This window comes from Gekko japonicus, unplaced genomic scaffold, assembly GCF_001447785.1.
Source record: "Gekko japonicus isolate JY-2015 unplaced genomic scaffold, Gekko_japonicus_V1.1 scaffold2439, whole genome shotgun sequence".
NCBI classification, from domain to species: domain Eukaryota; kingdom Metazoa; phylum Chordata; class Lepidosauria; order Squamata; family Gekkonidae; genus Gekko; species Gekko japonicus.
In genome coordinates, this window is record NW_015162552.1 from 135,001 (window position 1) to 207,089 (window position 72,089).

Sequence of the window (72,089 nt, forward strand, 5' to 3'; positions counted from 1 at the left end):
ACAGTCGCTGTGAAAAAGGAGGAAGTTAAAAAACGGCTGTTGTGCATTGAATATTAACTGAAGTTTGCTTTCAACGGCACTAAAACCAGTGCTAAAACATTTTCATCTGTATTAATGAGATCCTGAGCCTAGTTATGCATCCTAGACAACTACAAGTGGAGACCCGCAAAAAAACTTGTGGCATCAGCTATCTCATTTAGTCCCAATACATAACAGTTTGCTTCCCCCCCCTCTTTCTGCCATGCGAGTCTCTCTCTTTCTCCTATTCCTTCCCTTAATTTATGTCTCATTCTTACTTATGTATTTTTCTCTCTGTCTTCTCTCTCCATCACTCCTACAGTTTTCTCTTTCTCCCTCCACCACCCCTATAAATCCCCCCCACTACCCTCTTTTTCTGGCTGCACTAAAGGAAGCTGCGGTCAGACAGCTGCACTGAGGAAAGTCACATGCATGCCTGCGATACTCGCGGCACAAGTCCCTCCCCCCCACTTTCTCATGAACCTGTGCCCAGCATGACTCCAAGGCCCACATCTCCACTGGTGGTGGACTCCCAGACTGCCTGCGGGTGGCGGCATGCCCAGAGCAGCTCCCAAATTGCATCAGTGGTGGTGGCATGCCCAGAGTGGCTGCTGCCAGGCCCAGCATACATCCTGTGCTTTCACACCACCAGTGCTGGGCTCCCGGACTGCTGTGCCACCAGTGCCAGGCCCAGTGTGGCTCCCGAGTTGCCAGTGTGGCTCCCAAGTGTGCAGAAAAATTTCTTCAGCCTTCATGTGGCCCCAATCTGTGGATTTAGACATCCTCAGCTCACAGCCACAAGTGGCTAATAGTATATAGATTCTTGCTAGCAACTATACTGTGTACCAGCACCCCTGAACTGGGTACAGAACCAAGCCCCCCCTCATTGACTAGCCAGATTAATGTCCGTGTTTTCCTTGTTGCCCAAACATTTGCTAAGAACTAATGAAGCTGGGGGGAAAATGACCTTGCTCTTTACTGAACTAAAAAAGGAATTATCCACAAAATGTCAGATGGCATCATGAACTAATCAGGCAATATATTAACCCACACAAAAAAAGATCAGCTACAGATATTTTGAGAGATTTTGAGAAAAGTTCATGGATTATAAATATCTGGGAGCCAGATTTGAAAGAACAAAACGGTCTCAAGGGAAGTCAATGTTGCACAGTCCATTTTATTACTTTTGAATCATGTTAGGTTTTTATTCCTCCCTCTCCCCCCCTTACTTTATTAAAGTGAACTTAGTGCTGGGAGAGCAGGTTTTTAATGGACTCAGAACAAGCTAAGCAGCACCTGGTTCCATCCGAGTTCACAAAACCCAGCCTCTGGAGCTTTGGATTCTAGAGGACAGCTCAAGTTCATACTGAGAAAACACAAACACAAACTGCTGCACAAATGCAATAGTCCTGTACAAACAAAAACTCTAGACTCCTGCTTGCCACTATTTCTCTCATTCACAGGAACGTGTAGGTTTGGCATTTGCTTCTCCCCCCCACTACTATTTCCCCAGAATTAGCTCTTATTTTATACTATGAGACTCTACAAAACCAGCCAACAAACCTACCACAAACCTGAAGTTTCTAATATTTCATTAGGGCATTCCACCTAATTCAGCTAAGAATTTGTAACTGGTTAAGCATCTCCTGTAGGCCAAGTGATGCCCACTAGTAGCAAGGCTAAAGGCATACATAGTAATAGCAGTAAGAGGGTAAAAAGCAGCAATGACCAAAGCATCCCTGAAACACCATCACCACTCACAATGTTGTTTCTGACAATACCCATCCATTTAAGGTACCAGGCAGCAATGGTTGAACACTGTAACAAGACTGCATCTATGGCCCTTCCACAACCAAAACACAAATGTTCTCCCCCAAAGAACTCTCGTGACCTCTTCCAGTAAAGTGACTTCTACTGAGAAGGGCAGCAATCCACTTTCCTCCTCTCCATTTCTGCATCATTGTTCACAAAGAGCCTTGCAATATATCTCAGTATTAAAAGGGCCCTGTGCAGAGATGCAGCGTAGAGGAAAAGCATAGGCATAATACTCAAGAGTACTCAGGTATGATCACTGGTATGGAGTTATTTTGTTATTAATCTTCTCCCTCCCCCACTTGACATAACAATGCTGGGTACACCATACAATGTAGAACCATCAGGGGAATCAGGAAATCAGCAAACCCTTCACATATGCTAGTGTTTCAGTGGCAAGGCTGTGAGCAAGGCACAGAATCTTAGCCTGCACGCAGTGTGGCACTTTAGAAACCATCGCCTCTAACATTGTGTTCCCTTCAGCTGAGATTAGTTACAAATGGGAAACAGGAGCCGTATTTTAACTAACAGACACACAGATAAAATAGTTACAGCTATAATTGAACTGCATTATTTGTTTATTTTTAACTAGTAATAAGGTCCGTTGTGGAAATAAATACAACGAGCTCTAGAAAGAGACTCTGGGAGAGTGCCCTGGGCTTGGGCACTCAGTGTCAATTTGCTGTGGTGACCTCAGCACGGTATAAGGACACAGAGTACACCATTTTCTCCAGGGGAACTGATCTCTGCGATCTGGAGAGTAATTGTAATTCTGAGTGATCTCCAGCCCTCCCCATGAGATTGGCAACAATGGTTCCAAAAGAGGAAATGGCTGGTTTGGAGGGTACAGTCTATGGCATTGTACCTGTCAGAGGTCCCACCCCTCCTCAAACCTCACCCTCTCCAGGCTCCACCAATCAAATCTCCAGGAATTTCCCAACCTGGAGTTGGGAACCCTATCTCCTCCCTAGCCAACCATAAACCTACCTTTATTTGCCCCTCTGACTTCAGCTTTCCATCTCCCCCCCCACAGCCTCTACCCTGCTCTGAAACCCTGACTGCTACATCACACAGGCTGACATAGGGCGGGCCATCTCAGCAGGGTATAATGACACAGAGTCCACCATTTTCTCCAGGGGAACTATCTCTGCATCTGGAGAGCAGTTGTAATTCTGAGTGATTGCCAACCCTCACCTGGAGATTGGCAACAATGGTTCCCCAGGAGGAGCAGTACAGTCTTTCTCTGCAATGGGGACCAAAGCAGCTTGCATCATTCTCCTCTCCCCCTTTTGAATTGCACAACAACCTTGTGAGGTAGGTTAGGCTGAAAGTCTTTGACTGGTCCAAAATCACCCACTCAGCAAGAACCTGGGTCTAGCAGAGCATGCTCTGAAGTGCTGACTGCTACGCCTAGGGTGGCCAACCTCCAGGTGAAGTCTGAAGATTGCCAGGTATCACAACTGAACTCCAGACAACAGATCTCTCCCCCCCCCCAGAGAAAATAACTGCCTTGGAGGATGGCCTCTATGGCATTCTGTTCAGCAGAGGCCTCTCCCCTCCCACAACCTCGCTTCCATAGACTCTACCATAAAATCTCCAGGAATATCCCTACCTGGAGCTGGTCAGGACTGGTCCCAATGAGTTTTCGCCCAAAGGCCCAAATAGGTATGGAAGGGGCCTTTTACTGACAGAACCAAGCTTGGTTGCCTAGCAGCAGGCACTGAGGGGAAAGTAGGATTGCCACCTCTCAGTAGGGAAATACCTGGAGATTTGGGGGGCGGATCCTGTGGAGGGCAGCATGGGGTGGCGGCGGAAGGACTCAGCAGGGTATAATGCCATAGAGTCTACCCTTCAAGGCAGCTATTTTCTCTAGGGGAACTGATCTATGTCATCTGGTATCACCTGGTATCACAACTGAACTCCAGAAAACAGATCTCTTCCCCCCCACCCCGGAGAAAATAACTGCTTTCGAGGCTGGCCTCTATGGCATTCTATTCAGCTGAGGCCTCTCCCCTCCCCAAACTCTGGCTTCCTTGACATTTCCCCCCCCACCATTCCGGAAAGTGTTGCCTCAGCAAACCTGGCTTAGAGGCTGAAGACGGTGGGTGTTGTCCCCTGAGGGAATCAATCGTCATCTGGCGAGAAGAGCAAAGACAGTACCTGTGTTCACCGGAGTGAAACAACCATCTTCGGAGGAAAGTTTTGGCAGGCACCACTTCTGTGGGCGGGACTCAGGCAATGCAGCCAGTGGATAGGGACAACTTCTGAGTGACACATCATGGAGCCAACTGATTTAGGAGTGTGTGGAATGTTCAGAAAGGGCAGGACTCAGGCAACGCAGCCAGTGGATAGGGACAGCTTTTGAGTGACACATCATGGAGCCAACTGATGTAGGAGCGTGTTCAGAAAGTGCCACCCCACTACTCAATTATATACAAGGAGAGATTATTTACATTATTTATTGTCCACTTTTTTTTTTACTGAGACTCACATTAGCAGTACAGTGACTTCTGATAGCATCAAGGAGGAATAGATTAACATTTTTTCCCCTGCAGGCCCACCATACCTAAGAAAGCTCCACAACAGAGAGCAACAACAGGCAAGACTTTCCTCTGTAAACTCTATTCCAGGTACTGTTGCACCTACAATGTTATGGTATCAAGCACTCTGGAAAGACACTGCAACAAACAGAGACAGCACTACAGAAGAACTGGCTTCCTCAAATCACTGCTAGGGATGGACACAAATCAGCTCATAAACTAAAGTTCATGACAAATTTTGGCCAATTCATGATATGTGAACTGAAGTTCGAGGAAGGTCAACTAGCATGAACTTTCCAGTGGTTTGTGAATGGATACCTTTTCAGACAGTCCACTCAATCAAAATGTTTACGAAACTTCAAAGCAACAGGAGAGAGATTGTAGAAGAGTGGGCAGCGGGTTGAGGTTCCTTGTGCATTTGGTGTGTGTAGCTTACACTTTTGAACCTGTGTCTGACATTTCCCCTAAAAGCACTTTTCTGGGGCATCTTCTTTGAGGGGCCATAACTCAGACCAGGGGTCATTTCGTAGAAAAAGAGCTAGGGGAACTCATTAGCATAACTCATTAGCATATGCCACACACCCTGACATCACCGGAAGTGTGTCATAAGGCCACACACCCCGCCCCCAACGGTCCCGGCTGCCGCCGCTGCCGGCCTTGCAGCTCCACTGCCGAGCCCCATGAGGGGCCCGGCGGTGGACCTGCAAGGCCGGCGGGAGTGCAAGGAAGCCCCGCGAAGGCCCTCCCTGGCCCCAGGCAGGCAGGGGTGGGGAGAGGCAGGGAGGAAGCAACTTACCCTCCCTCTTCTCCTGCCTCCTCCTGGCTGAATGAGGGCCGGAAGCAGGGCGGCCAGAAGCAGGGGCGGGGCTTCATCATGTGCCCCGCCCCCCGTACCTCACCCGGGGGAACTGCGATCCCCCCCGAAATGACCTCAGACTCTATATATCCATTTCTCACCAACCTTGGAGGGCAGCTGGAGATCCCCTGTGAGTTTGGTGCCTCTAGCACACCAGGGGGCATTCTGCCGCATCATGAATCTCATGAACTGAACCTGTTCATTTGGCATCTAAAAGTTTGTGACAGATCGTGGCTCACAAACCAGGCATGCCACAACCTGAACGACATTTTCCTAGTTCATGACTATCTCTAGTCACTGCTGCTATATCCCAGTGGTTCCCAATATTTTTGGAATGGTAACCTAAAAGTCCAAATTTACTGCTGACCCGTCCTGGGCTAGCTCAAGGCTTTTTTGCACCCTATGTAAACTATGACTTTGGCACCCATCTAGTTCAACATTCCATTTTCTACAGTGGCTAACTAGATGTTTTTGAGAAACCAACAAACATCACACAAAAGGCACAGCTGCCCCCGCTATGAACCCCAAGCAAGTGGCATTCTGACATACATAGCTTTTGATATAGAGATTGCATTCCAGTCTTTCGCCACCCATTCCTCCTCCTTTCCTCTGTCCAATCTCCCCTAAGATTCTCACTCATTCTAGAGACCGTCAGGACACATTTTACTTGATCATGTATATACCATGAAGAGAAAATAGAAGATACTGTTTCCAAGGTCCGATCTTGGTTTGCAAGATACAAGACAGAGCAGAGAGAGCCAGTTTGGTGTGGTGGTTAAGTGCACGGACTCACATCTGGGAGAACCGGGTTTCCACTCCTCCACTTGCACCTGCTGGATGACCTTGGGCAAGCCATAGTTCTGATAAGAGCTGTCCTTGAAAAAGAGCAGTTTCTGTCAGAGCTCTCTCAGCCCCACCTACCTCACAGGGTGTCTGTTGTGGGGAGGGGAAGGGAAAGGAGTTTGTCAGCTGCTCTGAAACACCTTCGGGTAGTGAAGGGCGGGGTATAAATCCAATCTCTTCTTCTTCAATGGAAAGGGCAGCAGTAGCCATTAGGAAGGACTGGCCTGCAATCAACTTGCAAAGTGCAACTCACTTTTGGTTCCCAATCCACAGGTTGGGAAACACTGCTGAATACTTTATAGTTTGCATAGTACTGGACAAGGAAAACTTCCTTATCCTTGTACATTGCCAGTAGCTACCCATGGGGATACAAGATTCATGGTGGTGAAAATATATAATGGGTGCCAGCTACAACCGAGAATTCCTATGACTTGATGTTCCTCAGAGGTTAAAGAGAGAGTATTTGAGAAATGGTGTGACCATTTTACTAATCTTTAAAGGCCTCCTGCTATCTGTGTTTGGAAACTGTTTAGGCAGATTCTGGAGTTATTAGGAGAAAATGTATCAATTTATTTATTTATTTATTTATAGTTGTACCCCACTCTCCGCACCTCGGCAGGCTCAGGGCGGCTTACACAATAAAACATAATAACATTCAGTATCATATAACTTCTAAATCAATTCATTAAAACCAAATTATATGGGACCTGGGAGGGCCAGTCGGTTCTGTGACCCTGACCGAAGTGCTCTCCGGGGTATATATGGGGAAAGGCGGTCCCTCGGGTATGTCGGACCCTGGCCATAAAGGGCTTTAAAGGTAAGAACCAGCACCTTGAAGCGAATCCAGTATGCTATTGGCAGCCAGTGCAATGCCTTCAGGGCAGGCTGGATGTGTCATGCCCACCGTGCCGCCCGACCCAGTGGACTCTGATCCCAGGGACTCTGCACCTTCCACATCCAAGGAAGAGCTCCCTGCACCCCTGGACGTAAATTTTACAGAGGATGAACGCCGACTGTCAGAAGGGTTCACACCTGGAGCCGCTCCTGCAGAGCCGAGTGCAAGCTCCACACCCCGATTCCCCTCCACCTGTAGCCCGTTTAAAAGTCCAAAGGAGACAGGATTTGACAACCTGACGCAGGGAAGCACGCATGCATGGGAGGCATCCTCTGAGTCCAGAGTATTAACTGGAGCCAGGACTCTGTAATCAGCTGGCAATTAGGAACACAGGGAACGGGCTTTTAAGGAAGCCCTCTTCACTACCTACCTCATGCTGGCAACTGATCACGATTGAATCGCTGCACCTCAGACCTTGCATCTTGTTTCCTGACTTTCTGCTTGACTCCCTCGGCTTTTTGACTCCGGACTGCGTGACATCGTTCTTCTGGCTCCCTGACCTTGGAATGTGTAACCTGACTCTGAACAACGGCTTTCGGCTTTACAACTCGGACTGCCAATCTCCGGTAAACTTTAGACTATGCTAGTGACCTGATATTTTGGATTATGCTTTTGTTTCTCTGCCTATCTGGTGCTCTGACCTCAGCCTGTGTTTTTGGATACTCTGTGCCTTGCCTAACCCGCCCCGCCAAGGCAATCGTGACAGGATATGCTCCCTCATGGGGAGACCCATTAACAGCCTGGCTGCAGCATTTTGCACTAGCTGCAACTTCCAGATTTGCGACAAGGACAGCCCAATGTAGAGAGCGTTACAGTAGTCTAATCTCAAGGTGACCATCTCATGGATCACTGTTGCTAAGCCGTTGCATTCAAGGAAGGGAACCAACTACTTAATCTGCCGAAGATGGTAAAAGTCCAACTTGGCAGTGGCTGCTACTTGGGCCTCCATTGTTAAGGAGACATCCAGGAGCACTCTCAAGCTCCTAACCTCCAGCGCTGGCACCAATGGCACCCCATCGAAGGTCAGGAGTGGGATCCCTACCCCTGGGCTGCCCCCGACTCAAGCACAGGACCTCCATCTTTGTCAGATTCAGTTTCAGGCGGCTCAGTCTAAGCCAACCAACCATGGCTTGTAACGCCTGGTCCAGGTCTTCCGGTCTAGAGCCAGACTGACCGTCCAACATCAGATAGAGCTGGGTGTCATCTTCATACTAGAGACATCCCAGCCCATAGCTCCGGGCAATGTGGGCAAGGGGACGCGTGTAGATGTTGAATAACATCGGGGATAGCACCGCCCCTTGGGGCACTCCCCACTCTAGTGGGTGCGTCTGGGACAGCTGTTCCCTTAACGCCACCCTTTGTCCCCGAACTTGGAGAAAGGAGACAAGTCATTGCAAGGCAAGCCCCTGAATGTCAGTGAGGCAGTGGGTCAGTATCTGATGGTCGACCGTGTTGAATGCTGCCAACAGGTCTAACAACAACAGCACTGCCACACTGCCTTGATCCAGATGCCTCCAGAGATCATCTGTGAGGGCAACCAGTGCTGTCTCTGTTCCATGTCCCAGACGAAAGTCGAACTGGAAGGGGTCTAAAATGGAAGCATCATCTAAAACGCTCTGGAGCTGAATTGCCACGACCCTCTCTATTATTTTGCCCAGATAGGGCAAATTGGAAACTGGTCAATAGTTGGCCAACTCAGCTGGGTCCAGAGATGGCTTCTTCAGGAGAGGACACACCACCGCTTCTTTGAGCGCCCCAGGAAACAGTCCCTTTGCGAGGGACTTGTTAACAATTTCCCTTAGGGTGCCACACAGCCCATCGCAGCCAGCTTTAACTAACCACAACGGGCATGGATCAAGGCAGCATGTGGTAGGGCGTACAGCTAGAAGCAATTTATCAACTTCCTCAAGGCTGAGCGGACTGAAATGATCCATAACCTGACTTAAAGGCATGGAGTATAAAGAGTTGAAATGAAACACTCTCTCTCCTTTCTCTTTTTTTGGTTCATGTGTCCTGGCTCTTATCCCCAGGGGTCATTTGGGGGGGGACGCGAGGGGACGCCATCCCCCTGGGTGAGGTGCGGGAGGGCGGGGCCTGGAGCTCCCTGCTGGTGCCCGCTGGAGGTCGCCGCCGGCTGTGGGGAGGAGACACTTCCGGTGATGTCAGGGGGTGTGGCATATGCTAATGAGTTATGCTAATGAGTCCCCCTAGAACTGCGATCCCCCGCGATCCCCCCCGAAATGACCTCTGCACATGAGTGTATGGCTAACAGTGTCAACAGATGCAGAATTAAGTTAGGTTTACCAACAAAGGCACTTATTCTCATGCTGCCTTCCACCACTCTCCCTTTCTGCACAGTGCATACTTACTGTGTATCACCTGTAAGGGGGACACTACTGCAACTTGCAGAGCAAGGCCATTAAGCAACTGCACAGCTTCTCTGATCTGAAGAGGCAATGAAGAGACACCCTGTCGCTACAGATGCTTGAGTGCTCTCCCATTCTTCTCCTGCAGGACATAGAGGAGGAATGGAAGATGTACAGTTTCGGTTTGAGGTATGATCTCCCTCTCTGGTGATCCTTCACTCTCCTGCTTACCTGACTACAATGCCTTCAACACCCAGATGCTGCAGTGAAGTTAAGATTCTTTATGGGAGCTGACATCTGGAGTCCTGAGGCGGAGTACTGGTAGAGGCTTTTGAGGAGACAACTGTAATTCATCTGTCCTTCCTTTGCTCTCTTTGGCCGCTGAAAGTTCAAGCAGAGTGCTTCCTTTGTTCAGAGGCACCATTACGTAAGACCCAAGATGTGGTGGCATTATAACGTCGTTCTGTCAAGAATGTCTCGATATATGTGAGCTGCTCTCTTGCTGGGGCTGCCAGTGGGTTATGTTTGTGCTTAAAATGGCTATTTTGTTATCCTAACTTTACCTGACAGGGAAGTATTCACCCTAGAGGAGGACAGGATCCCAGCAAAGCTGGTGTTCCCCGGGCTGCACCCTCATTATGCACCCACCTCCCCCTTATGCTGTCACACGGATTTAAAACAGCTATGGTATAACCATGCCTGTAGCCAGAAACTATATGGTGAAGGGCATAAGGCTACACTGTGTACTCCAATATGAAACCATGTGACAACTGCACCCCTCACAACCAATGTTCCCTCTAAGCTGTGGAGTCTTGTGAGCAAAGATTCTACTTTGTGAGCTGCTGGCATTAAAGTTGTGAGCGAATGATTTGGCTACTGCATAAATTAGCTTGCTCTGGAGTCATCCTCCCTGAGCTAAGACAAAAATCTGTGAGCTGGAAGCTAAAATTCTGTGAGCTAGCTCACACTAACTCAGCTTAGAGGGAACACTGCTCACAACCAGGTGTCCTAACAGTACCCCCTCTCTAGAAGACATGATCTGCTACAGCTTAGGTCGAGGCGCTTTCTGTTGCTGCTCCACTGCACCTAACTTTAGAGCCCTTCCGGCAAGGCTGTAAAACACGGCTTATTAAAAAGAAGTTATGAGGCAGTTTGAAGGTATGTACTTTATTTCTATATTCTCTTCTCAAGAGATGTTGCAAGGGAAAGATTTGGGGACAGGCTTCAAAACTGCATTTGTCAAAGTAGAAGGTGGGGAAGACAGCTATTAATTGATAGTTCAGTCAACAAATAAAATAAAATAGTAGACTGAACAGTTACAAACTACATGTAAATAATTTCCCCAGAGTAGGAACTCAGTCCCTAAACTAGGTAGGTAGTTGTATGTAGTTACTATGTAGTTGACTAAGCTAAAGCTTTTGACTGTGTGGATCACAACAAACTATGGCAGGTCCTTAAAGAGATAGGAGTACCAGACCACCTCACATGTCTCTTGAGAAACCTGTATAAGGGCCAAGAAGCGACAGTTAGAACCAGATATGGAACAACTGATTGGTTCAGCATAGGAAAAGGAGTACGACAAGGATGTATATTGTCACCTTGCTTATTTAATATATATGCAGAGTACATCATGCGAAATGCTGGCCTGGATGAATCACAAGCAGGAATTAAGATTGCTGGGGAAAAGATCAACAACCTCAGATATGCAGATGATACCACTCTAATGGCTGAAAGTGAAGAGGACCTAAAGAGCCTCTTGCTCAGAGTAAAAGAGGAGAGCGCAAAAGTGGGCTTGAAGCTCAACATCAAAAAAACTAAGATCATGGCATCCGGCCCCATCACTCCTTGGCAAATAGAAGGGGAAGTCGTGGAAGTAGTGACAGACTTCACGTTCCTGGGATCCCAGATCACCGCAGACTGTGACTGCAGCCATGAAATTAAAAGACGCCTGCTCCTTGGGAGGAAAGCGATGGCGAACCTAAACAGCATGATAAAAAGTAGAGACATCACCCTGCCAACAAAAGTCCGCATGGTCAAAGCAATGGTATTCCCAGTAGTCATGTATGGCTGCGAGAGTTGGACTATAAGGAAGGCCGAGCGCCGAAGAATAGATTCTTTTGAACTATGGTGCTGGAGAAGACTCTTGAGAGTCCCTTGGACTGCAAGAAGAACAAATCAGTCAATCCTCAAAGAAATCAACCCTGACTGTTCCCTGGAAGGCCAGATAATGAAACTGAAGCTCAAATACTTTGGCCACCAAATGAGAAGGGAGCACTCACTGGAGAAGACCCTGATGCTGGGAAAGATTGAAGGTCAAAGAAGACGGGGATGACAAAGGATGAGATGGTTAGACAGTGTCATAGATGCAACGAACATGAAATTGAGCCAACTTCAGAGGACGGAGGAAGACAGGAGGGCCTGGCGGGAGATGATCCATGGGGTCGCGAAGAGTCGGACTTGACTGTGCGACTGAACAACAACAACAACTATGTACTATTCTCAATACCTTATCTTTTGTAGTCTTGGCATTCAGATTAGGAAAGACTCAAATCACAGTTATTTACATCTTCCCAATACCTTATTTTTCTGTAGCAAGATGTGGTAAAGCTGCACAGATATCGTGTCCCATTTGCCTCTGACCCTCTAAAGCAGGGGTGTCGAACTCATTTGTCATGAGGGCCAGATCTGACATAAATGAGACCTTGTTGGGCTGGGCCATGTGTGTCATAAAATGTAATGCCAAGTAGAGGATATATAAACTTTTTAAAGGACACAGACAAACATCTGATGAAATTAAGTCTCCACTACGGTCGCCCTCCAGGCCACCCCAGCAAGCCCTGGTGTACTCCTTGCCCTGGTGGCAAACTATGCCCCAATAGTACTGGGGCCGTCGATATAGGTCAATAGGTTGGTCCTGCTCCATGGATCTCTGTTAAGGTGTATATCTGTAAGCTGCGAACCTACTTTTGATTTATTGACATCCATTACAGAAATCTCATGCTCAGTGTTCTGAATTTAGGACCCAGGAGAAAACATGAGATGGCTGGGCATTCTGAGCTTTTAAGTTGCTTCATGTGCTGGTCGAGAACATGAGAAGGCATCCTGACACAGACTGAGGGCCATGTGTTTGTCTACAAAACTATAGTCTTCCCCAGAGAAATAACTACAACTTCCTATAAAGGAAATGTGTTGGGTGAACTTGGTCTGGACACACACTCTGGCCTAATCCACCTCACTGGCTTGTTGTTATTCCTCCTCTAAAATAGTTCACATTGCTTTCTTACTGAGAAAGACTGAATCATGAGGGCATGAATATAGAGAAAAGGGGGAAGAAACCCAGTTGCGCCCAGGAGAGCCCTGGCACAAAGAGCCCAACAAAACACACACACACTGTAGCAAGGAACACAAAAGCTCATACCTTAGTCTTAAAGGTGCCTGGTATTTCTCCTGTGTGATTGAGACAGCCCAGCAAAGCAAACTTTCTCTTGTTCCCTCCCTCCTTCAGGCAGGAACCTAAGCCAGTGGAAGGAAAGAAAGGCTCCTGCAGCCTGGCCAGGAAGCAAGCTCTGGCTGTTCCCTGCCTCCCCCTGGGAGGAGGAGGGGGAGGAGCCTCAGCCAGTTCTTTACCAAACTCTCTCAATTGCACAGGAGAGGCTTGCCTATCTATCTCTCCTGTGCGATTGAGAGAAACTAGTAAAGCAAGCTGTGACGTGGAAAAGGAAGCATGAAACAGCCAAGGCCCTGTGGGCCTGATTGGGACCCTCCGAGGGCCTGATCTGGGCCACTTGTTTGACACGGGCCACTTGTTTGACCCCCCACCTCTAGAGCTCCTGTTCTTTTATTCTTTCTGAAGCACCTCGGTGAAAAACAAGTTGCACATATCCTCTGCATCTTCATAATAGAAAGAGCTAGAGAATTTCAGAGAGGGAGGCCTTGTCCTAGAGTATTTCTAAGGGGGCATTTCTTCCACATTCCCCCCTGTAGCTGTGGGCCTAGGTATCACAATGTTACTATGTAGTCAAAACTTCACTCTACACTATCACAATTTATAATTATACTGGCATAGGATATTTAGTCGCAATCCCTTCCTCATCCAACCAGCATAACATGTAACACAGGACTGCACCTGTAAATTAATGCAATGAATTTATTCTTTAAGTAAAAGTTACTTAAACATCAACATGACTTTCGTTTTATCCCATTCCACAGTGAAAAGGCTTAAATCACATGGATGGAGCAAATCACCTGGGTCCTTGCTATCCCATTATGTTCTTCTTATCCCAGCCAGTCAGGTGCGAAAGACCCACTTGACTGGTCCTGCACACACAGTGCTGTTCTTTTGAATGCTATTGCACTGGAGACTGAATAAAGCCATCAAAAAGCAGTTCTTGCATCACTGGCTGAAGATGAAGGGGCCATGTGGTATTAAGAAAGTGTAAGATTAATTAAAGGGAGGGAAGGCAGCATGGTACAGCCCCATCTCATTAGATCTTGGAAGCTAAGCAGGGTCGGTACTTGGAAGGCAGACCACCTAGAAGGCTCTGCAGAGGAAGGCCATGGCTAACCATCTCTGCTTCTCATTTGCTTTGAAAGCCCCTTGCTGGGGTTGCCACAAGTCAGCTGCGACTTGACGGCACTTCATACTCACACGAGATTAATTAAAACTTTAAAAACACTAAGCGACAGCCAATGTTCCCTCTAAGCTGTGGAGTCTTGTGAGCAAAAATTCTGCTTTGTGAGCTACTGGAATAAAAGTTGTGAGCAAGCGATTTGGCTACTGCATAAATCAGTTTGCTCTGGAGCCATCCTCCCTGAGCTGAGACAAAAATCTGTGAGCCGGAAGCGAAAAAACTGTGAGCCAACTCACACTAACTCAGCTTAGAGGGAAGACTGGCGACAACTCACAGTTAGTGAAAAGGCCATCTTTTTGAAATATTTTGTATTTCATTTTCTATTAGAGAACAATTTAGCCAATTACACTATCAATTAAAGTCTACAGCACTCTATTTCATGGTATACTTAGGAAAAGAGTATCCGACAAACTATTTTGAATCTCAAAAATACCTTACACCCTGAAGAGAAGGTCATTCAAGTTTGTCCATTTAAGGATAAAATGGAGGAGAGGAGAATGATATAAGCTGCTTTGGCTTGCCACTGAGGAGAAAGATGGGGTATACATTAAATGAACGAACACACAAATAGATAAATATTAATGGCTTGCACCTGGTAGTTGTTTAAGAAAAAGGCTGGTTAATTTTTTACTGCAGGACACATTTCTGTGTTATCCAAATGATACAAAAGTCTGAGTTAATTTACTGAACGTTAAACTTGAAAACATGGATCTTCACGCATGACAAAAATAATGAATTTTTGACCCAGAGAAGCTGCCCCCAAGGTATTTTAGCAAAGTTTTCACTTTCACTGTACTGATGAGATCAGTGAGACCAAACACAGTGCTCATTTAATAATATATAAGGTGTAATGCCATATAAGACTGTCACTGGAAAAGATCTGAATCTAAATATTAAACACAGTTCTCCTCTGCCATCATGCATGCATATTAAAATTGTATTCAGATTCGGCATGCACACTTTAAAAGGACGGTTTCTTTCTCCCCCCCCTCCACGTCTGCAAAGCTGTGGTACAATTTTTGTCAAAGCAGTTCTCCTATTATTCTGTTGGAGTCATTCTCTTCAACACAGTTTTACACTAGAAGATACCACATTTGTTCAAATGGAATGTTTTTATAAGATTATGCAAAACAAACGGTGACAAGGATCACCAACACTGTAGGCAAGCGTAAGAGCATATGCAACAGTAGCAGACAGGATTCAAGGAAATAGCTTGTAAGCTTTTTAAAGGTTTTCCTCCTGTCCAGTGCAGAAATTCAGTTCTCAGGGAGGGGCTGGTTCTGTGATACAGCATCTGCTTGCCATGCAGAAGGTGCCAGGTTCAGTCCCTGGCTTCTCAAATTAAAGACACAAGTTGGATCAGCTGCTAGGCTGGGTGGAAGATGGGGTGGGTGCAGAAGGATCGGCAACTCAGGCTGTTTTCTGCAGCCTTGCCCCCATCTCTTTCGGCCAGCTGGGGCCAAGGCCAGCAGACCGGGGTGGTGGTGGTTGGTTGGTTGGTGGTTTCCAATGTGGTCTGCACTGCATATGGCAAGCAGGTGGGTGTTTGGATCCCTATGACTGTGGACATTCCAGCGCTGAAATGATAAGTATTAGGTTGTGCTTCTTTTCTCATTTGAAGCAAGGGGACTTCCCACTGGTGAACTGCAAGCATTTCACCTGCATTTGGAGCACACCCACCTCCTAGTAAAGAATGTGAGAGCATCCAAACATCACAGAAAAACTGTGAAAATAGGAAGTGCCATTTTACTTTCTGTTTCAGTACTGCTGAGCTTCACAGTTTAGCGGGGGCTTGCTGGTTTGAATGCTCATTTGAAGAACAAACACGAATAATATCATTATATGCTGGTTTGCATTTAAATCACGCCCGTATCCATTGCTATATAAAGGTATAGGAGACTAGGGTTGTTCACAGTCACCACACTTGTTTTAATACGTACAGCTGGAAACTGTACTTTGTAAAATATATTCCTTATGGATAGGCATGGTTGTATAGGACTGAAATTACATGAGTTGCAATGGGATAGCAAATGCTGTTTTATATGCTGAATGTTTTATGCCTTTAAGGAATAAATGCATTCAGAAATAGCAGCAGGGACCTCCTGTCTCTAAAAGCAAGCAAGTAAAGTAGCATTTACTATTCTTAATTAATGGCACCTTGATGGGAAAATTTAAGTTATTTCTAAGAAGGCGATTTAGATGGATATGAAATGGGTAAAGGTCCCTTTCTTTGGCTACAAAAAAATTCACACAGTGATCCAAAGAGTAAATTTGATTCCATGGTTCAGAATGGACTAATTTTGTTTCAGACACAGTCTTAAAATGAGCCATCTTCAAAAGATGACACTACGCTCTCTTTATTATTTTTAAATGATGTATCAAAATGCAGATTAAAGTATCTCAACCACTGCAGAACTTCACTGATGATCACAATCTACAGTATCAGGAGGCAGTAATACATCTTGATCATATCCTCCTATGGATTATTAAGAAAACCTAATGTAGTAGAACACAGCAAAGTAGCTCCTTTATTTTTTAAAAAAGAAATTCTAACATAATCTTCAGCATACACAGCAAGTATGGGGGACTAGAGCTTAGAGAGCTTTCACACTATATGGTGGTACCATTACAAAGCAACAGTAACTGAATTACCTGGACAGTAGGTGGTTTTAGATGGTTTCTGTGGGCCCAATCACAGCCAGCAAGAGTTAAATTGTCCCTTTAGACAACACCTATGTTCAGGGGTCATTTCGTAGAAAAAGAGCTGCAGGAGCTCATTAGCATAACTCATTAGCATAACATATTTGCATATGCCACACACCCCTGACATCACTGGAAGTGTGTCAGCAGGCAACACCCACCGCTCAGGCTCCACTGGACGGTTTTGGATTGCTAGCTATTGGGGGGGGGGAGTGTGCAGATCTGTCCTCGCAGAGGAGGGAGAGCTTGTCCCTGACTAAAACCTGGTCTTAAAGGTGCCACTGGACTGTTTTAGACCGGGGGGGGCCCTCTGCAACTTACCTGGCTGCTTCTTGCTCTGACTGAGGGCTGCTGGGAGCAGGGGGTGGGGCTTGTTGCATGTGCCCGCCCCCTGGGCTCTTTACTGCCGGAGCTCCGCTCCTGTGCACTCCTGCAGGAAATGACCCCCTGCCTATGTTAAAAGATAGGAGAGGGAGTGCAAACTGGACATGGCCAAGACATGGTTTCTACCTCAACTGCAAAGGACTGTTCTTCTGTACTACTGGATAAAAAGGTGGGAAACTTAGCGACAGACATAATATAAAAAGAGGGTTCAGAGCATGCTTTTGAGCCATGTATGAACTGACAGATGGAGCATACTTATAACTAGCTGATGCTCACCAGTTTCCCCCCTCTCTGCTCACTCACTGCTTTCTCTTCTGCTGCCTCCTGCTCCACTTTAGGAAAATTTACAAAATACCCTGCTCCTAGATGCCTGTGCCTGGAAGTTTCCTATCTCAATTTCTTAGCTACAAGGCATTTTGATAACTTTCCACAGCTGGTGTAGGATACAGCAGGAGGGAGAAAGTGGACGGAAAGGGGAAAGATTATCCACTTAGTTGTAAGTATTGTAAGCAGTAAATATTCGAATATACCTTTCTATTAGCAGAGGCTTTATACACTGTAATGACTCGAGTAAACTAAGGGATCTGGAGCAGAACAGATCAATATATAAATGAGAGTACTGAGATGGAGCACTCATATATAGATATTGCAAAGTCAAAATGGTGGATGCCATCAAGGTGGAGTCTGCAGAAAGTTATTACTGGGCCAAGTCAATTATTTTTCACAATGACATTTTTTTAAAAGCATGTTATTTCCCCAGATTTTCAGAGGAGAGCTTTATTTTTATTTATTTAATTTATTTATTGGGATTTTTACCCAGCCCTCCCCGCGAAATGGGCTCTGGGAAGCTTACAAGGGGCAAAGTCCATATAAAACAAGATAAAAGCAATAAAAATATGAATAACAATCACAAACGATGATACTCAATTGAAAGCAGGATGGTCCCCGAATATATGCAATGATGGTGAACAGACAGTTCTCTGGGGATGATGTTGTCCTATAGCTGATCCCAAGCAAGTAAGTCTGGTGATATCAGTCGCGCAAAATTGTGGCAGATCTTCCCAGGCCATCCTTAACCCCGATGTTGTCCACATCATTGGTGGTGGTGGTAGTGGTGGCCCCTATGTAAAAGCCTGGTGGAAGAGCTCCGTCTTGCAAGCCCTGCGGAATTGCATAAGGTCCTGCAGGGCCCTGAAGTCCTCCGGGAGCTTTTTCCACCAGGTAGGAGCTGCCACCGAAAAGGACCTGGCCCTAGTTGTGGCGAGCCTTGCCTCCCAGGGGCCTGGAACCACCAGGCAATGTTGTGCCCCGGACTAAAGTGCTCTTCGGGGTATATGTGGGGAAAAACAGATTGGGTATGCTATTGGCCAATTCTAAGTTTTGGTACACTGGCAAACTAAGCTAAACACAGGGAAGTTTTAGAATAATTTAGAATAATGATGTGTGGCACATTCTAAACCCCAATACCAGAATGACAAATACAGCTGTGGCAAAAAGTCTGATGTCAACTTTGAACACTGTCTTCAGCTGAGTCAACCTTTTGGAGGAAGAGGAGGAGGAGGAGATTGGATTTATATCCCACCCTTCACTTGGAGTCTCAAACTCCTTTCCCTTCCCCTCCCCACAATAGATACCCTGTGAGGTAGATGAGGCTAAGAGAGCTCTTTCCAGAACTGCTCTTTCAAGAAGAAGGAGGAGGAGGAGGAGGAGGAGGAGATTGGATTTATACCCCGCCCTTCACTTGGAGTCTCAGAGCGGCTTACAAACTCCTTCCCCTTCCCCTCCACGCAACAGACACCCTGTGAGGTGGGTGGGGCTGAGAGAGGTCACATCAGCAAGTGCAAGTGGAGGAGTGGGGAATCAAACCCGGTTCTCCCAGATTAGAGTCCACACACTTAACCACTACACCAAACTGGCTCTTGGTTTATCGCTGTCTACTCTGACTGGCACTGGCTCTCCAAGGTCTCTGGACACAAGCCTTTCATATTGCCTTGTAACTGGGGGTGCTGGGGAATTGAACTTGGGACTGTGTGCATGCAAAGCTGAAGCTCTACCGCTGAGCCATCGCCTCTCCCCTTATACAGAAGAGATCAAGGTTATTAAAAGTAAACAAAAATGTAAATCACATTGAGGAAATGGAACATTCTTCCAAGTAAATGTGCTTATCACTGAGGTGCTATCCTCAAATATGTCATGGAATGTAAAGTTTCACGAAGATGATGCACTAAAAATGGATGTCACAAACTGTAACTCAGAGCACACTAATATGACATGAAAGCTGCCAGTATGCCATAAGCCATTCTAATTAAAAAATTAAATCTCCTGAGAGTCCAAATTATCCTGCCTTGCACAAAGGAGGCTGCCTGATGCATCTCTGCATAGCTTACTATTCTGGCCTTCCTTTTTTTATTTATTGAAATATTCATCCCCCTCACACACAGGGGGCTGAAGAAGGCTTACATTAATTCTGTAAAAAGCAGAATACAACATGGTAAAATATAATAAAGCACTATAAATCACTGTAACATATATTCTCATAATAAAAACTGCCAACTAATCAACAATTAAGAGCCATCTTGTAAAAAACCACCTTACGTGCCTTTCTTAGGGCAGAAAGGTACATATGACCTATAGGGACACAGTATTGGGGCCATTGTAGTCAATGTCCATGACGGTGCTGCAGCTGTTTAGTGAACTGTAGCTAGGGTGGGGCAGATAATTCTTCCACATTTCTGTACTGCTCTTGACTGGATCATTTGACCACTTTTGTTGTCAAGATAGGGGCTGCGGTGGCTCAGTGATTAAGATGCTGAACTGCCGACCGGAAGGTCGGTAGTTCAGCGGTTCAAGACCCGAGTGCTGCATGACCGAGTAAGCTCCCGTCTCTGGCCCCAGGTCCTGCCAACCTAGCAGTTCAAAAGCAAGAAATTACAAGTAGATAAATAGGTACCGCTTTGGTGCGAAGGTAACAGTGTCCCGTGCGCCTTGGCGTCTAGTCATGCTGGCCACATGATCACGGAAATGTCTTCAGAGAGCACTGGCTCTTGGGCTTGGAAACGGAGATGAGAACCGCAACCCTAGAGTCGGATTCGACTGGCTTTTGAGCAAGGGAAACCTTTACCTTTACCTATTGTCAAGATGCAGAACTGGGCACCTTCAAAAGATACACACAGTTAACTTGTGCAGAGAAATGGAAGCTGGATGACTGCGTGTATTTGGTCCTCATGCTTGCATACTCCAAAATTAAACTCTTTTGGATGTAAGAATGAGAAGTCCCTTCATAAAAATTCAGGATAAATGTGTGCCTCAAAAGATTAGGAACCAGTTTGTTAAAGTGCAAAGGGGGTTCCAAATAAAAGCCCAACTGTCCTAATAAAGGACAGCCGATGTAGGTGATGTCACCTGTCTCGCAAAAACATACCAGTTTAATAAAAAAAAACCAAGAAAGCTACTTTCATTTTTTTTACCTTTACTGTTAATGAAAAGATTGCCTAAATTTCAATTTGCCTGTGCAAAATGTCAGAAGACATACTACTTTCTGATACCGGAAAGGCAAATATTAGCAACCCAAAAGACAGCTTCCTCACTTTTAAATGATGGAAAGTCAATTTGCATCATAATTACAACCAAGACTGGATAGTGTTACGTTTAGTTAAAGCAGTAAACTACTATAATAAAAATGCACCTGGGGAATATTTAGAGAAAGCACTAATGATTTCTTCCCTAGTGGTTAATAAATTCACTTCCAGATCAATTTGTTCATGATAGAAACTTGAGAACATAAACAGTTACACAAGCACATTAGAGTGTGTCTTTTTCAGTATAAATGATTTATTACAATGATTAGCAGCACATAAACAATTTAAAATACAACTCTAATTAGTTTTTTTGGGAAGAAAAGGAGGGGGGGAGCCCTTCCTAACTCTCTCTTCACATTATGTTTTACTTTTCTAAGTGTGTACTTTTTAATTAAATCCAAATGTCACAATAAATTTAAAGTGTTTTATTACCACTCTGGCTAACTAAGCCATTCATGCAAACACCCATTATATTAAACCAGATGTAGAACCAAAAGTGGTTGAGGAGGGGAGGGGAAGGGTGGGAAAAGAGGCACTCATTTCTGTATTTGACAAGAGACTTTGCAAAAGGTTTGCATACCACACGATTTCTGGCAAACATTTTCAATTTTGCCAGGGGAAAGCTGGCCAGCTAATTGATGTTTAATAACATTTCCACGTTTGAAAGCATTAAAGTGTCCCTCCTTGGGCTGGAATTGCAGAGGATAGAGAAGAACCTAAAAGAATGACATGAGTCTCGGGACTGGGACTTTTCTCTTAAGCGTTTAAGAACTTTAATAATAAAAGGATAGTTTATCGTCTGCATTAAACTTTATATTCTGGATGAATGCACTGAAGTGGGATGTTATGAACAAGCACCTGAATGAGAAACTTGCACATCGCGAATGCACTGAAGCTTTCCTAGCAGGATGTTATGGACAAGCACCTGAATGAGAAACTTGCACATCTTCCTATCACCCTTTCAGGGCAAAATCTGAACAGCTATCCTTATCATAAGAACATAAGAGACGCCAATGTTGGATCAGGCCAAAGGCCCATCCAGTCCAACACTCTGTATCCCACAGTGGCCAGAAATACCAGTGCCATCAGGAGGTCCACCAGTGGGGCCAGGACATTAGAAGCCCTCCCACTGTTGACCCCCCCCCCAAGCACCAAGAAGACAGAGCATCCCTTGCCCCAGAGCCCCTAGCTATACCTTGTGGCTAATAGCCACTGATGGACCTCTGCTCCATATGCTTATCTAATTCCCTTTTGAAGCCGTCCATGCTTGTAGCACCCACCACTTCCTGTGGCAGTGAATTCCATGTGTTAATCACTCTTTGGGTGAAGAAGTACTTCCTTTTATCCGTTCTAACCCGACCGCTCAGCAATTTCATGGAGTGCCCACGGGTTCTTGTATTGTGAGAAAGGGAGAAAAGTACCTCTTTCTTTACCTGCTCTTTCCCATGCATAATCTTATAAACCTCAATCATGTCTCCCCTCAGTCGTCGTTTCTCCAAGCTAAAGAGCCCTAAGCGCTTTAACCTTTCCTCATAGGGAAAGTGTTCCAACCCTTTTATCATTCGAGTTGCCCTTTTCTGCACTTTCCCCAAAGCTATAATATCCTTTTTAAGGTGTGGTGACCAGAACTGCACACAGTATTCCAAATGAGGTCGCAGCATTGATTTATATAGGGGCATTATGATATTGGATGATCTGTTTTCAATACCCTTCCTAAAAATCCCCAGCATAGCATTGGCCTTCTTTATTGCAGTCACACACTGTCTCGACATTTTCAGTGAGTTATCTACTACAACTCCAAGATCTCTCTCTTGATCAGTCTCTGCCAGTTCAGACCCCATCAATGTGTATTTATAGTTAGGATTTTTGGCTCCAATGTGCATCACCTTGCACTTGGCCACACTGAACCCCATTTGCCATGTTGACGCCCACTCGCCCATCCTTGACAGATCCCTTTGGAGTGCCTCACAATCCTCACTGGTTTTCACCACCCTGAACAACTTCGTATCATCCGCAAATTTAGCCACTTCACTGCTTACTTCCATCATTTCCCAGTGGAGACAGGCATGAGTGACACTTGTAGGGGGAAATGAGAATTTGTTTCCTCCAGATTTTACACTCAAAGGATAATGTGGTAATGATAATGATAGAGGAGAACATAGTCATGGCCTGATGCAGACATAGCACAAACAGTAAGCTGAACAAATACACTTCCCTCTCAGGTTCCAACTCTGGTTAAAAGTTAAGTGTGGGAGAAAACTACAACAAATGTAATGCCATACCCAGTTAATGATGACAGGGGAGAAAAGGTGGGAATTAACGTGGTAGAGAGGAGGAGGGCATGGGAAGGAATGTGAGACCATGGCTGTTAACCCATAATAAAAGGCCTGCAATGTTATGTTATAGCTTCATCAGGCCAAGTGATTCAAAGATCCTTTATTGACACTTGTTTCAATACCTAAAAGCTACCCAGATTTAATGTTGAAAGAGCAATGCACGTTTAGCAACATTACAGGAATCAGACATAAAGCAGCACTCGTAACTTCCTGTGTCTTCCATAATATCCTTCACAATCCTCCGCTACTCAATTTTCCTTCCTATTTCCTAATTTCTTGATGCTTCCATTCTCAGCCCTTACAACTGAAAGTCTGATATGATGTGGAATGACCCTCATTACCCTTTTTAACCCGTTTTGAAGCCGTTTTTGATCCATCGTGGAGTAAACCAGTATAGGGCTGCCATTTCACACATGGCTTTCCCCTTCTGGTAAAGAGCTGGATCTGAAGTGGTTTGCCATTTCAGACTGCACCACTTTTTCCCGCTTCCCCCTCCCCTGCTGTTTATCGCCCATGTGGGCGATCTCCGGCTTTTTTTTAAACATTCGCTTTATAGTGCTATAGCGCTGTGGTGCTATAACACAACACTCCAGGCATTCCAATGGGGTTGATATAATGCTGTTTCGCTATAGCGCTATAAAGCGAACGTTAAAAAAAAGCCGGAGATCACCTGCGCGGGCGAAAAACAGCGGGAAAAACCGCACCGGAACTGGGAGAGGAAACTAAAGACTACTTGGAAGCGGTTGACAGGTAAAACGCTTCAGCCCCGGTTCCTAAACGGGACAGAAGCTTTTGTGTGTGAAATTACAAATATATTCCGGTAGGGAACCGGTTCTAAAACGGTTCTGTCTGAAATGACAGACCAGAAACTGTTTGGGAACCATTCCTCTTCCGGATTATATCGTCTGTCTGAAATTCCTTAGAGTCAGCCCACAGTGGCTGATTGGAATATTACCAAGTCTGGCTTTGACTGAGTGAGTCACCCTCGTACAAAGTGTTCTTTCACTTTAATGAGCAACACCTTACCATATTTTAATTCCTGTTTCACCTGATTGGGTAAAATTGGGTGGAAAGCTAGAGCACACTGTACTCAAAAGATCTAGAATCCAGATTGATTTGTTTCATGACTATGGGGAATTTCAGACAGGCGATATCTCCCGGTAGGGAACCGGTTCTCAAACGGGTTCTGGTCTGTCAATTCAGACAGAACCCGTTTGAGAATCGGTTCCCTACCGGAATGTAACTGCCATTTCATACACAAAAGCTTCTGTCCCGTTTAGGAACCGTTTTACCTGTCAATCGAACTTAAAAAAAATCCATTACCCGCGCGGGAAGAAAACGGCGGGAAAACAAAGCGGTGCAAGTCTGAAATGCCAAATCGCTTCTGATCCGGCTCATTTCCGGTAGGGGCAAGCCATGTGTGAAATGGCAGCCCTGTACCGGTTCACTTCAAAACAGAAGATTACCGGCTTGAAACCAGGTGAAACTGGGTAATGTGAAATTCCCCAATATTACCACAGCAGAGCTGCTTCTCTCTGCTTGGCAGTTGGCTGCAGTGTATAGATACTGAATGGTTAATGAGGGCTTGTTGGGGATTATGGAGAAACACGCAGCAAAGATCTCTGGGATGTTTTCTCTAAACTTCATCCCAGTTTGTGAAGAAAATGCACAGAGGTGGACTCCTGCTTGCGACATGTATGAACAGTTCAAAAATAAAGCATGTTGTGCCCAGAGAATTTTCCATTGCTGCCGCAATCATTCACAACCTTAACTTACACCTGAGGTTCCCCTAGAGCGCCTATGATTTGAAGTCTTTCTCTAAACTTCATCCCAGCTTGTGAAGCAAATGCACAGAGGTGGACTCCTGTTTGCGACATGTATGAACAGTACAAAAATAAAGCATGTTGTGCCCAGAGAATTTTCCATTGCTGCTGCAATCATTCACAGCCTTAACTTACACCTGAGGTTCCCCTAGAGCGCCTATGATTTGAAGTATATGGATATAAATTTACCACAGCTTTTCAATAACAAACAGAAGGGCTGAACCCCTGTGTCCTCTAGAATCACCTCTCAGTTTAACGCTTCTGAAGATATGTGCTCCTATTCATGTGTCTCAGTCACAGTTTCCCCAAATAAGCCCTTGCATTTGATATATAGTCCAGGAACATATGAACCCATCAAGCACCACATTCTAAAACAGGGATCCCCAAGCTTTTTGAGCCTACAGGCAGGCACCTTTGGAATTCTGACACTGGATGGTGAGCAGTGCTCCCTCTAAGCTGTGGACTCTTATGAGCAAAAATTCTACTTTGTGAGCCACTGGCATTAAAGGTGTGAGCGAATGATTTGGCTACTGCGTAAATTAGTTTGCTCTGGAGCCATCCTTCCTGAGCTGAGACAAAAACGTGTGAGCTGGAGGCTAAAAAACTGAGCTAGCTCACACTAACTCAGCTTAGAGGGAACACTGATGGTGAGTGAAACCACACAATGACTACCACAAATGGCTGCTGCGAGAACTAGAGCCAAACACAAAATCTCAGGGAGTGAAGTCATGCACAACTCGAATAGCGACTCCTCAACATTTCTGACAGAAGCGCCTGTTTAATGGGCATACAGTTCTATAATACTTTCTTGCAGACACACGGCTTGTCTTCCGTCATACAGCGAAGATCCTTGTGCTGGGGTGGCCGCTGCTGCTGAAGCTACTTTTTAAAAATCTGCATGGCCAATCAGATCTCCAGGGGCTAATCAGAAGCCCTGCTACGCAACCACCCCTCCAGCCCTGCCCACTTTCTAAAAACACTTGGCATACACCAGGAAAGGTGTCCATGGGAACCATAATGGGGGACCCCAAATTGAGAGAGAGGGAGAGGGAGTGAGGGAGAGGACCAATTTTAAGTATCCCTCATCTTTGTAAACAGGTAAGTAATCAGAGAAAAAACTGACAAGAATACAGACAAGTGGGAAAATTTGCTTGGCCATTGGTACAAGCAACCGCTGCAAAAGAATCAACTGACAATGCAAACTGCAACGGCAGGTCCTCTTCCTATCTGGCTGGCTGTTAAGACATAAGATTGCTCACACAGGCTAGACAGCGCATCCAGATATCTCTCATGCCCAGTCCTCTCACAGTGGCAATGGCAGGCCTGGGAGAGGTCGCATTTGTGCAAGCGAGAACAGACTGCAGGCAATGAAAGCATTAGCAGCTGCTCCTCTAAATTTTTCCAAATTTTTTTCTAACTAATTTCCTTCCCCCAGGGCAATTTTTCTTTCCCATGTCTTTTCAATTTCCCTTTTCTTAAAGAAAGAAAACTGTATTTTTTTTTAAAAAAAGCATAGGATTAAAAGAAAAGAAAAAGGCCAGCTTCTGAACATACATGTATTGAGAAGAGGTCATTTGCCAAAAATACCACCTGCTAGCATCCATATTGTTTGCTTGAAAAAGCCTATTGAGAACTGTAAAGGACACCACATAAAGGATTTCTAAAACGGATTACTTAACATTGGAGGGAGGCAGAAATGTTCTGTATGCAACCAACTTCTTTCAGACGGAGTTTCTCTTTTCTCTACTCCCTTCCACCCTCCCAAAATCCAACAATTAAAACTTTGTTCCCACTTCAATTTAAAAATGTCTCTATGGACTTTCATACAGCAACTTTGATAAAGCACAGCGGAAAGAATAGCCTACTGTTTTGAACTAGAACGAAAAGATGAACTATTCTTCAGGTTTCCCATTGAAGTTATCACCTACTCCACCTACTGGTCGATAGCTAGGTTGAAATCCTGAGCCGTCTCCCAGTTTCCTGCTTCAGTTAGGACCAGAGTGGATATGTGTTGTGTACTGGGTTCGATGCGTAGTGAAGACAGACGCTGAGTGATCAGCAGCTCATACTTTACTGGCACACAACACAACAACCAACAAGCGGTCGAATGATCAACTATATACAGTCCCCGGGTGCTACCCACAGGTCCCATTGGCGGGTTTGAACTTCCCACGCCACAGTTCCTACTATAGGTGTTGACTAGGAGTGTCCGGATCCTAGTCCCCATTGTTCTTTTGAAGCCAAGCTCTGGTACCGCTGGCACCTAGTGGCGGTCTGCGGACATAACACCATGGTTTTTAAGCATAGAGGTTCTATATTTAAACCCATGACTACCCTCTTAGTACAGGATGAGGGTGGGTAGGGTGCAATGTTCCCTCTAAGCTGTGGAGCCTTGTGAGCAAAAATTCTACTTTGTGGGCCACTGGCATTAAAGTTGTGAGCGAGTGATTTGGCTGCTGCATAAATTAGTTTGCTTGGAGCCATCCTTCCTGAGCTAAGACAAAAATGTGTGAGCCCGAGGCTAAAGAACTGTGAGCTAGCTCACACTAACTCAGCTTAGAGGGAACAGTGGTAGGGTGTGCTATTTTAAATGCAAAAAGGGGTGGAGATAGGGTTGTCAGGATGCAGCCTGGAATTGCCAGGAGCACTGGGTGAGACAGGGACAAGGCATGCAGGCATCATGCTGGCAAGCACCAATTCTGGTGAAAACAGGAAGTGATGTCAAGGCATGGGAGGATTCTGTCTAATTTATGAAAACTCTGATTACACCATAGAATTCTGGCTTTCACTGGAAGTGACAGTCACACTCCAACAAAATGCCAGCACCCCCCCCCCCCCGTTTTCTCCTGCCAGCCCTTCAGGCAATGGTGGACAACGATGGAGATTGCCCAGAGGTTTCCCAGCACAGCAAGAGACCTGGCAACCCTCGGTGAAGAAACAAGAACCTCTCTAGAGTCGCCAACCCAGAATTACAAGTGACCTCCAGGCAACAGAAATCAGTTCCCCTGAAGAAGTTGGAAGTTTTGGAGGGTAGACTCTGGTAGGGGCGTAGCCAGAAAACTTTGGTTGGTGGGGTAGGGGTCAGGGTGCTGTGACAGTGGAGTGGGGAACCTAATTGTTGTTGTTCAGTCACACAGTCGAGTCCGACTCTTCGCGACCCCATGGACCAGGTCACGCCAGGCCCTCCTGTCCTTTGCCGTCCTCTGAAGATGGCTCAATTTCATGTCAGTTGCATCTATGACACTGTCCAACCATCTCATCCTTTGCCGTCTCCGTCTTCTTTGACCTTCAATCTTTCCCAGCATCAGGGTCTTCTCCGTTGAGTGCTCCCTTCTCATTTGGTGGCCAAAGTATTTGAGCTTCAGTTTCATTATCTGGCCTTCCAGGGAACAGTCAGGGTTGATTTCTTTTAGGATTGACTGATTTGATCTTCTTGCAGTCCAAGGGACTCTCAAGAGTCTTCTCCAGCACTATAGTTCAAAAGAATCTATTCTTCGGCGCTCGGCCTTCCTTATAGTCCAACTCTCGCAGCCATACATGACTACAGGGAATACCATTGCTTAGACCATTCAGACTTTTGTTGGCAGGGTGATGTAATATTAAGTATTAATAGCAATTGGCAGGGTGATGTAATATTAAGTAATAATAGTAATCACCCACCACCCTGCCCCAAAAGGGTCCTTTCTCACCTTCCAGGAGGAGAGCTGGCTGGTACCATCTCCACTCTGCAGCAGAGAGTGCATACCAGCCAGTTGTCTACTGGCCATCCAAGCGCCAGGGCAGTGAGTGAGCAGGTGGTCGAGGCAGGCTGTGAACGGATGAGGCAGGCTGTCTCTCTGCAGTACACCTGCAACAGGCCTCTCTCCAGTGCACTCGTGCGCCTCCCTGCTGCCTGGTTCCTTGCCCCTCGAGGGGAGCATGGCCTGATCGTCTCCAGATTCCCTTTTTGAGCCACATGGCCAGGCCATGCAACCCCCACCCCCAGTTTCTCACCTCCTTCCCTCACTCCGATCCAGGCTTCCCACCTCCTTACCGTCTCCATAGCCTCCAGGGCGCTTCCCCCCCCATCACCTCCAGCACGCAAGGGGTTAAGCCCTGCAGACAATACACTACCACCTCCTCCTCCTGCCCGCATGGTGCCACTATGGTTTCTGAGGGCCCCTCCCCCCCCCCCGCCTTCAAGAGGAGCCTTGCAGGGTGCTGCAGAAAGAAGGGAAGGCGGAAAATATCCCTTCCATACGCTCCAGTGGTTGCTCATCTGGGTCCAACAACACAGTGTCTCAGTAGGTATGCAAATCCCATCCTGCAAACCAATAGGATATTTAATTTAGCAAAAACAGTCATGACCAAATTATTTTATGCATTGTAATAAGGTACAAAGGCGATCTTTACCACTTCATGTCAACACCCAGGCAGTTATATGACAAAACAAACCGACAAGGATGAACGGAAACGTCAAGTGTTGTTGCATCCTTTATCTTGGGTGGCAAATACAAAATTTATCCTTTCTGTTATCATTACAGTATGCTAGACCTGTGGATTAGAAACGCCAATATTAACTTCCCTGTAGTTTGTAATAACTTTGTTTGTAATAACTTTGGACCAGCACAGGTATAATGCTCGATATTTTGGAAACGAAGGATTGACTACAAGATCATGTGTTGGAATGTCCACTGCTTAAGATACATGGATGAGTAAACAGGTCACGAATCCTGCAACCTGATCCTCATCCCTAAACCTTTACATTACATTTATACAAACCCTGAAAGGACAAATGGCAGGTATCAGAAGCTTTTTTAAAAACAAAAATACATTCTTAAACAATATTGTTTCTGTCAAAACTATACTCTGTACTGAAATTAAAAAGAAACAGATCCTGCATTGAAATATAGACAAACTACCATCTAGAAGGATGTGGAAATGGAAAGGAAAACTAGGCATCGTTTAAAAATAGGGAGAAAGGTGACACATATCAGATGAAAGAGTATTCTATCACTAAGGAGCAGATAAAAAAAAGGAAAATAAGCATTACACACTTTACCCTTGTATGCTGGTATGTGCACAGTTTAAGTACCAACAACTATTCAGCCATTGGCACAAATGGAAGGCCCGCATGTATTAGGCTATAAATTAACAGGAGCTACTTGAAAATAAGGAGCTGTGGTGGCTCAGAGGTTAAACCCACGACTCCGCCTCCGCTGGACTCCGTTGCTCGACGTCGTGCTCACTGGGCTGCTCGCCCACTGCACCGCTTCTGCCACCGCCACCGATGCTCCTGCTACACACCTCACGAGGAGGAGGGTGCCCCCTGCCACCTAGGGGCAGGTACCCAGTTTAACTACTTGCTATTTAATGCTTTCGAACCGCTGGGTGGGCGGGAGCTGAGACTAGGGCCAGGAGCTCACCCCGGCTGCGGTGGGTCTCGAACAGCCATAGTGGCTGTTCATTGATGTTACAGCAGGCGTTTTGCAGCCTGCGCCACCGCTCCCCTATGCAAATAATATGCAAAGGAGTTCCTTCTACAAAAAGAGCCCTGCAGCGGAACCATATTTTCCTTGTTGTAATAAATAGTTGCTTTGCTTAAGCCAAGGTGTGTGAGTGGGACGGGGCTTTAAGAAAGGAGGCCCTAAGCCTTGCCCTTATTTCCAACGCCTGGGTTACATTTGTGACAGCCTAATATACATACACGGATGATGTGAGGAGAAAACGGCAAGCTGAGAACCACATGTGTTACCTTGACCTTCTTGGAAGAAGGGTAGGCTAAAAATGTGACAGAGAAAACTACTCAAGATTAGGATTTGCTCCAGGGTGGTTAGTAACAGGCATTCACTTATGACAACACATTCAAACTATATCACCAAACAAAACTGGCATAATAATACAGCGTCCTAATGTTACAGTGTTAATGAGCCTCTTTTCACTTAGAAAGATCAACTAGGCCTCTGTTTTACTTAAAGAGGTTCACTATGGCACAAGTTTCTAGACCCCTAGCACCATCCTCTGCCAGTGAAGAATTTCCCCCCCAGTCCAACAGCACAAACCAGACTGCCTAAACAATAAATTTATGACAGCATTCCAGTGGAGTATGAGCAAGTATGAATGCAAGGACTAACAAACTGATAATATTCCTCTGTTCCAATTACAGAAAACAGAGAAATGCCCTGCTTAAAACACAGTAAACTGCCAACTATCAATAATGAGATCCTCCCCCCCCCCAATAAAAGGATGTTGGGGGATGAAAAAATCAGAAAAACCATTTGGGAATACGCTTCATCTGAAAACAGATAGCTCAGTGGTATTCTCCTGCAAGGAAGTTATGTTTTGTTTTTATAAAATATTTTCTTCTGCTCCAATATTTGACAACAATTCTGGGAGCCCAGAAAAGAAACAACAAGCACTGTACAATTGTGGGTACAGACAGGGCCAATCCAGGATGTGGGCAGGACAGAAAGAAAGGGACGGGGGGGGGGGGGGGGGAGGAAAAAAGGGGGGGGGGGGGGGGGGCAAAGAAGCTGGTTTCATGTGGTTTTCACAGAATGCATTTTAAAATATTCTAATGCAGTTTTGACTGCAGCCACTAGGGGTGCAGGGAAGGCAGAGCACAGCAAAGAGCCGGGCCTTTCTGTAAAGTTTTACCAGGAGGCTGAGGGAAACTGTTTGCTGATAAGATCTTGCTAATCCCAGGGGTCATTTCATGCCAGAGCGTGGCGGAACGGCACTCCGGCAGTAAGGAACTCAGGCGGCCCCACACACACACTGGAGAAGGGAAGGGGAGGTGGGCAGACATGCCTCGGTTCCCCCTGAGCCTCTCTACTTTTGCAGAGAAACTCAGGGGAAGGGGGGGATTTAAATGCCTTTCTTTCCCTTCCCCAGATGGGGAAGGGAGAGAAAGGCATTCTAAACATGCCTGCCCTTTGTCAGGGGGAGTGGCATATGCAAATGAGGTATGCAAATGAGTTCGTGTACCTCTTTTTCTACGAAGTAACCCCTGGCTAAACCCATCAGCCAAGCCTGCACTGGATCAAGGGAAGCCCAGGCAGGACAAGATGCAGCCTCCTAAAAAGGTCTCTGGTTTCCTTTTTGCTTTAGTTCCACCCTGATCCTACACAGTCAGATCTTATCAAGGGGCAACCTTGTTAATATATGGTAGCAACCCTCCCAAAAAACCCCAAAAAAATGTTTCTTGTCTTTTCCTACATTTCTCTCTTTTCTACATCTCCTTCATTTTCTTCTCTTCTTTTCATGATCTGCCATTCATCTATACCCACTTATTTTTTCTCCCTTCCCCCTTATTTTTCAGTCTTAATGCCTCCTCACTCATCCTGGTTGGCAACTTAGAACATATTTAATAGTAGTAGAGAAGCAAACCTCTGTTAATATTATGGACAGAAAAGAGGAATATTTCCCCATAATCTATCAGAGTAGTAAAAGGAGGCTTCACCTCCCCCTCCACCCTTAACATGCATGATAATAAATGTTAATCTGCCTCAGTGGTAACAGAATTTAGAATTTATTTCTTTATATCCGCCTTTATCCCCAAGAGGGGCCCAAAGCAACTTTCATCGTTCTGTTCTCCTCTGTTTTAGTGAGGGAGTGATGAGCCCAAGATCACCCAGAAAGCTTCCATGGGTTTTGAACCTGGGTTTCCCATGTCCTAGTCCAACACTTTAACTACTACACATCTTTAGTTTCCCCTGCAAATAGCTTGGGGGTCTGGAGAAAACCTGGGCCAAGATATTCCAATTCCTTTCATTTTTGGCCCTGGAATTCCCATGATCATCCTGAAGCTGGTGGCTCAATTTTGACTTTCCTAGTTTTATTTTCTGATGAGTTATGCCTGCCACAAATAGACAAACAGATGGACATTCTAACAACTAGCCAAGTAATTTGTTTTGTTACGATATTTGGTTTGGGTCGGGATCATATGGGTGGGGACAGATGGGATCTTTGTCTGGGGGCCCATGGTGGCTTTCAGCAGCCCTGGGTGTAGGTGGAGGGGGCAGGAGGGTCTCAGGTTTAGACATTTAGTGGAAATTCACTAGTAAGGTATAAAAGCTGTAGCCCTTTCACTGAGGTCCTTTCTGGATTTTCTCTGTGTTCGAGTCGAGGCAATTTAAGTCCATGGCAGAACAGCATCCAAATAACCCAGGGCAACAGCAGGCTGACACTGGGCTGACCACTGAAGAAAGGTAATGTAATGTAGAATGGGGGGGGGGACCCTGAAAGAAGGTTGAACTCAATTTTAGTGCAGAATGGATTAAAAAGAAGGCTGAATTCGATTTTAATGCAGAATTGCTTGGAAGACACTGCAGTGAACATGGATTAAAAGGAGAGTGCAGAAAGGGCCTGTGTGAACTGACAAAATCCAGTTCGAAAGTGCATTGAAAGTGGATTATTTAGTGTGTGCAATCACAGTCTGATTGCCAAATGATCTGATAATCAGAGATGTAATGCCTGTGAACATGAAGGTTCCATAACGTTATCCTGAGTAATAGCTGTTGATTGTAGCTCCTCCACGAAGATCAAGGCTCTGGAAGTATTACTAAAGCTGCAGTACAAACGATGTTAGTATGTAAGCGCAAGGACGTTATGGTGTAGATACCGTGGTGTGTTCGATTTCTAGTTGTCAGCTCTGAAACCATTAGAAGCCCATAGTAACTATTATTTCAAATTGTAAAACACAGCTCCACATTTGTTGTTGTTGTTCAGTTGCACAGTTGAGTCTGACTCTTTGCGACCCCATGGACCAGATCACGCCAGGCCTTCCTGTCTTCCGCCATCCTCTGAAGTTGGCTCAATTTCATGTTCGTTGCGTCTATGACACTGTCTAACCATCTCATCCTTTGCCGTCCCCGTCTTCTTTGACCTTCAATCTTTCCCAGAATCAGGGTCTTCTCCAGTGAGTGCTCCCTTCTCCTTTGGTGGCCAAAGTATTTGAGCTTCAGTTTCATTATCTGGCCTTCCAGGGAAGAGTAAATATTGAAAAAACTACCCTCCCCAAAAGACCAATTTCAGCCACCAAACTGATGTATTAGAAATGAGGCTGAGCTGATTCATACACGTAGCAAAGCCTTATGATTGCTTTACCATGCATGCACTCATAACTTAATACTCAGTTATCACTTCTTGAACCAAGAGGGAATGTGGATCAAGCCTGAACTTTAAAGCTGGGCTCATTGTGTTGTTCACACTTTTAGCATTCCAGTTTGATTTTGTGAATACGAGAAGTTTCAGTAGATCAAGAGAGGGTAGCCGTGTTAGTCTGTCTGTAGCAGTAGAAAAGAGTAAGAGTCCAGTAGCACCTTAAAGACTAACAACCTTTGTGGTAGGGTGTGGGCTTCCATGGGTCACTGCTCACTTCTTCAGAGGTCTCATTAGAACTTCCTACTACATGCAGTCATGACTGAAACCTTTGAAGAAGACAGACTTAGGCCTGATACACTTAGGAATTTCCAGCTGGTGACATAACGTCTGCAAGTGCAGTTGTCATGAATGTTGAGCACTGCAGATGTTAATTGCACTGTGTGCGTTAACTATTCAGAAACTTTGCCCAGAGTTCTAGAGGCCCCATATCCCACGAATCATTGCTAGCCTTATACAGGAAGGCGGAAGGGCTAGCACTTTCATGGAGAACCATAGACACTTGCAAATAATTACTAAAGTGCATTGAAAGTGCATTATTCAGCATGTGCAAAACCACAATAAGTAACCCTGAGCTCTCTTCTAGATTCTGTGTGCCAGTCAATGGGTGTACAGTCTTCTATGAAAGGCTACTTGATTTAAGCTTTGAAAAATCAATAGGCTACACTGAACAAGACTTCTAGGAACAAAGATCTATCTCAGTCGCTATTTCTGTCCACTGAGGTACTCAAATGCAGCAACAATGTACCAGGATAATAAAATAAAAATAGCCTGTAGGTAAAATTGTAAGTGTAGAGTTTTCCATACAAAGTGAATTTTGATTAAAGTGTTGGTTCTATCCAAACAAACACGACTTGCCCGGAATAACTGGTTTGAGATGGCAGCCCAAGGCTGTGATACACAGACCACTTAATCCTACATATTTGCATTTAAGCTTTTTGCAGCCAGCTGACATCAAAAGGAAAGTTAGGACCTAAGCTAGGTTATATGCAGAGATACCAACTCATCTGGTTTGCAGAGCACATTAAAAGTGTTCCTTCTCTCAAATGCTGACATTAAAATCCTGGAAAATAACTACATTACATCTGATGGACATGAACAGTTAAGCCTTACAATAATAATAATTATTTTTTAAAAAAAAAAAGCAAAATCAGCTTTCCTAACCTTTCCTTAGAGTAAATTAGGGCCTGGTTCTCTAAACCAACTGGTCATCAGAGGGAATCTTTTCTCAGTCTCTAGAAAATTAAAGCCATGTTAGATGTACTATATCAAATATTTGATATATTTTATATTTTATTTTACAATAGAGCACTTTAGTACTGTATGATTGTGTTTTATAAAGGCTGGTTTTACCAAAGAGTTTCCAGCAATTCCTAGAGAAACATGACCCAGAACTAGTGTTCCCTCTAAGTTGAGTTAGTGAGCTAGCTCACAGTCTTTTAGCCTCTGGCTCACACATTTTTGTCTTACCTCAGGAAGGATGGCTCCGGGGCAAACTAGTTTATGCAGTAGCCAAATCGCTCGCTCACAACTTTAAAGCTAATAGCTTACAAAGTAGAATTTTTGCTCACAAGACTCCACAGCTTAGAGGGAACATTGCCCAGAACTGACATCACGCCATCGACCTGATTGCCTTTTTTTTTCCTGGGGAGCTGGCAACCCTGGTCTGTACATGCACTGGTCTCTAGATCAGGGTGCATAATCAGCCTTTATAAAAATACAATCAAACATTAGAGTTTCCAGTGATTCCTAGAAAGGACTGATGTCACTTCCAGGTTTTCCCAGAAGTGATGTCACATTATCCCCAAGAGCCACCACTATGTCCCTGCCCCCCCCCCCCCGGTGTGCTGCTGCTTGTCAGGCCATACCTGGCAAAGACATGCAGAAAGATCTCTTGATGGAAGAGGGTCCCTGCCGGTATCAGTGGAGGGAGCTGATCCATACGCATACATGCAGGGACTTGCTTCAAATGGCAAAGAGCACTTTGAGTATGTTATTTCTCAGGAGACAGTGTTATGTCACTTCCAGGGAAAACCAAGAATTTCTAGCAATTCTTAGAGGTGTCTGACACCATGTCCAGGTTTTGTGGAAGTTATGTCATTAGGGTTGCCAGGTCCCTCCTGGGAACCAGCGGGGGATGGGGGGGACTTATGTGGAGTAAGTCCCAGGCCTTGTCACCAACATCGCACAGGAAGTCATCAACATCGCACTGCCACGTCCAGGTGACACTCTGGGATTTGGGCAAAAACTCTAAGGTAAAATTGGCTTCTACCATAGAGTTTTTGCCCAAATTCCAGACCGCTGCCTGGATGACATAATTCCTGTGTGATGCCATCATTCCTGTGTGATGCCAGCAATGAGGCCTGGGCCTTGCTGTTTTTCCAGGTAAGGCCCCCCCCCCGCAGGCCAGCTGATAGGCAGCTGGGGGGCAGGGCCTGGTAGCAGGAGACCCCTGCTTCCACTGAGGGGGGGGTCTGGCAACCCCAGGCATAACCCTGTCACTTGATGGCAGCCCAGGCCCTTGCCCCCTTATGAAGAAATGAAGAAGCAAAGAGAAGATGCCAAGGAAAAAGGGCATGGTATACTTCCCTCAAAATCTTGGGGGTTTGAAGGTGAAACATGGGGAGGGCAGGGTTTGGGGAAAAGGGCATGGTATACTTCCCTGAAACATGGGGGTGAAACATGGGGTGAGGTGAAACATGGGGAGGGCAGGGTTTGGGGATGGGAGGGACCTCAGGAGGGTATAATGCCATGTACTCCAGAGCAGCCATTTCCTCCAGGGGAACTGATCTCTGTAGTCCGGAGACCAATTATAATTCTGTGTGATCTCCAGGCTGACAACCACAGATGCTTGGAAAGGAGAATCTCGCGGGTACGCAGCTTGACAGCTCAGAGTGCAAAGCCAAGAATACAGGACTGCCCCCACAAAGGAGGCTTAACTGTTCAGCATCCCATCAGTAGCTAGCACTGTGATCAGGTACGGGGTGAGTGTTGCCCATTTGGCCTCCACACATCCCTGATGTTGCTGTAAAATAACTAAAGTCGACCCTTGATTTCCCCCATTAATGGTGATGCATCTTCTTTTATTTCTGTGTCTGCCTGCAAGAAAGAGAGGGATGGGGTGAGTGTTGCCCATTTGGCCACCGCAGACCCCTGATGTTGCTGTAAAATAACTAAAGTTGACCCTTGATTTCCCCCATTAATGGTGACGCATCTTCTTTTATTCTGTGTCTGCCTGCAAGAAAGAGAGGGAAGCACCTCTGGTTCAGATTAAGGTGTTTTCTGCCAATTTGTGTCTTACAACTTTACGTTGTAAACAGGGGTCGTTTCGTAGAAAAAGAGCTAGGGGAACTCATTAGCATAACTCATTAGCATATGCCACACACCCTGACATCACCGGAAGTGTGTCATGAGTCCACACACCCCTGACATAACCGGAAGGTTGTCATAAGGCCACACCCCCTGCCATCACCGGAAGTGTGTCATAAGGCCACACCCACCACTCAGTCTTAGTCTTAAAGGTTAGTCTTAAAGGTGCTATTTGTTAGTCTTAAAGGTGCTATTTGAACTCTTGGACTATTTTGCAGCAACAGACTAACACAGCTACCTCGGGGAAGCTCCTGGATGGGGCTGGGAGTCCTTGCGGAGGCCACATGCAGTGGCCTCGGCCAGGCAGAGGGGGAGGACGCCAACTTACCCTCCTGCTTCTTCCTCCTTCTGCAACAGAATGAGGCTGGAAGAAGGGGGCGGCCGGAAGAAGGGGCGGGGCTTCGTTGTGTACCCTGCCCCCTGCAACTCACCCGGGGGAACTGCGATCGCCCGCGATCCCCCCCGAAATGACCTCTGGTTGTAAACAATGAGGCGACATATATTCTTTCTGCTCTGACTCACAAGTCGATGTTGACATACAGCAATCCTTCATACTTCCTTTTAATGCTTTCCAGCCTTGATCTAGCTACTAAATACACAAGGAATGAATATTATTCCAAAAGAAGAAACATACGTAAATATACGCCACCCACTTACACATGAAAGCAGAAGCTACTTCTGCTATTATATATTCACATAAGTAACCTTAGGTCTTAATTGTTAAAACTTACTCTTGCATAGCAAGTCTGTTTAAAACGAAATGGATGCAGCATTACATATGATGTTAAATACATAAAATGTTAGAGGTCTACACTTGCTGTTGGTTTAGTCATACGTTACCCAAGAACCACTGATGGCAGCCATAAAGCTTCCCTTAAATTATTAAGCATAAAACACCAGACACTAATATTTTGCTAAACCAAAGTACAGACACAGACAAAGATGTCATTTCAATATTTGAAACCAGCAAGTTTAATTTAAAATAAGAGCAAACCAATAAGCTCAGAAAATAGCACTGTGTGAGAGGAAAATTACACTGCTAGAGAAAAAAAAGGGGAAGGACTTAAGAAATTTATAAAAGTAATCTCCAAGTGGAAATTAGAAATCAACCCCTAGAAACAGAGTAACACAAAAGAAATATTACTGTCCACTTTCTAAATCAATATAACACTGCTACACGACAGAATTACCATGGTAACTCAAGTAAAAAGAATAAAGCAATTCTTATTATTTCAAAATAAAATCACAGCCTGAAGCCCAGCTTTTATTACAGCTGCTGATAGATCGCTGGCTTGTATTTATCTGAAATATTGCTTTTCAATCAGCTATTTTATGAATGTACATATTTCGCTGAGCAGCCCACTTAAAGAGTGCACTTTTTAAAAAAAGCCTGGAAAAGGCTAACAAATGAAATATATATATATGAAATACATATATAATATGTATGTGTGTATAATATATATAATAACAAAGTAAGAGGAAAAAGGTTCTGTCTGGCCCAGAACTTCAGCATGGCAAATCTCACAGTGCACAAGTATGTGATTAAAATCCAAACAAGACCCCGATTTCGAGCACAGTGAGGATTATGTGCCTGTAATATTACAGGTAAAATATTGTATACAAAGCTGGCTAAACTAAATATTTATCATAAGTCTGTATTTGATCTGCTGGAAACTTTTAGTTGTTTAAACTTAAGTTGGCATATGCTGGGAATGTTTTAGAACTGTCGACTTCCAATTCTCACAGGCTTTCTGGACACCACATGACAACCAAGCTGCCATGCGCCTACAACAAACGCATTATTTGCACTAAAGATCGACGGCCAGACCTCCTGCTTTTCTTGTCTTTCGGGTGTTCAAATAAAAACTGATGATCAGGAAAGGAAGGCAACAATCCTCTTAAACTAGCAATTCTGTTGAATAGTTCACTGAACTCAAATGTCGCAGACATGCCAAAGCATTAACTAAGAGAATGGCACTATTTTGGTTGAATCACTGAGGGTATGTGTTGGTCTTGTTAGGGAATGGCATCTTCACAGTGTATCAGAATGACTTGGGCCTATTCTGCACCTAGCATTCGCTCCGCTGTTTTCCCAAACCCACGTTAAAACAGAAATTACTCGCTACATTGCATGTCACTTTCACTTTGTTGGATTTTATAGTAGCCTCCACACTGCATGCCGGTTTCACTTCCTTTGGTCTCTCAGTTTTAGGGTACTGTCTGCATAGCAGTAAAAGGTAAAGGTAAAGGTTCCCTTGCTCGAAAGCCAGTCGAATCCGACTCTAGGGTTGCGGTGCTCATCTCCGTTTCAAAGCCGAAGAGCCAGCGCTGTCTGAAGACGTTTCCGTGGTCATGTGGCCGGCATGACTAAACACCGAGGTGCACGGAACGCTGTTACCTTCCCACCGAAGTGGTACCTATTTATCTACTTGCAATTTCTTGCTTTCGAACTGCTAGGTTGGCAGGAGCTGGAACTAGAGATGGGAGCTCACTCCATCATGCGGCACCTGGGTCTCGAACTGCTGAACTACTGACCTTCCACAGCCTGCAGTTCAGTGTCTTAACCCCTTGAGCCACCCCTTGAGCATAGCAGTAGTAGGATTCATATATATGCATTCTGTCTTTATAAGCCTCATTCAGATTCTTGTGTTTAAACATTCCCCATTGTCACAGCCACATGATAAGTAAAGTGCAAGCCAGACTTTTCTCCCTGAGACCCTTTGCCTTTCTCCCCACAAAAAATGGACTGAGGGACAGGGAATAGATGTCAGCTAGCTGCCATGTTTTGCTTGTTCCCTTCTCTGATCGTGTCTTGCTCGCTGCTCTGCCGCTTGCCGTAAACAGCGATAGGGGACCGTGAGAACCAGTGCTGCCAGACTCCATTATCTGTCTGGCCTTGTGAAGGGGGGAGGGCTTGCGTTCCACCACTGGCATGAATCTTTCGGCTCTCATGAGGCACTGAGTCTCTCCCGCTTATTATGTAATTTCCCGCCGGGAGATTTCCCCCCCCCCGCATGCTCGAATTTCATTTGCTTAGCCATTTGCCTCATCCTGCTATTTGTAGGGATATTTCCGCCCCTTGGTTATTCCTAACAATAATCCTGTGGATATGGTACCAGTTTTGTACTCTAATAAAGCATAACGCTTCCCTGGAAATGTGTGTGGAGATTTACTTGCTGTTGAACCTGACAATAGAGAGTGGCATGGATGAAGCAGCTCAAATGTTTCTTCTGCCACATGACTATGAGGACGGAACTACCTTGGATGAGTTATTTCTACAACATATCAACTGTGACTAAAGATTCCTGTTTTTCTTGTCAGAGTTGCTGTTTAAAGATACGTTATATAGTAGGTAGTTCATGAGAAATAAGTCTCTGAAGGAAGACTGCTCCGTTAAGTGACATGTACGGTGATTTCCCCAAACCATGGGGTTAAGTGTGGTGCAGGGAAGAGGAAAGAATTCAGGTAGGTAACACAAGGGCTTCCCAAAGGCTTCCACTTATGGTCTTGACATGTAGATCAACCCTCAGAACCCAGTTATTATCGTTTGATCGTTTCAAAAAGCACAATATGGTATTGAACTTTCATTCCTCACTGCTACATTGGTTCTATCACTTTAAGTTGAAATCTCTCAACCTCTCAGTTGCTTTAAGATTCCCTTAAGCTTGACTTGTGCCTAATACTATACTAGGCTTCTGAAGAATTACTCACATTTGTCAAATTCTTTTGACAGGAAATATGAAACATGAGAGAAGGAAGTTAAGAATCCGGTATTACACACTGACCACTGGTTCATTCTTCTATAATTTTATATGAAATATGGTCCAGTAAACAGTATCGAAGACTGACCTCCCAATGTAAGGTTCAAACTTGAGTTCAGGCAAAAATCCAAAGTAACTTCCACACAACTATCAGTCTCTGTTTATACCATCTGTAAAACTAGAATGACGTACTATTTCACAGGGATGAGCTAAAAACTGTAGAGTAATACGCCGTGGCCTAAAATGAGCTATTCAAGAATATGTGTTTTCCCCTTTGAAGTATGTGAAGCACCGCTGGATGAGGCTGATTGGCCAATGAACACCGGGGCCACAGCATCCTCCCTTTTTGACTCAAGGGTATGTGCAATAGGGAGAGAGGGTGTCAGTCACGCGGGATCCTTGGGCGTTGCCCACTGTATTTAACTGTTTTGAAATGTTTTCTTGTGTTTTTATTGCACTGTGTGCCTTTACTGTGGAACTATGGTGTTGCATTGCACCTGTATATTGTAAGCCGCCCTGAGCCCGCGCGTGGGGAGAGCAGGGTATAAATAAAACTAAATAAAATAAAAATAAAATAAATAAATAAATAGCTTGGAACAGGCACAACTTTTCCTAGGAAGAAAACCTACTGGTTGAACCACAGTTATTCCAATAACTTTTTTCCATAGGTCTCTATATGCTCAACATAGCATCCAAGCTACTCAAAAACCTAAAGTCTGTCTCCAGGATCTGGTACAATTATGGGGTAATTCTCACAACCAAATAGGCATTTTAAGGTAGACCGAGTAGCCCTTGTGACTAATTCAAAAGACAGTCAGACTCAGGGCACTATAGTGCCATAATAGGAAGTCCAAGTTGTTCTTTTCCCTGTGATTTCAGAGTACAGTTCAAAGGAGATTTAGCACATCTATGAGACAGATGTATGTCCCCATAGCAGAGACAGGTAACACATCTTCCAACAACTTACATTCTCCCCACCTTTTACATACTCCTCTGAACAGTGACACATTGATGCTTTTTCTGTTGAGGCTTCTTATAATACACACAAAAAATGGCCATTGTGCCATCACAAATCAGCTACAGCATGTGAACACCTAACATGATACATATGGATTGATGCAATCACATCGTTGGTTCAGCACATACTAGTGCCAAACTCTGTATCTCTAGCATACTGTTTGTATGTAAGGAACACAATACTCCAGAGGCAATACTCTAGTTCAGCGGTTTTCAACCTGTGGGTCGCGACCCCTTTGGGGGTCGAACAACCCTTTCACAGGGGTCGCCGAAGACCATAGAAAAACACAAATTTTCGATGGTCTTAGGATAGGGCTCCCAACTCTCGCCAAATCGCGGCAGGGGACCGCATCTCTTTGCAGAATCCCTGCCGCGGGGACGGCGAGACGCGTTGCGCCCGCCATCGCCAGGACATGACGCTACGCGTTGCTCTGGCAATGGGGCTGTTCGAAGTAGCAACGAAAATAATTTTATGGTTGGGGGTCACCACAACATGAGGAACTGTATTAAAGGGCTGCGGCATTAGGAAGGTTGAGAACCACTGCTCTAGTTTAATCTCTGATTATTATTATTTTTTTAAAGTAAGGCCTGCTTCTGGTACACTGGAAAGTGCTTCTTGCTGGATTTTGGATTGGGGGCTAAACTCTTTTTTTTTTAATCTAGGCGGATCAAGTGGGAAGGTCAAGCCTAACTCAAGAACACAGTAGTTTCCTTTTCTTGCCTGAGCCCTCCAGGGTAGTTTCTTGTTCCTGTATAAAACTACATAGCAGGGGAGGCCAGTGACAGCTCAGAACTTCAGGAAACGCTCTTGAGAATCAGTCTCTGCCCTACAGCCTCCTGCACATGGATGGAATTGTTCAGAGCTGTTCATCTGTTCATCGTGGCCTGGCTGCCGCTGGAGGAAAAAAATGGGATACAGAATGTATGAGACCTCCTGTGGTCTGCAGGATCCCCAAATGGTAAGCTGTGCAATAGGACCTTACTATACTGTGACTTGAATGGCAGGAGAATGAAGGGGGTAGGCCTAGGGCGGCCAACCTCCAAGCAGAGCCTGGAGTGGTAGAGATCCATTCACCTGGGAAAAAATGGCTGCTTTGGAGGGTGGACCCTGTGGTATTATAGCCCACTGAGGTCCTTCCCCAAACCCTGCTTTTCCCAAGCTCTACCCCTAAATCTCCAAGAATTTCCCAACCCAGAGTTGGCAACCCTAGATGGCAAACTCTACAGCACATCACATCCTTGCTAAACTCCCTCCCCTCCCCAAAAATGAAGGGAGTAGGCCTATAGCGGCCAAACTCCAAGCAGAGCCTGGAGTGGTAGAGAGCCATTCACCTGGGGGAAAAATGGCTGCTTTGGAGGGTGGACCTTGTGGTATTATAGCCCAACTGAGGTCCTTCCCCAAACCCTGCTTTTTCCAAGCTCTACCCCTAAATCTCCAAGAATTTCCCAACCCAGAGTTGGCAACCCTAGATGGCAAACTCTACAGCACATCACATCCTTGCTAAACTCCCTCCCCTCCCCAAATCTCCACCTCCAAATCGTCGGGCATTTCCCAAGCAATGCTAGGTACAGCCTGCTATGTTTTGCATCCATCCGAGCAGGCTGACGATAGTGGCAGTCAACTCTTTCTCAGTTTACTTGATTAACAATAACCAGTCTGTTTGGGTGAATAATCCTATATCACACTGCTCAGTCAGGAAATGTGTGAAGCAGAACTGCACAGTGCATGATGTAATGTGCTTTAACTCTGCTTAACCATGATGTATGCTGGCCCCCAAGTACTAATAAACCACCATTTTTGATGATCACCTGGGACAGAAACCTGGCAAGCCGCACCACGTGGCTTATGGGGGCTATGCTCCCTATGGTGTATCATAAGATGGTGTGTCTGATTCAAAGGGTTTTCATAGCAATGCTGCCATCCTAGGCTCAATCAATCAACGTAAGGCCTGACACATAATGGGTGTGTTTAGACAGTGTGCTGAGAGTGGTTTAAACTGGTCCGGTTCTGACGCGGTTATTTTTGATCTGGATAATTGCAATCACACTTACCTCCCTTACCCCGCCTCGCCGTGCAGTCATGTCGCTCCCCGGCATCTACACTACTGATATGCAGGAGCGTGTGTCAGTGGGTTTTTAATTTTTTTTCTCCATTTGCGCATGCACATAGGCACTCATCCATAGAATGGGGTGAAACTACCATGGCGCATGCACAGAACCACCAGGGCGAATCAATCCAACCCCTCCAACAAAAGACTTCCCTTTAAACGTTTAATCCGAAAACGGCCTCCGTGAGATTCCGAACTCATCTAAACGCTAAAACAAGTGACCGTTTAAACGTCGGTTTCCTAAACACGGTAGCGGAGCTCTGCCTATGCGCACACAGCCTATGCATTAAAAAATGGCGGGGGGCAAGCGGAAGCCTCGGGCAGCTTTTGAGCGAGGAGGGGGTTTAAACCGGAAGTGGCTTGACACCAGAGGAGCGGAGGAGCGATCACACAGGGGAAAAATGCGGCTTTAAACGGGAAAGCTGAGAAAACACCACTTTGGGACCCAGTAACAAAATACTCTGGGCTAAAGGGGTTTGGGGCCGGAAACCAATGGCTGGGGATAGGAGACAGATGCTGACTGTGTAATCATGCATATAAAATCCGTTGCTGAACTGTCACGACTCCAGATCAAATGGCGCGTCTGAATGCACCCATACAGACTCATTTGGAGTGTGAGTTGTGCAACTAAATGTAGTAAAGAACTGCGCTCCAATTTCAATTGTAAAACAACTCTATGCATCACATCGGCAGTATTGTATGCAAACTTTACAAGTGAGGAGAGAATGAGGGGCTTCCTATGACACACACTGCTGACAGGCCATATTCTCAACTATTCTGTCTCATATAGACCTACTTATCACTGAGGTGTTAAAAATATGCAGTCCCTCCCGAACTGCTTCACCTTACAAAAAGTTCTCGCACAGATAAATCTAGCATGTCAAGGAGAAGAGTTCTGTCTTCTACCTTCCCTCTTAAGTGGTGCATCCCAGACACAGATTTACCACCAGACTACAGCAATAGTCTATAGCTATATTTAGAACACTTTCTAGAGACCAGAGGTGCTTCGGATCTCAACAATCAGATTCAGATTACAGAAAGGGCAAAAAAAAAAAAAAAATGGGTTGGGCGACGAGGAAAGTGTCCTGCTCCATCTGATTCACCAGTGTAGAACTAAAAACAAATAGAATACATCTTTAAGTGACCTAAGAGCAGGGAATGTGGAAGCGCAGAGGTGGTTAAAGTCTTTATTCAAATAAGGCCTTTTTCCCTGAGAGATGGAGAGTAAAATCTTGAAATACAGAGATTTGGATTTACATGCATTAAAGTCATCGACGTGACACTCCTTTTTAAGAAAGGGAAAGGGAAAGCCACCCGCCCCATACACACCCCCTTTGTTGCCGTACATGACAAAATAGCAACTAAATGTTTGCTTTGATCCCAGCGCATAAAGGGTGAAGCTTTTAGGCAAGGAGCGGCAGGTGATCTCAGCTCTTCTGCAAGTCCTAATGCTTCTAAAAGCCACTCTTCCAGTTTCTGTAATTGGGCATCAGTAGTTAATGTAGTATTGACTGCATTACATGCTCCTGTGCATCCTCTCTCTCACTAATGCCAATTGCATCACCTTGTACATTTACCATATTGCTTAGCCAATAGCTGTTAAAAGCAATTCAAATCATGAATCATATAGGAAACTTTCAGCAAGACACGACATCCAAAGGAGACAATTTACAGTTGAGTTAATCTGGGTACATTAGCGAGACATGGATTCAGGAAGACAGACCAATTTATGTTACTTTAGTTTTACCCGTTATTGCTTTGTATAGGCAAATGAATGGAAGGGCACAGAGTAAAAACAGACATAAAGGAGTCCTTTTTTTTTTTTTTTTTAAAAGGGAGTTCCCTTCTCTGTAGAGAGGTCCAAAGGCGTAAGACTGATGCCTAATGCAGCCTTCCTATCCACTGTACAGCATTTATTTAAAAAATACTCCCTTTGACAAAGCACAGTACAAAACACGAAATCAAATTCATTTAAAATGTTCTGAATCATAAATGCATTATGCACGCTTGTGGAGCCAGGGAATAATCAGAGAATAAGGAAAAATCCATTTTCCGATGGACCATCAAATGACCTTTCCCAATCTTTACGGTGCCATTGAGAAGCCCTCTTGACTGCTTATACTTATCAGTTGACATAGACTTCAAAAAGGAGTCTGGCTCTGGATTCAGCACTCATCAGGAAGTCCCCAGTTCAAATGTCACCTCTGCCATGAATTCATTAGGTAGCCCTAGACATGCCAGTCTCTCACAGCCCGAACCCCTTTCCCCCCTCTACGTTTGGGGATAATAGCACCACCATGCCTTACAAGGCCTTTGTTAGGATTACAAGATAATGCACGTGGAGCACTTTGAACACTCTATAGTGTTAGTTAAATGGTTAAGTATTATCATTATCTAAAGGCATGTCTGGAAACCAACAACAAGAAATGTACATTCCCCCCCCCCCCCCCCCCCCCAGCCACAAAAGACTGTCACTAGACACTTGGCAAAGCTGCAGCATGTTTCTTGATCGTATTCAACGCCACCATTTTGATTAAACGCCATAGTTAAAAATTACCAAGTGGAACACTTTAGGCTTCAGTCCGGAATCCACTCACAAACAATTCCAGCAGCTTTCATTGTTAAGTGGTTTCAAGGCTGCGGTTGTATTAAAAGTGTGGGTTTGAAGATGGTAACCAGAATGTGTTTCTGTCAGAACGGTGACAATGGAAAGCAAATCCACCCTTAAAAATAATCCGTAATACTGGCACTCCTGCTCTTAAAAAGGCTCAATTAATAAGATCCAGATTTGTCTTTAGAAATATCTTGGAGCTTTCTTGAAAGGGTTGCATGCCGGGCTCCTGCCTAAACAAAATTGATCAATTTAAACAGCTGTGGTAAAGCTGCAGCCATTGGCACCATCATTAACAATTTAAAGCATGGCTGCCTTTATCTTCCTTCCCAGTTACACACTCATTATACTTGCTTTTATTTATTAGAAATCGAGTCTGCCGCAATATGTTTCCGTTTCTTCCGTCCAAACTGAACCCAGCTTGCAAGATTGCGAGTCTTGATCATTCCATGGAAGAAGGAACAGCAGTTGTTCATACGCTTGTGATACAATTCTCTCCATTTAAGTTTATGTACCATTTTTTAGAAATCCTAGTCAAAGTACAAAATCAAATCTGGCTCCCCTGAATACACCTCCTTTCCACTGAGTCTTGGCCACACATTTCTATAACTGCAGAAGAGTAAACATAACCCAAATATTCGAATGCAGCCCTGTTTCTTTTTGGGATGCAATTTCTTGAGCCGAAAGCATAAAGAATATTCCCAAGACATTTTCAAGAGGAAAAGATTGTTAATGAAACTGAACAAGAAAAATCCTGGCATTTGTAGACCTAGGATCAAAATGGAAAGCACACCAACACAAGTTAACCACTTAAAGATGAGGTCTGCAAGACAACAAGCAACTGAAATATATTTGCCCTCACTGCTTATCTTACTGAAAAAGGAAACACAGAGAAAACCATGTAACAGCAAACCACAGTTTGCAAACCATAATTCGTCGTTACAGCTGAACCATTAAACCATTGTTTAATGGAAGGCATGAAAACAGGATCTTGAAAGGTTTTTGGAAACTGCTTGGCAAACTATAGTTTAGACAAACTGTGGTTTGCCATTACCTCTTAATCATCAACCCATACTTTGAGACAAGGTAATCAAACTCAACAGAATTAGCACCCAGTTTCAAGTTGACTGTGTATGCTCCATCCTGGTCCTTGGAATCTCTCCCCCATAAGTCTTCCTCCATATTTAAAATACCTTACTGATCCTAGCAACTGCCATGCATTGACGCTAGGTAGACTGAATGTTTTGCCTACAGATGAACTGAAGTGGTGATCTGCTAATACTCCATTCTCTGGCTGCCTCTGTCGTCGTGCCATTGATCGTGCTTGTTATTTTGCAATCAATGGTCCTCACTGTGAGAACTTCAGATTTCCCCCATTTTGAGCAAGTACCAACTTGCCATCAAACCTCAGATAGTTTCCTTTCTGTTGGCTGATGTTAGTTCTGCAGTTATGTGATCTGTGGCCAAATTCTTGTCTATTATCTTTGAGACACTCTCCTGCTGTGTATTATAATATGACAATCCTGCGCACACCCCTCATTTATTTTTTAATGCAATTCTATTCTGTAATTGTTATTGATATATGAACTGTGATTTTATTGTACAGCTCAAGGCTTTCAGTCAAAGGAGCTTATTGTTAATAAAGGCAAGACTGTTCCACCTTTTATCACCCAAAGATTTTCATGAGGGATAGGTAAAGGGCAAGGAACATAAACCATAGTTTTTCTGTGCATGAATCATGGTTAATCCATCTGGAACAGTTCGGAAGGCTGACTAACACAAAATATGGTTTATTACTACATGTATACCAAGTGAATGCGAGTAGAGCTAATTAGCTTCCAATTATGAACTTGAATCTCTATTACAAATAACACTTTTTACATTGTTTTATTATGTTAACATTCTTTTAGTATTTGTTCTCTTATTTCCTTCACTATTTATTCTTTTTTTTTATTTTAAACTTTTTATTTCAGAACACATTGTACGGCCTCAAGTAACAGTTTCAAAATACAAAGTACGATAGAATAACAATGCAAGTAGCGAAATAATGCATATCTCTTAGCCTAAGCTTGGAGATCATCTATGAAAGACAAGTATATTGTGTTACCGACCCAGGGGGCTAGGGGGATAGGTGACCATCTTGCCCAGCATACAATCTGAGTAAGGCGTCATAGTGTGAGCCACCTGTGGTATTGGGAGTTTGCTGGCAGGATATCGTGCGCGGTAAGATAGGAGAAAATCGGGAACCATATCGAGTCAAATTTAGAGACAACCTTCACTATTTATACACTGTTGATTAGAAATCTACTCCAGGTGGCTTGTAAAAGCAAATACTTACCAAACAGGAATAACAGTGCTAAGTCTGGATGTGGGAGACTCAGGTTCAAAACCCATCTCAGCTACCAAGTTCGCTCGGTACTCTTAAGCCAGACACCACCTCAGCCTAACCAACCTCTTAGGGTTGTTATGAGAACAAAACATCAAACTTCATTGCAGGAAGGGGAGAATTCAAATTAATGAACAAACAAATGTTCAGTTCAAGTCTGATATCTACTTTCACGGGGGGGGGAATCAAAATTGCTATCTGATACTTATTAAATAAAACAACCTCCACTAGGAAAGTCACATTTACAAACAGAGCACCACTACCTCTGAACTTGAAATGTGAAGAACTAAAATGCTTCCCAAATGAAATCAATTAATCCTCCAACCGTGATAAATTCCTTAACCATTGGAGAGACAGATATTTCAGACTCTCTGACCCTTTATCACCAGACCTAATGGACTACTTTATTAATAATGTACTGCCCTTAAAAGGAACATTTTTTGAAGATTCTGTAGTTCCAGTGTTTTCTAAGAGCTGCTACAGCAAAGAGATTGATATTTTATCATCTCTCGTGAGTGCAGCATGAAAATTGAATGGCAGGCTGTGGGAAGATAAAAGTCTGTATCCCCATGTATTGGGATTCTTCCATACTGTAGTTAAGTAAACCTCAAAGGGTGCCCCCATACACAATCTGTTCTGTAGAGTTGCACCTTTTCTCCCCTCCCTGCCAAGCTAAAAGAGAGTATCCCAACTGTGTTCACACAGTTTTCCTAACAGCGGAACTGGAGAACTAAGTGCCCTAATTTAAAGTAGAAGCCATACTCAGTTTTCATGTATGTGTTTGCTGCCCAAAAAAGCTCTAGTAAATAGGTCTGCAAGCTCAGACGACTAACCAATTACTGCAGTTCTGCAACTGTTATGCATGTGCACCCATTACTGCAGTTCTGCAACAGCTGTGTACATGGTGTCAGTGGTATTTGGTATGATCATCAGTCACAAAAGAGTATCGCTTTAAACTGCAAGATAAGGAAGCTATCTTCAAATCACCTTTTCTATTTCACTTTTGGTACACTAAGTGTTTTACAAGCTTTAGTTCACTTATCCTCACAAACGCCCCTTGAAGATTCTAATGTTGAGAGGCTGAGAAATACAAATGGGTTCAAGCCGACCTAGGGCATTTTCAATGCAGTAAAGCTGAGTTTCTAACCCATGGTTTGTAAACCGAATATTTCATCCACTAGAATTAACTGGCTCTTTGCTGTCACAAATACTCACAGTTGTTAGGATACCCATTATTTTCTTTTTGGGGTGATAAAAATATATATATTGATTAAAGGTGCCAATAGTTCGAAATACTTAGGAATCAATTTCTTTCTAGATACATTTTCTTCTTGGAATGTCCTAGCCATAAAAGCAGAAAGAAGTTGAAGACTGCATCCTAAAGGGAATGTTTCAAATGAAAACATTCTATTTGAGTCAACCAGAAAGCCCTATCTTTAACCACAAATCAAGACCTTCTTCCTTACTTTCAAACATCACTACCATCATCGTCGTTACTCATATCACATAGAGTTTTATCTTTGGCAGAAAATTTGATCGCGGATTGATAGTCCCGAATACTCAGTGAAGGAAGCCAATTACATGTTCTTATAACAGTCGTGGTAGATGTGGACAAAGTATTTTTTCTGCTACTCCATCACATTTTGCCACAACACCAGGATTCACTACCTGCCTGTTTCTACCATGTTTCACCACTGACAATACTAAGTTTTTTAAGAATGGCTATACACAATAAAGGAGCTGCGGTGGCTCAAGTGGTTAAGACGCTGAACTGCAGGCTGTGGAAGGTCGGTAGTTCAGCAGTTCGAGACCCAAGTGTGCCGCATGATGGAGTGAGCTCCCGTCTCTGGTTCCAGCTCCTGCCAACCTAGCAGTTCGAAAGCAAGAAATTGCAAGTAGATAAATAGGTACCACTTCAGTAGGAAGGTAACAGTGTTCCATGCACCTTGGCATTTAGTCATGCTGGCCACATGACCATGGGAACATCTTCGGACAGCGCTGGCTTTTCGGCTTTGAAATGGAGATGAGCACCGCAACCCTAGAGTCGGATTCAACTGGCTTTCAAGCAACGGAACCTTTACCTTTACTTTTTATACACAATAAATGGATACCAATACTACTAATTTTAAACAAAATACCTTTCTTCTTCCAGATCCTGAAATGTATAATTTTTTGAACTGGCTACATTACACAGTCTCTGCAGCAGTACATCCTAGTCTCTTTCTGTGAACTGGCGCATATAATTGTTATTTTTACCAGGCCATCTCCTAGAAATCTGTCCAAAGCAAAAGTTTCCCTTCATTACAGGAAGACAAAAGTCACATACCATATACAGAATGACCTGTACATTACGTTAAGATCTATGTAAATATTATTTTTTATCAAAAAAGAGTGGAGGCAGTGCTTAAGATAACATTTTAAAGCAATCTCCTAGCCTGTCTGACAGTTGATCCTTATCTCCTTCCCCAGTATCAGTCTGCAGGTATTTCCAATTTCTACTGTTCAGTATCAACATCATTTCCTCCCATGTTAAGTCTGTCTTTATCCTAGAAGTGCCTCCTCAAATCCCATAAGTGTTACTAATGGTGTCTTACCTCAAGTGGATTGTCCTTGCTTGATCAATTTATTTGCAGGCTTTGATTTGCTTTATTATAAGAAAAATCTACCCCAATGTCAAATGTTGTAGTTCTCTCAACTGCTCCTGCTCTTTCCTACCAAGAGGGAATGACCTTTATTCTTGTTACTTCTCAAATGGTCGTGGTACAAGGATGCTGATCGATCTCTTATTCTACAACCACCTGGTGCTTCCAATACCTTCAGTTTCTGAAATCCTCTTCATCTACATCTAGCATATGTTTCTTTCTCTCTGTGTTCTTATCTAGACATGTATTTTGCAAAGGATACATTAAATAGGTAAACGAACCTCCTCTTAATTGTGAAAGAAATTCGAGAGGGTTTGTTCCAATTCCTTTTCCTGCAAAATCTTACCTGTTAATTAATCTGTTTCAAGAAATGTTTGTGTAAAGTGCCGTCAGGTCACAGCCGACTTATGGCTACCCCATAGTATTTTCAAGGAAAGTAATGAAACAGAGGTGGTTTGCCATTGCCTTCCTCTGCAAAGACTTCCTTGGTGGTGTCCCTTCCAAGTATTGACTCAGTTTAGCTTCCAAGATCTGATAGGATCAGGCTATACTATACCATTCCACATCCCAATTCAAGAAATATAACCCCACAAATAGTATGTTTAAAAGCATGTGTGTTTTTAGAACAAATGAACTGGAGCCATCTAACACGCGTTAAGATCTCCAGTTCATATTTTGAATTGTGGATTCTAACACAGGAACCTTGAACTCCCATTTATAAGATTTTGATGCTAACTCTGATTTGGTGTTTGTATGTAGGTTTCTGCTTGACACAGGTGTGGTTTCGGATACTACATTTCAGTGTCTGAACTTAGCTGATATCTACAAAAGAGGCTTCTCACGCCGAAAGGCATGCCCCTCCAAAAACACATGCTCCATAAATTTGAAGACTAAATCAAAATGGAGAAAGTGCTTCTAAATTTTACATCACTTCTACCATTTCAGTTCTTCCTACTATCAGTAGTGAAGTTTGTTCTCAAGCGTTCAACCACCTCTGTGTCCTGTCCACAATTACCACGTGTAGGACTTGCCCCTGACCATTCTATGCTGTTTCTTTCTCCTGTTGCTTAGAAGTATGGTAGAGGGTTACCCTATTTAGCAGAATAAAGATTTTGTTTTACACACACATACACATAATGACAAATATATATGTGTGTGTGTGTGTTGTTGTTGTTCTTGTTCAGTCGCACAGTCGAGTCCGACTCTTCGTGAGACAAATGATTTTCCAACCTCCTGTAAAATATCTATCCTCACATTAATTAGTCAAGCACCTTGTCCCTGATAAATTCCCCCTGAAAGATAAAAGTTTTCTAAAGTACTGGATCCTAAGGCACTGCCAACCAATCTATAAGGTAACAAAGCAAAGTAATTGGATTTGAGTCAATATTCTCTAATTTAAATCAATAGGATTAAAACAGATTAAAGTAAAGTACTTAGTTTAACGGATTCATGGATCGTTAAAATAGTACTAAATTGGGAGGGGGGGTCAGATACACCCCCTGCCATTCAGTGAAATGTTTTCTTTCATGTTTGGGAATGTTTACAGGAAAAATAAAATCAGCTTTTCCAAATTTCTCCACAAAGTTAAATTTCATTCTGTGCACTGGTCCGACTGTCCCTTGATCATTCTCACACCTATCTCAGGCATAGTTTTGCAAGTCCTGCTGATTTCACCAAGCCGCACACATGTGACAGTGTGCACAATTCCATCTTTTATCTTTTCATGAAGCTTTGACACCAAGCTCTCTCTCAAACATGCAACACCTTCAATTAAGTGTGAAATAAAAAGGACAAGTAACCACAAACAGAAGAGCTGTTGCTTTTCTTTGAACACTTCAAACTCTGAAGGGAAGAAAAAAAAGAAATCAGTACAATTAGCATGGACAGTAAAAAATAGTCAGTGCCAACTACTTTTTATTCCCAAGAAGGTTACAGTCCAATTCTTAACATCTTTATGAACAAGTACGTTCCACTGAGTTCAATGGGACTTTATTCCTGATAAATATGCTTAGGATCATAGACTTTTATACTGACTCTCAAATGAACTTCTTAGGTTTACTTTATTACTTATTTAAAGTTTGTATTAGTCACCTTTTCCAAAGAGCCTTTGATCAAGCTACAAGTTTCAGAAACTTACTTCCAAAGAATCCCTTCAAAACACCTTTGAGAACAATAAGAATTATTTTGAATAGAAAAGAGTAGTAATTCGGAAAAGGCACATACATCTACTGTTGTCTCTGATAAACAGGTTTTGCAGGTTTTCACAATATTTCAAAAACATGGAAAAGCTGTTTGGCTGAAGACAAATGTGGTACAAAAGAAATGAATGGCTGTACCACAGATAACAATACCAGAAATCAGACTACTTCCAACTATTTTAAAAGCTGTGTTGGATTTCAAGGAATTTTTGATTCAGATTTATCTACTTGGTCCTTTCCATACAGACGGTCCAGTCATGTGCTTCTGGAGAACTTTATTTTATGAGTTCCAGAGCACAGGTCAGAAAGCCAAGCAGAACTGAAGCCAGACATTTCAGTCCTCATATAATTCAAAATTCTAGGCTGTAGCTTTCACTTGCCAGTGTATCATCAGTTCAATGCAAGATGTTTAAGGACATTGAAGACAACATCAGAAGTTTATTTCTTTTTTTGATGCCAAAGTGACCTTACGCATGTCAAACCACAGTACGTTTATTAGAGACTAGAAATGAAATTCAATTTTTTTTAGCGTTTTGTGAACAAGTTGGGTCATAGTGGCAACATACAGAAAATTACACACAGTGATGACAGTTCATGCCATGCATTAAGAGGTGGAAGATTTCAAATGAGCTATGGACACACAGAGAATTTCTAAAGCGTCTAGCTGTTTCTAACGAAACCAATGAGAAATCTGTTGTTTTAGTTATCCGTCTCTGTAAATGTCAGGGTGCTATTTTAGCCATGGCCCAGCACCACCCCTCTGTTATCTTCACTTTATAAAAGGGGTGTTAAGAACAACTGGTTTGGGTTGATACTATAAACTAGTGACATTGCACAATCAGCAAAGACGATACGGTGCTCCAGTGTTCACAATCTGAACTGTTTTGAAATAACATGCGGACACGAAAAGTTCTACTGTGCACTTCCTCCAACAGCAGCACTAACAGCATTCCAGGGAGAATGGAGATCAACTGGGGATGTTGAATTCCACCCTGCAATCCTACGCTTCTCTTTAGCCCTTCCCTGGAAAAAAAAACACCCAACCCTACCATGCTGAATGCTGTCCAGCAACAGATAGAAGAACAGTTCAGCCACATGTAGGAGCTGCCCCTTCCAAAGTACAAGAGGCAGCATGGTTAAATGACATCACTACACACAGAGCTGACATTTAAGCACACGAACAGCGCCAGCCTGGAAAGGCTTCCTTCCTTGGGACACTTTGCCAAGAAATGGGGACAAAAAGCAAAAAAAAAGGGGGGGGGAAGGACACTTTCTGCTTTGTATTCCATGCACAACATGTCCTATTTGACCCATGAACTTGTCAAACACTCCCGTTTAACACAGGTGCTCCATTACTAGCTAAAGTCGTTTGACCCATGAACTTGTCAAACACTCCCTAACACAGGTGCTCCATTACTAGCTAAAGTGGAATGACACGCAAAGTTTATCAAGAATGTCATTTCCCTCACTTACCACATCTTTTCTTAAAAAAAAAACACGACCAATGTGAGCTGCACAGCACAGGGAACGCAACAGTCATACACAACTCATCAGCCCTGCCACAGCCTCTGCCCCTGTCCTGTACTTTGACACCACTCGTGCAATCTTTATAGGCATGAAGTCAGCTTCAGAAATGTTGGAAAAACAGGAGAAGCTCCCAGACTCCTTGGCTATAACTCATTCAGCCAGGCGCATGAACACGGAATGGCCCACTCCTTCTACATCATGATTCTTCCAGCAGCCCAGTGGTGATTTCCTAAAGCCCGTTTAACGAGTCTATTATTTGATCCCATTACGTTTTTAGCCACAAAGCCAGGGAGACATGTGAGAGGGAGAGGATCCCTGAAGATTCCCCCAACTAACACCTGGAAGAGAAAGGCAAAGGCTTAAAATAAACGCCACAAACTAAAGTGGAGAAGGGCTGCAACTTACAAGGAAAACAAAAGCCCAGAAGTGCTTTTTAAATCCAGCCGTTTAAAACTTGTATCCCTCTACTACAGTAAACCCTGCTGGGCTGCTTTACTTTTTTTCCGCCCTTTCCCCAGAGCAGTAGAGAAAGCATGCTGACAGGGACATAAAAGGCACCGGAGGCAAGAGAGTTATGCACCTCTCAGGTTCATTTACTGCATGTAAGGAACGTCTGCGAATATGCTGAGCCCTGCTCGAGGAATCTCTCCGCTCACCTACCGTCCTCCTTGTCCAGCACCATCATCTCAGGGTTCACAGGAAGTCCGGGTGCAGATGCTCTGTCTCCAATCGCCTCCGCTCACGGGAGAAAAGAACTAAGCCTATGTGGGAGCCCAAGATGAGCTGCTACGGCTCAGCTGATTGTCCTCTAGCAGCGAGAGAGCTCTAATTATCCAGTTGTCCAGCTTTTAACCTAGATGGCACTCAGTTAGAATTACCTTCAGAAACGAAGCACTTTGCAGATACAAAAGCCGTCTCACCTACTTTCGTACCTCGGAATTGCAAGGAACTAAAACTGCAATTTAGAAAAAAAGGGGGGAGATCAGAGCTGTTTCTTTGGTTCTCACCTTCTAAATGGCTCAATTTGCACAGTATAATCTGTTTTAATGTAATTGCATTTGATAGCCCATAACCTTGGCTGTTGCAACTATACAGCTTTCAGCCTTATAAAGTGTTTTCCCCTTGGATTTAAGCTGAATTTCAATCTAAAATTACACTCCAAGGGGTGGGGTGGGGGAGGAAAATATCTAAGCCTAGCTACTGCTGCCTCTGTCTCTCCATTTGTGTGAGCTTTGCACCCTTGCTGCCGAATAAATGCACTCATTTCCCAGGGACCCCCGCTTATTCTTCTGTCAGGCTCTAATGGAGAATTTAAAGCTTTTCAGCTCAGCAGCACCACCTGCAGCACATATTTGGCTATAACCCACTATGTAGTATTTCTATCAACTTTGTCTTTTTTGGTGCTCTCCATTTTCATTACATTGGATTTACTGGTGATTTGATCGAGCTCACCTTTAATATAATGCTTAGTAGGAAGGAGGAGGGGGAAACCCTCTCCGTACCTGTACAATAAATTTTCTATCTGCATTCTTCATTTTATTTATACAGACACATTTTCCCCCAAGCAAGCCCTACTTCCCAGTTTGCTTACTTTGAAAATATCAGCCACTTTTAGCAAGTTAAATTTTCTCATTTTGAAATAAAAGCTTTCTATGTAGTAATTACAGAATTCTAAGTTTGCATTTCCCGAATGTTTCATTGAGATGGTAATGCCCGCACAGGACAGCTTTCCTCAGCTCATTTTTTTGTGAGAACTATTGGGGTGGGCAGGATCTACAATTTTCTGTGTGTGAAAAGGTTATTTTTCTCACAAAAATGCCATTGTAAGTCATTATGTCATGTGCAGACTTCACCACCACAGAAAAAAAGCATCTGGCTGTCCTAATACTATAGTCCTACTCTCCTCTATCTCAATGACAATTTAGCATCTTCCTTACCAAAATCACTTTGGATATTTCTCCAATACATGCTATTGCACAAGAAATGCAGCATTCACAAGCATTCACACTTTAATCTAGAGCTTGAACTCCTGAGTGTAAGGTTGGGGCAGGTGGAGAATTAGGAGACTTTTAATACAGGATTTATTCTGTAATATCCTTTGGTATAAAGGAGCTGAGGAGGCCTTTAGCAGGATCTCTCCAGTCATTCCGCTATTCCGAGCTGTGTCATTTGTGACAGCTGACATTGCAGACGACACCCAAATCTGAACGGAAACATTTTCTAGCTACCCAAATAAAGTCCTATTCTGAAAAAGATGAGTATGTGTATTTCTATCAGAAGACTGGTTAGATTTAGAGGATGAGGCTCTTAAGTACTCAGCACCAAAGAAAAAGGTTTCTGACCACTTTTTTAATCCAAGAAAACATTTTATTCCCGTTTCTACGATACTTCTCCTTTTCCTTTACAACTGATACAAGAGTAACCTTTTAAAAGCATGATAGGAAGCTACAGCCAGATACCCTTAATACCTATTTTTAATTAGATTCCTTATCCTCAACTCAAATGGCTTTGCCTTTCCTCTTCATTTTGAATGCTTAATCCTAACAGTCCTTGAATGTATTTGATGTTAAATATACCATTTTGCATGGAGAATCATTTCATTCAGTACTGAAAACTTCAATTCTCATTCAGCTACTACCTATTTGCTAAGGAAAATATATTATGCCCCAGCAAAAAAATGCCACAATTTAAAGTTGGATTTCTATACTATGATCCTAAAAGGCATTTATTTTGGAAGCCAGGCCCTCATTAATACCAACAAATCTATTCACCAGTAGTTTGAAATGGGTGTGTGTGTGTCCTTAAAGCTATTACATATTCTGACAATACTATTTGAAACTTTAAAAATGTACTAACTAAAGTAGATTTACTACAAACTACAGCCATTTAGGTGGATTTCAGGTATTTAGATTTTTTAACTAATCATGAAAGTAAATATAATATTCCCTAGCACACTGTTAAACTTAAATAGTTAGCAAATCACCATGGATTCCTGAACCAAAGTCTCACTCTTTAACCCACCACAGACTTCTTTTCACGGTATCATTTCAGAGTTATATTTAAATTTATAATATTTCACAGCAGCAGTTTTCTAAAATCACTTCATTGTTTTAGAGATCAGTTATAACTACCATAACGAATGGCACTCTCATATCATAAATCTATTAATTTCACCATTTAAAATTATTTTAACTTCTCATTCACTCTCATCTGAATTACTATGCTTTTAATTTAAGAAATGTTTCCTAGAACCCTAATAGATTACGGGCACAATCCAATCAAAGTGAAGCACTTTTAAATCCCATCATTTCCAACATAAGAGTCAAGCGTCTGATATCAACTGGACAAAAGAGCTTAACTTTGGCTGGATTATGCCCTAAATTATTAGCTAAAGCATCTTTAGTTAAATTAAGCATTATAATGGGTCACTATCATTCTGTATTGAACGGATTCACTGAACACAAATTCTATTCTGTGACATTCAAGTAGCAAGTCTATTCATATAAATGGAAATGTGACCCTGACTTTGGCCCTACACCTCACACAAGGTTGGCTTCCCTGTGCATATTTGCCTTGCAGAAAATTAAGTTAAACAAGGGGAAATTGTTGCGACCCTCAGGAGCTACATGTAACTTGAGTCTCTGTACTGAGTTTTCTTCTTTAATCATGATTTTTAATTATCCTAAAAGGAAAAAAAATGCTCCCCAATATCACATTCCATTATATCATTCTCATTGCATCCTATCATTTTTGACATATAGGAAGCGATGTTGCCTCACTGACGCAACCTGACACTATGCCAGGCCACATCATATCAGTAATGTGACGATTTTGTCTTCTTATTCTTTTCCCGTATTTGGAATGTTATTCTCTCCTGTCCCAAACTTTTACCTCTGCTAGAAAGAACATCTGCCAAGAAAACAAGGCAAAACACCCCACTTGTTAATGGTGGCAGTTATATCACATAGGCTGACATTACTCGTTGAATGGAAAGATCAATCTCTTTCAGCGCTCAGTCCACATCTTGTTACTCCACACCTAGTTCTTAGCAAGCCCCTCCCCCACAACTATTACATTGCGATATTTACCTAACTGGAGAATAAGTTTTGAATTTCCTAAAATGATGGGCTTCCAAGGAGTAATTCATCAGAGGGCACTCCATAAGATTCATGATGACCCCAGCACTTACTTAGGTGAGAGCAACTTTTATTTCAGAATTTCCTATTTTTAAAAAATTACCAGCTCCTCATTATCTGAAATGATAAGATTTTAGAGATAAGTAACAGGTTGACCTTTGCCAATAAAAACACAGGTAGTTTCACAAGCATGACCTTTCCAGCATGGTTCTCCAGGAATTTTAATCGCCTACAAAACTTTCCATGCGTCCCAATTTAACATGCAATGATACAACATCCACTTTAATGTTCAGAGATTCGCAACAAGTGAGAAAAGTGAGAGGCAGGCCGTGAAAGAGTCGTGTAAAATAACCCACACTCCAATGGAAAAAGACTTTCTGTCCCTAATTTCTCTGACACATTTTAACAGGCATGATTTCGCTGCTGGAATAACGGCCTTACAAACAATTCTGGAGAATTTCCCAGGCGCCACTTCAGTTTGTTACTCTGATCTCCACATCCTTCTCATCAGGGGTTTGTTCCTTAACATGTCTTCTTTTTAAGTGCATCCCATTCTAATTTCCTCTTTACCTTCACTACCATCCCCATTATTTCCTTTTATACAGCCATCCGTAAGAGCTCCTGGAATGAGGGCTGTTGAGAACTGTCTGGATAATCAATGTTTCTACTTTCACTTCCTTACACCATCATCATTCCAGCCCCTGAGCTCCTTATGTTTAATGAGTATGTCTGCAATACTTGAAAGAACCCAAATACCCCCATTAGGAAACTCTCTTTAGATCTCAGTCTTCCCTCATAGCTCACCTGCTTCCCTTACTACCTCTGTGGAGGCAGCATCCTGCTGTTTGACCCGTCAATCAGATTTAAACAGATATAGGCTAGCAGGCACCCGTTGGCAAAAAAGAGGAAAAAGTTAAGGCAGGACAGAGTGTCACCCACTTATTTATAAAAAGGGAAAGGGGAAAAAAAAAACCTGATTATTCTCTAGTCAAGCAAAATCTCTATCATTTTGCCATTGCCAGGATAATCTGGTGCAGTTCACACCTCAGAACCAGAGCAGATGGAAACGCAAGTAAAAATCCCAGAAGAACAAAACAGCAATGAATTAGCGTCGCTTAATTATACTGACATTACTTAACCTCTTACATCTTTGTCTTTGGGGGAATATAGAAGGGGGAGGCTTTTTTATTCATATGGTAAGTTACCATAGGGATTCTAGACCCATTCCTAAATTATCTTGTTCCAAAGATATTGCCATTCTGCATGAGAACTAAGGTCTATGTTTTGATGACAACTAAATGTTCAGTTCCTTGGTGCAAGCAATCCATTCTTAGGAGCTGGCAATGAATTTTTAGAAATGGGGAAACAAAAAGACGTTGCCAGTAACAGGGGTGCCAGTTTTGCTATCTATATGGCTAGAGATAGCAGCCCTGTGAACCGAAAACCCTAGAAACATATTTCTGATTCCAAGGAGCCAGTTCCGAATAGACGAGAAAATACTTTTATTAGGCAACAATAACCATTTTTAAAATGTGTGAGCAACCATGTGCCTGAGATACTATAACTCTATAAACAGCATGGAAACAGAAAGCATCTTAGATCAGAAGCCATCTTACACAGCTTCCTCACATGACCGACCCGCATCACAGGTGTGTTCATCTATGTTCCAAGTTCTGACCTATGGTGTGAAGGCAGAGCCATGAAGCAGGGACAGGATTTCTCCCTGTGATCCAGTTCACCACACTAATGCTTATATCAAATTGGTTCTCAGCTTTCATTGGATATGCCACCATGGCATAGTTTTCCTAACAAGGAGTGTTTTCATTTTCTTTTAGTTTGCTCAAAGATAGATTTTCAAAACTTAAAAGTATACAGAAACAACAAAGTAAGGGGAACTTTTAACAGCAATTATGTACTTGCGGGACTCAACAGAAACATTATACTGGAGGAGCTTCACTGATCAATGAGGATAGAAAGTTGTCGTCAATAAAGTTTACTCTGAAGAGCACAGGTCCATGACCTCAGCTGTACTCCTCCCCATGAGAATACGCATTTATCATAGCCCAAAAAGCATGAGTCCGAACCCATCTTGCTCAGACCGTACCACTTCTGATATGGTCTCCAGTCCTTGTCCAACACATCACAACCACACTAAGTCTGAATTCTGTGTACTCTTCTACTTGTTAGTAAACCGCACTGGAAAAAATGGAGTTACTTCCATATACTCTTGCATTAAAGGTAAAGGTTTCCTTGCTCGAAAGCCAGTCGAGTCCGACACTAGGGTTGCGGTGCTCATCTCCGTTTCAAAGCCGAAGAGCCAGCGCTGTCCAAAGACGTTTCCGTGGTCATGTGGCTGGCATGACTAAACACCAAGGTGCACGGAACGCTGTGACCTTCCCACCGAAGGGGTACCTATTTATCTACTTGCAATTTCTTGCTTTCGAATTGCTAGGTTGGCAGGAGCTGGAACTAGAGACAGGAGCTCACTCCATCATGCGGCACACTCGGGTCTCGAACTGCTGAACTACTGACCTTCCACAGCCTGCAGTTCAGGGTCTTAACCACTTGAGCCACCGCAGCTCCTTGCATTGGGTTGGCTTAAAAAGTTACATTGAGATGACGGAGGCGTTATTTGTCAGAAGAGAGGGACTCCTCTGGAGACAGTCTCTTCTTGTGCTGTGCTGCTACAATTGCTTTTTTCACCCTTTCCAGTCCCAACCCTTTGAATGTAAGAAGGAGTGAGGACAAAATAAGATCCACATTGAAACATCAGGATTGGTAACAGAATCACCATCCTCAAAGAGAGTGTCATAATAATAATCACGTAAAATGGAATGAATGGTCAGAGTAAATGCTCATTAGTTAAGATGTGAAGGCATCTGTTTTCAGTAATGATCAGAAGGAGAACTTGGCAAAGAACAGCAAATTGCTGTTCACGTCCCACCCGAGACATCACAAATATCGCTCCAGACCTTCTCACGAGTTCACACGTTAATTGCAACCAATCTAGGTTTGGCATCAAAAGTGTCCCTAATAACAAGCAGCTCTAATGACAGCTCTCTTACTCTCAGATATGTTCACATTTAGCATTCTTAGGTGCGCAATTTTTTAATGCTCGGGTGGGCACCATAAAAAGCACGTGTGAAGAAGGCATGAGATGTCCAGGGACATCCAGAGCATTCTGACAAGTGGCTGTATCAAAATAGTTGCTTCTTCAGCCACAAAAGTAGAAATCGAAGGACAGATACGATTTGAAAGCTCAAAATGGGGGTGGGGGGAGTTCAAACTTTGATGAGAAGCAAGTTTTTTAAAAGTCATCTCTTCACAAAGGAAACTTACCGGGGTTGTTCTGACCAATAGTACAACGAAAACAATTTTAAGGGGGGGGAAGAGAATAAATAAGCGGAACAGTCGCTATGCCAGATGGCTTTGTTGTGTTTGTTGTTTTAAAAGTGCTGCTTTGTGAACAAAGGCTGCCACAAACCATTACCCCAAAGTGCTACATCCAGGTCTGACAGCTAAAATTACAGTTTAAGTGGACGCCACGATTCTGAATGATCCTCCTCTAGCTCTCAATTCAGGGAAAGTTCCAGGAGCCCATTCATTCCCCAGTGCCCTCAGAAGGCAGGTTTGGAAGCGCTCCCTCCCCCTGCCCCGATTTCCCTTCCTCCTCATAAGTAATTGCCCTTTTAATGAGCTTAGATACTCTTTAACCTTGGCCCCCAACTCCCGCCTCTCACCGCCACCCCCCCAAGTGAGCCCTGCCTGCATTTTTAGCCAGTCTTGACAATACCCACATGGTCCCTCGGAACTTATTTGCGGTCACGTCTGGCTCTCACTTTCACACAGGCGGCTCGCACCTTCCCCCAAATACCCCTCCAATCCGGGCCCAAGACCACTGTTCCCTCTAAGCTGCAGAGTCTTGTGTGCAAAAATTCCACTTTGTGAGCTACTGACATTAAAGTTGTGAGCGAGCGATTGGGCTGCTGCATAAATTAGTTTGCTCTGGAGCCATCCCTTCCTGAGCCAAGACAAAAACGTGTGAGCCGGAGGCTAAAAAAACAGTGAGCTAGCTCACACTCACTCAGCTTAGAGGGAACACTGCCCAAGACCCTCTTTTTAAAAAGTAAATCCTTTCCCCTAATAAACCACGGAGTCTTTTGTGAAGCCGTTCAGCCAAGCTGCCAGCTCTTCTAGTCCTTAATGGACCTTTTTTGTGTGTGTGCGTGCGTAAGAGAGAGCGCGCAAGCGAGCACGGGGCGGGGGGGCGCAGAGAAGCGGTTTGGGGACTAAGCAAGAGGTTAGACGCCACAATGGGGAGATCGAGACAGCGGACAGGTCAGGCGGGGGAGAGTGTTTAAAGCAGTGAAACTATAATGGGCGTTTAAGAGAAACACGCGACACAGACGGACACGAGGGCGAAAAAGAAAGCGATCGAAGCGCAAGGGACGGTCTGCTCCGATTAACATGAAAACGCGTGCACAGCAGCGGAGGGGGGGGGGTCGGCAAGCAGATCATGTGGATCCGCGTTGGCGATCGGCGACCTCCTCCCAATGCGCGCACGCACAGGCACACACACACACACACACACAGAGAGAGAGAGTGGACTTGTTCGTACAGTAAGAGAGGCGACGCTCGGTGCACTTTGCAGAAATGCCCCCTCCTCGTCTGCGCGCACGTCGCCAGGAGCACCCCAGCCTCTCCTCCTCCTCTCCGGCTGCGCAGATCAACGGAAGGCGCCGGGGCCAGGGGAGCCACGGTCGCCGCCGCCGCCGCCGCCCGCCCTCTTCGCAGCAGCCCACCCTCCGCTCCGCGCTCCCGACACCTACCGTCCTCCTTGTCCAGCACCATGGTGGCGGCGATCGGCTGCCTCCGCCGCTCCGTCTCCGTGGCCGACTCGCCCTCCAAGCCGCCGGCCGCTGCCTCTTCGCTCCGTTGGAAAATCAGGCAAAGAGCACACGGGGAGAGGGTTTGCAGAGCGGGGGCGCCGCGTGGGAAATGCGCCCGGCTCGTCCTCCCTTTTATTTTATTTTTTGCCTCTTTCTGTTGCTTGAGACCCCAGACCGGGGGCCCCCCCCCCCCCGGCACATGCACAGCCCGGCCGAACCGGCTACAGTTGCACGACTTTTAACCCTAGATCGCACTCAGCTAGAATTACAGGCGGCAGACTCCGGAGAGCATCCCCCCCCCTTCTTCTTCTTCTTTTTTGCTAAGGCAGCAGTAGCAGCAGCAAGCTCAGACACCCACCCTTCTGCTGGGGCCGCAACTCGAATGCCAGTTTGGAAATGGCACGCACCAAAACAAAAAAGACGAGAGGGTAAGGGAGATGAATCAAGGGCTCGGTTTCTTCTGCGCTTTCCTTTCCCCTAACCTACATGCGACCGGAGGGGGGGGGGAATGCCCCGCTTTTACTGCCAGCCTGTGGGATCCTTCATAAAAACCTCTTTTGCTGTCGCTACTGCATTGCTGGCCAAGCTTCTAAAGTGCTTTTCTCTTGATTTCACTTTAAATCTAAAATTATATTCAAAAAGCATGGGGGAGGGGGGGGTGGAAGGATGGAAAGATGCGAACCTATCACTGAAAGCAAATGTGGTTGCTTGCTGCCCTTTCTCTCTCTCTCTCTCTCTCTCTCTCCCCTTCTCGCTCTCTCTCCCCTTCGATTGGGTTTGGCGTCTCAATTTATGTGCTTGCACTCTCCTGCTGCTGAATAAATGCACACATTTCCCAGGGACCCTCAGATTCCCCTGTTAATTAAATCAATTCATTATGCTCAGATCTGATTAGCAGCCCCCTTCCCCCCCTCTTTGAATCAATTATTCAATACACAAACATAATTGCTTGTGCCAGAGGTGTCTAAGTATTAGCTTATTTAACTCCAAGGACACTAATTACCCCTAGGGCAAGGGAACTTTTCTCATTAATTCTGACAAAACACAAAAGCACAGTTAAAGTGGGGGGGGGGGTTGTGCGTATAGGAGTGAGAGAGAAGATGGGGAGGAGGGAAGGGGGGCGTGTAGCCGGGAGAAGAAGTATTGCTGACACACGTGCTACTGTATAAATAAGCTCTGTTTTCTTCCTACCAATTGCGTTGGATTATTCCCCCCCACATCCCCACCCCCCATCTTTTAACTTTCAAAAACTGGAGAGCAAGAGTTGCATTGCAATGGCCTGAGAAGTGTTTGCAAGTCGTCCCCCCCCCCACACACCTTTAAGGTGTAAAAAGAGGATTTCAAAATAGTTGCGGTTATCAGAGCAGACAACTGTGAAGACGTTCTACGCTTTCTGTTATCCCCCGCCCCAAAAAAGCTTTGAGGGAAACAGCCCTATGAAAGCGACAAATGACACATAATTTAGCATGTAGTGGTAACAGTAGCGAATTGTTTACAGTCTGCATTAATGTCAGTGGCCCACTATTTAATGTACTTGCTTCCTAGGTTTACCATATAATGGGCTTGATTTTCCATTATCAGAAACTAGAGTGCTGAAGAGAGACTAGGCAGAACTAATACAAACTGAAACCAACAATTATTTGCAGGCATGTGCAGTCACAGTCTCTGTCTCTGCCTCCCTCCCTTCCCCCTCCGCCTCTTTAAAAGACAGAACTTGCTACTTGAAGTCGACTGCAGTTATTTTTGTGTGAAATTCTATTTGTTTGTTTTTCATTAGTTGCAGTTGATTCTCCTTTTCCCCCATCCACTTGCAACAAATGAGAAGTTTTGGTGTTTGTAAAGAGTCTTGTTGTTGTTGTTGGCCCGGGCACAGGGCTATGAGAGAGTCTTCTTTTTGTTTCCTCAAGTAGTGCACAAGCAGATCCATTAATCCATTTGGCTCTCTATATCAAGAAACATATTAACGCTGCTCATCCTGGGTCTCAGTTCATCTCCCACCCCTAGCCACATCAGGCTCAGTTTCCTTATTGTCAGTTCAGGATGGTTCTTTGTGAGGAGGCACATTCAGATTCTGGACCTCTTGGGGAAACCAATCACTAACTATATGCTTCATGTCTTGGGCTTTCTTTTTCCTTTTGGGCCCCACACTGTCATATTCACCCATCTCAGGACTTCCACGGTTAGAATGACTCATTTGGCAACTCTGCCCATTATCTTTAAAGCACACCTTGTCCGTATCACTTAAAGCCAAAGAGGAAAACTGGCAAGACTGTTGCCAAGCAAGCTTAACTGAAGTACACTCATTGCTTTTGCAAGTATAAATATGACTTGGAATATAGCACTGTGTTCCATTAGCGCAGGATGTGTTTCTATGCGCATAAGGATAAAATGTCTTCAGCTTTGTAACACAACAAACCCTGTTAATTTTCTGGTCTTTAATTTCCAATGGATGGCATATACTGTACCCACAGGAACCTGACCTGCTTAACTCAATGAATCACATTTTCAAAGAGCACGACGGCGCTGGAAGAAGACCAAACCACAGAGAAATCATTTTGCAGCAAGCTCTTTTACAATAGGATAGAACTTGTTGGGTTTGATCCTATCCAGGGAGCTTTTATTTGGACTGCAATGCCAGTCATAGTAGATGGAACAGTTTCTAAAAATTCAGTGTACTTCTGATTGGGTTTGGCGTGGGCAGGGGTGATGGCGAGATCAGCAAATCTAGGATTTCACTCATGACCCAAGTGATGTAAAAATATTTTTTCTGTGAGAGCTAGTATTGGCAAGTGGAGATAGGTATAAAAATTGCCTTATACTGAATTGGTCCATGTAGTCCAGTGCCTGCTCTGATTGGCAACTGACTTTCAGTGTCTCAGCAGAGATCTTTCTCATCCCTCCTCTCTGAAATTAACTACAGATACTATGAATTGAACCTAGAACTTTATGCATGCAAGGCATATGTTTTACCACTGCTCCATCTCAGATGGGGTGTCCCTGAGAAGTCAAACTCACAGTCTCACAGATAGAACTGTACTAAGACTGAATAAGCTTCCCAAATGGACCTGTTGCAACTAGACCTGGGCTAAGATTTCATTTCTTCAGTTCAGAAGTGGGTGTTCATAGCTGAATTCAGACTGATGTCACTGAAGGGAAAAGACAGAAGAAGAGTGAAAAGATACAATTAACGTTTTCTGACCAGCAGATGTTATTTATTATGTATATTTTTAGAAATATATTGCATTTTGAAATGCATACCCAAATAACTATTGTCATTTTAAGAGTTTTCTGTCTTCACTGTGTTTCAGTGCATTGCATAAATTAATCTAAACAACCATGCCTTAAGATCTTTCTGTACAGGACGCAGATATATCGCTTTAGGTATACTTTGCAGCAATGATATGCATTTTCACAATGTTAAGCATCCAAATGTCTGCAGGGTTGGATCTCTGGAAAACCAAACTTACTAGGCGTAAGACCCGTTGTGGGAAGAAATACAACGAGCTGGAAATAGAGGCTCCAGGTGAGTGTCCCAGCTGTGGCTGGTGGGGTGGCAGAGGGAAGGAGCAAATAGATGGAGGCGAGCCATGTTTATTTCCTTCTGCTTAGCTATAAAGCAAGGCTGTCTCAAGTCATTTTGTTGCCCCAAGTGGGTATTATGGGAGGAGAGCTGCATGGTAACAAGTATGGTTCACTCTATCCCTGACTTATGTTGGTTTTGGGGCTATGCAGTGGCAGCTAAGGTAGTAAAAACACCTCCTCCTATGCCATGTTTTCTGGGTTCCAAGGGTCTGGAAAGTGCTTCTGTAGCCAGTTACACAGTTGCCAACTCTGGGTTGGAAAATAGCTGTACATTTGAAGGGTACAGCCTGGGGAGGGCAGGGTTTGGGGTGGGGAGGGACCTCAGAAGGGTATAATGCCACAGAGTCCACTGCCCAAAGCAGCCAGTGACTCCAGAAGGACTGATGTTGGTCATCTGGAAATCAGTTGTAATAGCTGGGAAATTTTCTGTAGGGGAAATGGTGTGCTGTGGCTGGGGGACATGGTGATTTTTGGAGATCTCCAGGCCCCATAGGAAGATTGGCAACCCCGGTGAATATTTAGGGGAAGATTGGGAGATGTATTTTACCTCAGAACACATTCAGTGACTCGCAACAGCAAAGTGTTTAGAATGTTGGAGGCGAGAGCCAATCAGGCTCATATGCAAACAACCTCTGTGTTCCGACTGGCTGGGGGGGGGGGAGAAGAATGGAGCAAGGCACAATCAGCCCGCATATACAAATGACCTTGAAAGGATGCCCCAATCAGGTAGAAGGTGAGTTATTGGGAACACAGCTAGTCTTTTATGTATATCTAGACTAGATTATATTAAAATGGTGGGAAGAAGAGAGGAATAAAGAGATTGCTCTAGAATGAGAAATCTGGAACAAGAGATAATATGGGTAGAGAATATGACATAGACCGGGGGTGCTGAACTCACTTGTCATGAGGGCTGGATCTGACATAAATGAGACCTTGTTGGGCCAGGCCATGTGTGTCATAAAATGTAATGCCAAGTAGAGGAAATATAAACTTTATAAAGGACACAAACAAACACAATTAATTTTTAAAAAAACTTTAAATAAAACATGCTTAAAACACTAGCATTCTTGCAATAATTTGTCTATTTAACAGTCTCTGATAACTGACACCTCTCGCTCTGAATTATTGCATCAAAATGTCTGTGCTGTAGCAATCTTGAGTATGCTGTTAAGGTGTGTATCTCTAAGCTGCAAACCTACTTTTGATTTATTGACATCCATTGTTATAAAAGATGGACAGACCTATATCAAAGGAAAATTAGTAAATGGACTTTATAAATATATATCGTGTGGAAAGAAATGAAGATTTTTGCATAGATTTCTACTCTCCTGAATTGTACCATGAGAATTCTGAATTGTTTGAAAACGATGCATTAATTGTACACAAAACAATGCTTAAAGAGGAAAATGATGAGATTCCAGATGAATGCAATCAAACTCCAGAATATGAAGGTATGCCAAAACTCAAATCAGACAGTGACTATGAGGAGGAACCACCTACCCAAGAAGTAAATGTTGCTAAAACTTGCAAGCACAATGGATGTATTACCCTGTGGCATAGGAGAACATATAATTGGAATATTCAAAACATTAAAGACATGCAAAATAAGGGTTTGGTGAAAGGCATGAACTTTTCTGAATGTAATTCTAACCCAATTTGTGTTTGTTGTTTACAAGGAAAAAGTACTAAACAACCAGTCTCTCAGCACAGCACAAAGAAGACCACAGCCCCACTGCAGCTGATCCATATTGACCTAGGGGGACCTCTTCCTGCCACTCATAGGCTGCGGTCACACGGAACAGAAGCCACACAAGTGAGACGGAAAACAGGCGGAGTTTCCGGGCGCGATCTCACCAGCACATCTGGGAAGCGTGGCACTCCCGTGGCACAACCGAGGCTTCCAGCCGAAACTGCGTGACAAAAAACTAGTACCTCGGAGGTACTAGTTTCCGGAAACTGCGGGGCAAGGGCGGGCGTCTGATCGCGTTTCCGGTGGCATCCGGCGCCCGCCCATGTCCCCTTGCAAATAAGGTGGGGTTTTTTGTCCACATCTTTGTGGATGCGCACACGCACCCAACGGAGCATGCGCATTCGTCTGTACACACCAAAAAAAAACCAGTTTGCCGCGGCGCATGCTTCTTCATTGCGTGCCGGCTTGTCCTGTGATCAGCACCTCTCCCTTGCAATGGAACCTCCACGGTACCTCCACAGGACCTCCACGGGAGGTCTGATCGAGTAACTGCGCAGTAGTTTGCCCCAGGGTAAACAGCCACGCTGTTGGTGGGTACTGTTACTACTCAACATTCATAGACAATTTTTTCACAGTATTGTATCTTGTATCTTCATTAAAATGTCTGAAGCTTTTGATAAGATAAAGGAATATATAGCAATGGTTTCTACTAAGTTCAACAGGAAACCAGAAATTTTGTGTTCAGATAATGGAGGAGAATTTTGCTCAAACACTATGGAGCAGTTCCTGAAAGAGCAAGGCATACAGCACCAGATGACTGTGCCCTGCAATCCACAACAGAACAGTGTCGCAGAACACAAGAATAGTACACTTCTGGATGCGGTATGTACCATGCTTTAAGACAGTTGCTTAACTGTACAATTTTGGGGTGAAACTATTGACACAGCTAACTAAACGCAGAATAGGCTAGTCACAAGAGCTACAGGTGTAACTCCCTATGAATTGTGTTTTGGCCATAAGCCATCCATGGAGTGTTTGGCTTTAGAGCCTCCACACACATCCCTAAAGAAAAACGATCAAAGCATGGTGATCGTGCAAAGGAAGGTATTTTTGTTGGATATGCAGCTAGATGCAAGGGTTACAGAATCCTGGACCCAAAGACTAACAAAATCACTATCAGCAGATCTGTTCATTTTGATAAAAGTGAAAGGCCTCAAGGTTCAGAGGGGGCTGACACTGAAGTGAGCAAGCAGCTGGTGTCCTTTGATGTGGGAAACACCAGGGAAGAGGAAGTTCCTGAGGTGATCCCAGCAGATGAGATGGCCCAAGATGCTCCACCAGCCATACCTGAACCCAAGATCCAACCCAGAGCTCCACCAGCTGTGCCTGAACTACAGATGCAACCCAGAGAGTTTGGACAACCAGAGGTGAGACAGTCAGCACACTCCAACAAAGGTGTTCCACCCCTGAGAATGAATCTGCTTTCAAAGGCAGTGGGAACATCAGAGCCTTCATTGTATGCAGACATCTCCCGACTACCACCTCAGGAAGCACAGGTATGAAAGCAAGCAGCAAGACAGGAGCTGAATGCTCTACGCAAGCTTAAAATATGGACACTCACAGAGCTTCCCAAAGGGAAGAAAGCGATAGGATGCAAATGAGTTTTCAAGTTGAAGCACAATGCAAATGGGAATCTCCAATGCCACAAAGCCAGACTGATGGCTAAAGGATATTCTCAAAAGTATGGAGAGGACTATGATCATACTTTTGCTCCTGTAGTGAAGCACACAACTATAAGAACTGTTCTTAGTGTTGTTGCAAGCAAGGGAATGCAGGTCAACCATCTAGATGTAAAGACTGCTTTCTTGTATGGAGATCTGGAAGAAGAAATCTATATGAAGCAGCTGCCTGGCTTCATAGGAAAAAAAAATGAAATTTTGTATGCAAGCTTCAGAAGAGTTTGTATGGCTTAAAACAGTCAGCAAGAGCATGGAATACTAAACTGAACACTATACTACTCCAGGCAGGCTTCAAGAGAAGTGAATCGGGTCCCTGCCTGTACACCAAATGCAAAGATGGGAAATGGACTTATCTTCTGACTTATGTAGATGGTTTACTGCTGGCATGTGAAGATACAGCTCATGGTGAGGAAACCATAGATCACCTCCTAAGCAAAGAAGTAAGCAAATTGGCAGTGTTGCACATTACCTCGGCATGCAGATAAAGAGCCAGATGGCAGTTTTCTCATCA